Source organism: Ostrea edulis, chromosome 9, assembly GCF_947568905.1.
Source record: "Ostrea edulis chromosome 9, xbOstEdul1.1, whole genome shotgun sequence".
Taxonomy (NCBI): domain Eukaryota; kingdom Metazoa; phylum Mollusca; class Bivalvia; order Ostreida; family Ostreidae; genus Ostrea; species Ostrea edulis.
In genome coordinates, this window is record NC_079172.1 from 30079302 (window position 1) to 30151390 (window position 72089).

A 72089-nucleotide genomic window follows, 5' to 3' on the forward strand; every position below is an offset into this window, starting at 1 on the left:
TTATGTATTTGGATAACAATCGGTAAGTTTTTGATGCATTTGGATAACAATCGGTAAGTTTTTGATGCATTTGGATAACAATCGGTAAGTTTTTGATGTATTTGGATAACAATCGGTAAGTTTTTGATGTATCTGGATAACAATCGGTAAGTTTTTGATGTATCTGGATAACAATCGGTAAGTTTTTGATGTATTTGGATAACAATCGGTAAGTTTTTGATGTATTTGGATAACAATCGGAAAGTTTTTGCGTAATATTACAAGAGCAGCATTTTCAATAAATTACCAACAAGGATTGTTATCGATTCTTGTAAGACACATTTAATATCCCAGTCAATGGGTCAGATGAAAATGAGTCACCGTACCTAAATTGGATTAAAAAAAACTACATAAATTCCTTACAAGCAATGATACATTGATGGATCCAGTAAGTGTTCTACCAAGCCCTTATCTTTGATCCTCACGAAAATATTAACAGCGGCCACTACATATGCCACATAAGTGTAAATTATATGTGGATTTTAAAAAATTATAAAGAACTTTTGGTAAATTTGAAATCGCAAAACTTTTCTCAAATCAACAACATCAATACATATGACTTTTCAACACTTTACACGGCAACTCCTCACGATAAATTAAAGACTGGACTTTTTGATATCATAGACAGTTGCTTCTTCGACAAAAATGGAAAACGGAAATATTCATATCTATTGATCAGTCATAAAAAAAATAGTTTGTTAAACACCACTCTGATTCCGCGCACAAGTACTCTGAAGTTGAAATTAAAAAATATGCTGGACAATCTAATTAAAATCAGATCCTAGGATACGCTCCCAATCACTATACGCAAAGTATACGGCGCGGATCTAAGAAGTCTGATTTTAATTAGATTGTATGCTGGAGTTCCTCATTGACATTATCTTCGTAGTTTTTGGTGATCAGGTCTTCCAACAGTCTGTTGGAATTCCCATGGGCACGAATTGTGCTCCTTTGTTAGCTGAGAAGAAAAAATCGACGACGAATTATCTATCAAAAATAATAATTTTCATTCATCTGTCGATTCGATATATCCCTGTGAACTCGAATTAAAAGACACCACAGAGTCGTCCTCTTCTGCTTCATGCCTAGATATAGAATGTGGATATTAATTAACGGCAAACTGACAACTCAACTTTATCACCAACGGGATGATTTCAACTTATCCATCGTCAACTTCCCATATTTATGTAGCAATATTCCATTATCACCTGCATATGGTGTTTAGATCTCTCAAATGATTCGATACGCATGAGCTTGTTCTGCGTATGATCAGTTTTTAAATCGACGCAGGCACTGACAAACAAGTTGATAGTGCATGGGTTTCAACAGTCTCGTTTAAAGTCAGCATTTCGCAAATTATATGGTCGTTATAATAAGCCAGTTTGCCAATACAACCTATCATTAGGTCAAATGCTGTTTGACGTGTTTCATACCGATTGTTAGACCGTTCTTGGCACATTGATTTTCACTACGGATAACTTCGTTTACCTGATCAAGATTTAGGGCTCACGGCGGGTGTGACCGGTCGACAGGGGATGCTTACTCCTCCAAGACACCTGGTCCCACCTCTGGTATGTCCAGGGGTCTGTGTTTGCTGATCTCTCTATTTTGTATTGCATATAGGGGTTATTAGATTGATCACTATTCGTTATCTTTACCTTTCATACTCAACCCAAACTAAGTTTGAAAATTATAGCGATTTCACAATCTCGTTAATATGAAGCGTAAAATAGAAACTACAGACATATAATTTACCTTCACACCAGTTTATTGGATAAATGTAAATATACGCAGCAATAAAATTTGACATGAAACAAAACAAAAACAAACAGGGCATGGTTGTATCTTAGAGACACTAAGCTAAACAACGATGTTTATCACAGCTCATAGACGTTGTCTTTGTTATTTTCATTACAAGGCGAAATATATACTGTTATTGCTACAGGCAATGGACACAGTATCGAAAGTGTTGAATGAAAATAAATCCTCAATACTTATACTTCATGCAGTCTTCTCCCCTCTTATTGAAATGTTCCAACAATCGGAAAAGTGCTTACTGAAACGAAAGACATTCACCGATAGCTTGGAGACCAAACACAACCACAAAGGACCTCCAACTCTGGACAACCTTTGGTGGAACGTACATCATTTTTGCTACCCCGAATCCATTCTGAATTATGGCCTCAAAAATAACGTTAGAGGTGAAGGACCTTCCATCTACATTATCACAGTATCCTGTTGGAGCGGCACCATTAATACCATTATGTCGCAACTGCATGGCAATCGCAAATTTGTTATTGTAATGATTTTTATACTCCACCTTACTAACAATTTGCCCAGCTGTCACTTTTGTTGTCGTGATGGAGAGGTTGTTTGTTGTCTTGCCATATTTTTGTGGATGGCAATTGCACGTTTCCAATGATTCTTCAGATGTCCGTGGAGTAGGACTCTATTAAAAATACATTTCAGTATTTCAGTTACATATTTTATTGCACAAGACTATTTTACACATATCATGGAGAATACAGAAATATGATACTCGATTTTTCTCTCACACACATACAAACACACACATGCACGCGAGAAAATATAAATAAATTCATGATATGTACTAGGTATCAACAACATTCTCATCGCTGAATAGACGCCAGAAAATGAACGGAAATTAACATCTGTTGAAATGATTTAATTAAATACACAACCTATGCAAATATTGCTGACTGAATTGATCAATTATCATACAGTCTAAAAACAGTTAGTCATACTTAAACGGATTATTATATGAATTTAGATCCACTACATGCAGATACATATACCCATAGATATATAATTCATTATCAGCAATAATCGGATTGATTGGCTTGCATACATAGTAGAAAATCGAAACTGGATCCAGCCGACAACACGCCTTCTCTCTTTAACTATCATGAATGTAGTTCTTTTCTTATCATCATACAAACACTGGTTTATCAATTATAAATAAAAACACGCAATACGTGTAAAAATTATACTTACCATTTTCAGAAAACTGTTTCTCCTCAGCATCTTTAATATCTCGGATGCCACTTTGTTTCTCGGCGCCCATCGTGTAAGATTCATCAGCTTCATTGAGTACTGACACCCGGGAATTTGACAGTGAAGAGTACCCCCATCTCCTCGCTTGTTGTTCAAGGGGAACTTCATTCGCCATTCCCGAGCAGTTTTATCTCTCAGCTGGATCAGACACTCCTCGCAGAACGTGTGACCGCACGGCAGAATCCGTGGCTTTCGGAAATATTGATGGCAAATATGACACCGTAAAATCACATCGTAATCCAAAACATCGGTTTCAACGCTCTCATCGAGTCCCGATCCCCCCGGGTCACTCATTCTGGGAGAGGAGGTCAGAATCCTCTACTTCACTTCGGTATACAAATGTTAAGACATTTGATCAATTTTTTCCTATTGTTGCAGACTCCGGTCTAGGTAAGCGGCGGTATCGATCGTCTGCTCAGCCCGCCAGCTGACTGATCAGTGTTGAAAGCATCTTCAATGCAGGAAAATTACACCCTGTTACCTTAATAACAACACCTTAATACCATGCCTTTGATCGACGTGGTATTTACAGTACCTCGATAATGTTACAGTTTATTTGATAATTGAGGTCAATTATTGTCCGGCGGACGTACACTTTGATCATAGATTCAATCGTTTAATTTCAGCGTGCTCAGCAATCATGCATAGGATGTCAATAAGTCAATACCCCCACAGCCCCCCCCCCCTCACCCCTCCTCCACGAGCCCGGCAGTTTGTTAGTGTGTTCGAGCGTTCCCGTGTGCAAAGTTTATCTGATTTTTATCAAACTTGTCTTAAGGAATCCCCCTTATGTGTAACGAACATAGAGTTCTGTGTCTTGTGCTATTGATGTTGATAAAGCTCTATTTTCAAGAAGGTAACCTGGTTACTACAAACACTGTTTCCCCCCGGGGCCTTCTGTCAAAGAACATACATTTAATTATACATTGTATACATGTAATTAATTATATACATGTCCCGTGAGGATCCGTGTGAGAATTGATCCTTAGTACATGCTTATCGTAAGTTTAACAGGCGACTATATGGGGCGGTCTTTCGGAATGATCGCAAAAACCGAGACCCGTCTCACAGAGGGTGTGGCACGATAAATAAAGACCGTTAGGGGCGAGGATAGGCCTAATTTTTGCAGCCCTTCACCGGCAATGGTGACGTCTCATGTGAGTAAAAATTCTCCGGAGGGACGTTAAACAGTACACGAACAATAATACAGTATACATATATAAACAAATGATGATTACACATTATATTGACAACTGTATTACTTATGTTTTCACTTGTCTGAAAACATTGAGTGTTAATGACAATTTTATAGATTTACATTTCCAATGATTTTGTCGTTGGTATCTTTACATGAACGCGCTGCGGGTGTAAACATGCGTATATACGTATATATATTATACATATACAACTACATATACTTGATAAATATATAGCCTATTTAAGCGGCTAGTTATTCCGAGAGAAATGATTTGAGTAATGTGTGTTGCCCCAGACTGAGAGACAATCATCAGTTGTATACAAAGACATAATGTATGAATTGTGGAAAAGCTTCCGTGGTTGGATCGAATGAGGGCAGAGATTTTAAGCGACAGGGATTTACACACATATGGTCAATATATGAATATTGTACTGCAGCGAGTTATCTAAACATACTTCAAGGATTTTGTTTACGTGTTACTGTGTCTAGCGGTTGGTTCGATATGCAGAGATGGAAATCTTTTCTGATTTTTTCATATTTCTTCTGATGCGTACGGATCAACAATCGTCGCTTGCTACCCTTACGAAATCCGGGATTCTATGACGTGAGTGAACGGAGACAATGGGCGTGGTTTGTGTCGATGACGGACTAACATGCATTTTGTTTTGTGTTGTAGTTATTTGAGAACAACCTCTTTCTATATAACCAATAATAAATCGATATTGCATTTTGAAATAGATTGTAAATCTTCGCCAGAAACATGTAAAGGGGTACCTGTAAAGTGCGAAACGAAATCGAAACGAAACGAAATCTACCGAAACGAAACGAAACCTACCGAAACGAAACCCACCGAAACGAAACGAAACCTACCGAAATGAAACGAAACAGATTGTATAACCGAACTCTTTTAATTATCATAATTAAAAATGGTATCTTAGGCCCCTGTGAAAGTTACCACATATAACATTCGCCTCCCCTTTGATGTAGGCTTTCGGCTTGACTGTTACAAAGTTTTAAAAGTTGGAAAAGGGTGGGTGGGGGGGGGGGGGGGGTAAGCACAAAGTACATATCCGTAGTTGATTAAATACCATGTACAATTAGTTTTGGATCCATAAATTTCAGAACCGAGGGTTACAGTCTCAGAGATCTGGAGAAACACATTATACGAGGGGTGGGATCGCCGACGTTGGATCCGCCTTTGGGCATAGATACATTGTTTGAAGAAGCTCGTGTCTGAAAAAATTGAAAGCAGGAAGAGCTCTTAACCTCTTATTTTATCTCTAACTGCTGAGGTGCGAGTACTTTCAATAATGGAAAAACTCTATACATTTGGGGTGTTGCTAAGACGGGAGTAGTATAACGCGTCCCGATAGGGAGTTCAACTGAGTGCACTTTTTATGCAAATGAGGTCAAGCAAGAGCGTTTTTGATTGGTCAAGCGGTGTCGGGGTCAACGGAGTGCACTAGGACGGGGTCAACCCCAGCAGGGGTTGTAGAGCGGGTGAATAGACTGGCCTATGGCCGCTGGTCTATGATGCGGTACTTTCGCTTTGAGTTCCTGGAATGAGTTCCTGCTATTTTTCTGAAAATCCAGTGAAATCCTGTGTATTAAATCTAAAAGAATAACAGTGTATTAAATCTAAAAGAATAACACAAGGTTTTAAGTTGACATGTTTATTAAAGAACAATAGTACAATCCCCAGAGGTGGCACGGTCCCTAGTTTTACCCAGCGCTGTCTACAGGTAATATATATATAAAGCGGCGCGCGGTGCATTGGGTGTCACTTTCGACATCATGTCAGACAAGTTACCTACTGGACTTCCACGGAGTTATATTGAACAGCGATTGAGATTTTTGAATGATCAGCTGAACAGACAACGGCAGCGTGAATTACAACTCCGCAGAGAGAATCAACGACGACTACAGTATTTACAGCGGGGAGGGGGGAAAAAGAAACTCATTTCGGATTATTACAAAATTCAACTGGAACGAGGACGTCAATCACGGAAATTTAAAGTCAAGGAAAATGTCTACAATGTTGCTTTCAAACCTATTCCAGAGAAAGAAAATACAACCTTCATTCGTCGGCTCTTCCGGGATATGTTAAAAAATGTGAAACAGGAAATGCAGTGCAATCCCAATGATTATCTACGTTTAAATATTCGGCACCCGTCTCTGGATTCAGCTATTTGGTACGAATTTACGCAGTCCAATCAGCTCAACGAGGACAAAATTCTGAACAAAATAGAATCCGTCCAGCAATCTAAAAAGGAATTCCTAATCACCGACGGGGCAGTGCAGATGGATTTTTTCCATGTCAAATATCCACAAGGCAGCGGGTGCACTAAGAAAAAACATCTACACGTGGATAAGGAGAAATTCAAAACCTCTAAGAGAGCGATCGTTCGCATTCAAAATCCTGAGGATTCTCTCTGCTTGTCCCGGGCTATTGTGGTAGCACGTCTACACAGCCAGAAATCAAACGACCCGGCATGGGAAACGAAATGGTTACGCATGAGAAAAGGGGATTTCAAAACGCTCGACCAGAAACGAGAAGCGATAGCCTTGATGGAACAAGCTGGGTGTGTTATGAACCACCCGTGTGGGCCGCGTGAATGGGAGCAATTACAGCACGCGCTCGCCCCACAGTATCGATTGAAAATATTTCAATTCAAAACGAATACAACTCGTTTACGACTGGAACCTATTTACAAAGGACCGGGGCACGGGACTTGTTTGAATATCCTGCTGGATAACGAGCATTACGATGCCATTGTGTCTATGGCTGGAGTGACGGAAAACGGATACTATTGCGATTATTGCGATGTTGGTTACAGTCACATTGAAGATCATCGGACCGTCTGTCCTCATCGATGCTCATTTTGTTTAGCCGATACCCCCTGTACCCCGGACGGGACTCAGACGAATTGCCCTCATTGTAAGGGATTTTTCAGAAATGCAGCTTGTTACCAGACCCACTTGAAACCTTACAGCAGTAATACAACAACCACGGTCTGCAGTTTAATGGGGCGGTGTAACCAGTGTCAGAAATGGATGTCCAAGCAATTATTAAAACGCCACGCGTGTGGGGGTCAAACCGAATGCCGCATCTGTCACAAAGTCGTCACCATGCCTCATCACTGCTTTGTACAGACGAAACCCAAACCTAAGAAAGAAAAAGAAGAAGAAGAGGAGTTGAAAATATACATTTATTACGATTTCGAATGCAGTCAGGAAAACGGTATTCACATCCCCAATTTATGCGTGGCAGAACGTGTGTGTCAACATTGCGACAGTGTGGATATCGACAAGCCCTGTTCTCATTGTGAAGGATTCGGATCACAACGCCGCTTCCTATTTCAAGGACCCGACACGTTAAAACAGTTTATGGAATGGCTCTTACAGAGCGAGACCGATGAGCAAGGCCATGTGGAACTCAAACACGATGAAGCCACCATCATTGCCCACAATTTCAAAGGATACGATGGGCAGTTTATTTTGAATTACCTGGTTCACACGGCGTGTATCAAACCCACCGTCATCCTGAACGGCAGTAAAATCTTATCCATGCAAGTCTTGGGGTTGAGATTCATCGATTCTTACAACTTTCTACCCTTTGCTCTTGCCAAGATGCCCTCTGCTTTCGGATTAACGGAATTGAAAAAAGGATATTTCCCGCACTTTTTCAACACGACAGAGAACCAGCAGTATGTGGGTCCTTACCCGGCCGCTCATTTCTACAATCCTGACGATATGTCCACCGCCAATCGTGAAGCCTTCTATACTTGGTACCATCAACAAGAGGGCAAAGTCTTTGATTTCCAGAAAGAATTCTTAGCTTACTGCATCTCGGATGTGGATATTTTACGCCGGTGTTGTGCCCATTTCAAGTCCACCCTGTTTGATCTGGTGGAAGTAGACCCCTTTCAAGAATCCATCACGTTTGCCAGCACGGCTAATTTAGCCTACCGACGAGGATTCATGGTTGAAAATACCATCGCCATCATTCCCAATATGGGCTACCGGCCAGCACGACGATATTCAGCTAAAGCTTGTCGATGGTTCGCCTGGCTAGAACATCAACATCACTGCATACGACATGCTAGAAATGGGGGCGAAGTCACGCTTGGACCCTATACAGTAGATGGATATGATGAGGAATCTCGTATCGTGTACGAATTCTATGGCTGTTACTGGCACGGTTGTCCCACCTGTTTCCCGAATCTGTTGACTGACATGCATCCTCATCGTGTTCAGCATACGTATCAAGACCTCTACCTGGACACCTTAAAACGAGCCAGTGCTTTAGAAGACCAAGGCTATACAGTCGTGAGCATATGGGAACACGAGTTTGATCGTCAGACCCAGACCAATCCCGACTTACAGGAATTTTTACAAGGAGTCGATATACAAGATCCTTTGAATCCCCGTGACGCTTTGTACGGAGGCCGGACCAATGCTACACGACTGTATTGTGAGGAGGGTGACATGCGATACGTGGATGTCTGTTCCCTGTACCCGTACGTGTTGAAATACAAGCCATTTCCCGTCCAACATCCCCAAGTCATCACCAGCCATTTCACCGATGTCAGAGACTATTTCGGGCTCATTCGTTGTCGTGTCCTCCCACCCCGAGAGCTGTATCACCCCGTATTACCTTACAAGACCGGGGGTAAATTACTCTTTCCCTTATGCCGCACCTGTGTGGAACAGCGCAACTTAGGACCCGACGAGCGGTGCCAGCACACCGATTCTGAACGCAGTCTCACGGGCACCTGGGTGACCACCGAACTTCACAAAGCATTAGATCTAGGCTATCGTCTCGACCGCATTTACGAAGTTTGGCATTTTGAGAAAACCAGTGACCACTTATTTCGAGCGTATATCAACACCTTTTTGAAAATTAAACAAGAAGCTTCCGGATTCCCCGAGGATTGTCAAACAGCCCAACAGCAGCAACATTACATTGAGGAAATTCAGCAACGAGAAGGCATTGCCATGAATCCGGCAGACATCCAGAAAAATCCGGTCCGAAGAACCATTGCCAAACTCTTTTTAAATTGTTTGTGGGGAAAATTTGCTCAACGATTACAATTACCCAAATCCCTGTATCTCACGGAAGAAGAAGAATTACAACAGAAATTACAAGATGCCACTTTAGAAGTCAAAGGCATCGAACTCTTAGAAAATCGTGAACGCCCCGAATGTGATATGATGCTGATCAATTATCAGGAGAAAGAAGAATTTTTAGAAGACTGTCCCTTTGGAAACGTGGTGCTGGCGTGTTTTACAACAGCTCATGCTCGTTTACATTTGTACGAGACGTTACAGCCTTTGGGAGAGCGTGTCTTATACTTTGACACGGATAGTATCATCTATCAGCACGACGAGACCCAGTTCAATCCGACCATTATCAACAGTTTAGGCGGCTGGACCGATGAATTGGGTGGAGATCGTATCATCAAGTACATGTCGGGCGGGCCCAAAAATTATGCATACGAGACCCAGGGGGGAAAATCTGTCTGCAAAGTCAAAGGATTGACACTCAATTATCGTGCCTCTAGAGTCGTGTCTCTCGATACGTTGGAAAAAATGTTAAAAGGAGAAGAAGAAGAAGTCCATGTCAGCTATCCGCACTTTATTCAACGAACCCGCCAACATGATGTGCGAACCATTCCTCTGGTGAAGAAATACCGCATGGTGTATGATAAACGTCAACGTATTCATAACTATGACACGCTGCCTTACGGGTATTAAAAAGGACATGCTAGAGAAAACCATCAGTCGGCAAAATGACGGACTACGAATCACTACATAACCCGGGTACACCACGTTATGCTCTACTGTCAGATCGAGTAACGTCGTTTGAAAATGCTCCCGAACACTTGCAGAACCTATTACCTACCATTGCAGAAGCGGGATACTTTTACAAAGGGTACGGGGATAACACGTGCTGTTTTTATTGCAACTTTGGACTTCACCATTGGGGAGCTGTCGACAATCCTTGGATACAACATGCTTATTGGTATCCTCACTGTCCTTACCTGAAGTGTAATAAGGGTAAACAATGGGTACGACAAGCCTTCAATGCCTATGCCCGCGCTAAAGACAGTGGTTGCGATTGGGAAGGCTTACCCTTAGACGCGGCAGGGAATCCAATGTGTACCCAGAAATGTCACATTTGTTTAGAACGAGACTTGAGAATTGCTTTTTTACCTTGTGGTCATTTATGTACTTGTGCTATATGTGCTACGGGACTGAAACAATGTCCTATTTGTAGACATAGTGTTGAGCAAGCTGTACGTATTTTTATTTGTTAATAAATATGTATGATCCCATGAACTTGTGTCATTTATCAAGATGTATACCTACGAGACACTTGAACCTTTTCAGTTGAAACATGAATTTACCATGGTGGTGGCTGGACCCTCTAAATCGGGTAAAACAGAATTTGTCAAGCAACTGGTGCAAAATACACAGTGGATTGCACCGCCTCCCGAAAAGATAGTATGGTGTTATCGAGAATGGCAGTCCGCGTACGAATCCTTACAGGACAAGGTCACTTTTATCCGCAATATACCTCAAGACGATGAGCAGATAGTGGCGGATCTCAGTACGCGTCATCTACTCATTTTTGATGATATGATGGGAGGTAAAGCCATCGAATCGATTGTCGACTGGTTTACGCGCAAAGCGCATCATCGCAATACCAGTGTCATTTATATCACACAAAATCTGTTTGATCGAGCAGTACAACATCGTACCATCAGTCTGAATGCTCACTATCTCGTGCTGTTTAAAAATCCTCGAGATAAATCTCAGATTGGGGTGTTAAGTCGGCAATTACAAATGCCGCATTTACTTCCAGCCTATGAGGACGCCACCCGTGTACCTCACGGGTATTTACTAGTGGACTTGAGTCCTCAGACGTCGGACGATTTAAGATTAAGAAGTCAACTCTTTACCAACTTGGCTGTGCACATGCCCCCGAGAGTATAAATAATGTCACATCATGGGCAGGTGTATCATTCGAAAGACAATCTTCATCATGGGTAGACCTTCCGCGAAGAGTAAATTAGTCAAAACGTTACGCCGTTTACAACGGGAACGGGATCCCGTTCAACGGAGCCATCTCATTGAATTAGGACGTAGAGCCTTACTCAACTGGTTTGCGATGGGCGCTCGAAATTTATTGCGAGGCGTCTTACCAGGCAATAAAATCACTCAGCGGTTCATTCAATCCCATCGCCAAGACTTGAGTGTCATTGCCGATAAGAAGTCCAATGAAGAAGAGCGTAAAAAAGCCATTTTGAAACGAGGAGGCGCCGGATTCTTAGGAGGGACCATTATCCGTCATTTATTCAAATGGGAAACAGGCCGTAGGCCCCGTGGGGGACAACCCAAGAAAACCAAGAAACCACGGGCTAAGAAAGCTAAAAAATCGCCTCAGAGAATTCCTAAACTCATTATTCGCTTACCTAAGAAGACACCTAAGAAATCCCCTAAGAAGTCCCCTAAGAAGACACCTCTCAGGATGAAGAATCCGTTTCCCAATTGGGCTCCAAAGAAAACCCCTCTCATTGTGAAGATGCCGTTTCCCAAGGCCACTCCCCCCAAGGCCACTAAAACGTTAGCCAATCTGAAAGCCGGATTAGCTCAAAAGAAAATGGAACGACCCATGCATGGACCTATAGGAAGTTCCAGAACCAGTGATACTGCTCTACCGAGTTTTGCTCATACCTTTGGAAGCATGAAATTTCAACCCTTAACCACCTCAACACCGGTTCAGGTGCAAAAGAAATATAAATGTAAATTTTGCCCTCTGGTCTTCAATGCGAGAGAGAACCGCAATCGTCACGAAGAGACCGTCCATCACAAGCGTTTTGATCCTAAACATCCGAGTGCCATTGTCCTGGACTAGGTATAAAAAGGAGGGGGAAGGGGCCCCACCCTTCATTACCATGGCTCATACGAAGAAGTGTGAATGTCGATTACGACCTCATTTACCGCTCTTGCAGACGTTAGCGGCTCCTCACTATTCCAGCAAATTAAAGACAGAGGTGTTGAAACATTGTTCCAATGACTGCATTTTAAAGATTTGTGAGATTGTGTACAATCTATTAAAAGGGGTGATTCCTCTCAATCCTACTCAGAAGCGACAACTGGGTCGAAAGAAACACATCTTAAGACGCTTAGTCCGGACTCAACCCGTGAAAAAACGACGAGGTATACTCATCCACCAAAAAGGATTGGGTTCGTTTGTGTGTGGCAAGATTTGTAAGAAATCATGAGTCGAAAAATGGTATTGGTACCGGAAGCGATGCTCAACGAATTAAAAGGCAAATTACCTAAACCTCCCGAATTTACCTCGACTATTGGTTTACGCAGTGATTTGGACGAGATTGAACATCGAGATGATTTAACCGAGAAAGAAAAAGTGGGGTTGTACGGGCATCAACTTCATCGCTATCGTCAATATTTACAACAAGCTCGACATCCCAACCCAGCCACTCGGCCCTCCCCAACCAGTGCAGCCAGTGCCACCTCACCACCCACAACCGCCGCAGCACCCGATGACTTGGAGGAACAGATTATCAAAAGCGTCAATAAACCGGGTCGAAAGAAAGCAGGTTTATTACTCGATCATCTCAAGAAATCCAAAGTGGTGACTTGGAATAAAGAAGGAGAAATCAGCTATAGAGGACGCAGGGTTCCCGATTCCAATATTGTGGATTTAATGACCGAAGCCCAACGACAAAGACCCTTAAGACATCGTGATCCCCCCACGGGATTAGAGGAATTTGCTCAAGCGTTAAAAGAGACTCATGCTCCCAAAGGATATGTGAACAATCGGGATGTTATAAAAGCCATGGACAAACCAGGGAAAATCAGTACGCCTAGACCTCTAGAGGAAGAGGAGAGCGGATTTCAAGAAATCTCGGGTTTTGACCAATCGTTCTATGAAACTCCCAGACGAATGATGACCCCTAAAAATATCTGGGAGGCCAGTAAAAAGACATCACGTGAAATTGGAAAATGGTTAAATCTACCATGAAAGCAGAACAGATCTTACAGCGACTGTATTACGATCCCAAGACAGGGTATGGGGGAGTCCAGGCGTTGTATCGTCAAGTGCGTCAATTAGGACACAAGATTACCCTGTCTCAAATTCGAGAATGGGTGAAAGCTCAAGATACCTATACCTTGCATAAACCGATACGGAGGAAATTCAAGCGACGACAAACACGAGTGACGGATATGGATGAACAATGGCAATTAGATTTAGCCGATGTCTCCAGCTTGAAACAAGACAATAATGGGTATACGTTTTTATTATGTGCCATTGACGTGCTGTCTAAATATGCCTGGGTCGTGCCTTTAAAACAGAAAACGGGTAAAGAAATGATACGAGGCTTACGAGGGATTTTTCGAGAGGGACGTCGCCCCGTCCGCATTCAGTCCGATCAAGGAAAAGAATTTACCAATAAAGAATTTCGTCAAGCCTTCAAATCCATTCATTTCTTTACGACCCGTAATGCCGAAACCAAAGCCAGTATTGTGGAACGTTTTCAACGCACGCTGAAAGCACGCATGTGGCGGTATTTTACACGTCATAAAACACGACGGTATGTCGATGTCTTGGGGGATCTGGTGTATGGTTACAATCATACCTATCATCGCAGTATCCGGCGAGCTCCTGCTCAAGTCAATGCCAAGAATGTCTTGACCGTATGGAAAACCTTGTATGGAAAACAGAGTGCCGATACCGCGAGTCGCTTGCAAGTGGGGGATCGTGTACGCATTAGTAAAGCCAAACGTACGTTTGAAAAAGGATATTTACCGAATTGGACCAAAGAGCTGTTTACCATCTCTAGAAAAGTGCCAGGACGAAACGTCTATCGCATTCAAGATGATCACGGGGAAGAATTAGAAGGAACGTTTTACGAGAAGGAATTACAACAAGTGATTAAAGACGATGATGTCTATGAAGTGGAAGAAATCTTAGGGTATAAAAAGCGGCGTGTGGGAAAAAAAGTCATTTCAGAAGTCAAAGTGCGTTGGAAAGGATATCCTCCCAGTTTTGATTCATGGATTCCGCAAGCGGATCTCATTCGGCCATGACCAACCAGTGGACTTTCTTGGGTGAAAAAGTCCCTCGAGCAGAAATTGTGTATTTTGCACAATTATTCCTGTGTTTAACCATCATTATCACCTCGGTCGTCATGTTAGCCTTAGGCGATCCCAATCGCGATTTTTGGATGGTCACCTTAAGTTCTTTGGTGGGCTACGTCATGCCTAGTCCACAAATGACGTTAGCGAGCCCGAGTATAAAACAGGAACGATCTTCTTCAGATTCATCAGTTCACCATGGCTAACACACAGTACGCCTGGAAACAAGAGGGAAAGAAAACGGCATGGTTTGCGGATAAGCAGATGTGTTTGATGCATTGTAAACAACACAAAACGTCCACACATCCTGTGTACTTGTACAAACGTATACTGATACCTCACGGATGGTCAGCCTTTATCATGAAGACCAAGTATCAAGAGTTTCGCTGGAAAGTCAAAGCCTTCTGGGGATTGATGGGACGACAAGACGAATCCGATTGGACCTTAAATGAGAGTCCTTGGTTTGACCATTCCGAGGACTGTCTCCGACATTTCAAAGACATGATCAATGAAGGTTATGATGTAGCCGATTGCTGGGGAACCCGACACTATCTGGTGATGCGACGACGCTTAGTCCCGAGACGAACACTAGAGTTGGAAGACTCGGATGCGTTGATGTGGGGTGGTGGTGGCCGCGATCAAGAAGAATGAATTGAATGTATTGTCATGTTGTATGTTGTTTCAAATAAAAAATTGTGAAAAAACAAAACGGTGTTGTGTATAAATAGAGAAGGAAACAGAGACAGGGGCTCATTTAAGACATCATGGCTGGAGGAGAAGGGTTTTACATGACTCTGTTGAGTGATGGGTCGATGGAATCGTTTCCGACGAATACGACTGCTCAATTTAAAACGTTATTGCCACACACCATGGACTTAACGGATGGAGCATGGGAAGTCGGATTGACCGAAATGATGTACTCGGCCAACTTACAAAACGTATCGGATAGCGAGGCTTATGTGGACGTTCTCATTCCAGATCCGTATACGCAACATGTCCAAGATCCCAACACTTATAAATGGGAAAGATTTAAGACAGAGAATATGGGCAAAGTCACGATGGCCAGGTGTGAGGTGGTGGTCCCCTGGGATCTGACGCCATGGTCCCATCTCTTTGCGGGAGGGGATAGTTTATTTCCCTTCGATATCATTCGCATTCACTTTCGACCCGGAGCTTATACACAACCTTTGGCGTTAATCAATGAAATCAACGCAGCCTTAAGGAGAACCCTGTGGAAAGTATGGACCGAGTTAGGGAATCCTAACGACGAGGGGAACAACCAGATCTTAGTGTATCACCCCGAGTACGATCGTGTCGAGTATCAGTTTAATGGGAAAGCACTGAGATCCACCCCCATGTGCATTCGTTTCCCTACGCCCTTAGCGTACAAGCTAGGTCTGGATAGTGACAAAATGATCCTGGGCCAAGAAACCATGACGAAATGGATCAACGTGAATTACTTGGGGAACACGACCATGGATGTCTACGACAATCTGAAAGCCATGTATGTGTATTGTGACATTGTGGATCCTCAAGTGGTGGGCACCAACAAATTGAAATTATTGAGAGTCGTCCCCTGTACGGCTCAATACGACGATCGACAACAAGCCCGTTGGGAACCGATTCGAGCCGAATATTTGAAACTGAGTAAGAAATATTTCGATACCATTGAGGTACACATCATGAATTCTTTAGGGCGTCCTATGGGGTTTTTAAATGGGCGCTCCCTAGTCAAACTTCATTTCCGCAAAGTGTATTGAAAGATGAAGTACCATCGAGGAGTCAGACGCCAGAAAGGACACGGAATCTGGTTTCTCATTCCGTGGATTGCCAATGCCATTGTGGGTCAAGCGGGGCAAGGAAAGAAGAGAAAGAGACGGCGTAAAAAGTATAAAAAGCGGGTGTAACCCCTAACGAAGTTCATTTACATCAAGATGCACTACCATAAAGGTTTAATACGGCAGCAGGGTCACGGGCTTGGAGCCCTGTTGGGAATAGCCAGCAAAGTGGCGGGTCCCCTGATCAGCGGATTATTAGGTGGATCCCCCGCACAACAGCAACAACAACAACAACGTCCTGTCTATCAAGAGAGATATTATGATTACGACCGCCCTTATCGCTCTTATCGGAGGAGACGACGTAGAAGCCATCCAACAGAAGAATATGACCCAGAATCTGAAAAGCAGAAGGGAAAAGGATTTTTCACCGATTTACTCAAATCGGGGGCTAAAAGTGCCTTAAAGGCTGCTGCTAAAACAGGGATGGATGTGTTAGATAATAAACGATCACTCAAAGACGCTCTCAAGACACACGGTGCCCAAGCCCTGAAAGAGACAGCAGGGTATGCCCGTAGGCGAAAATCTCGAAAAGCCCCATCCAAACGAGGAAGAAAAGCGCGCACAGGAATACTCAGGAAGCCTGGAACCACGACCCTCAAAAGAAAACAGGTGGGAAAACAGGTGGGAATACAGGAAGGAAAAGGATTTGTTAAAAGAAAACAACGTATCTTAGCTCGGGGAGGGCCTCATAAGAGACCTAGGAAGCAACCTAGGAAGCGATCTAGGAAGGGAGGTAGGAAGCTAGTGAAAAGGGGTAAGCCAAAACGCTCTCTGGATATTTTCGACTGAGAACCCTATAAAAAGGGAGTGAGAAGGAGCCCAGAACACATTTGATGCCAGTTCACGCTGAGTAACACATCGTTCCAATATGATGCACCGAGAATCTTGCGCTTGTGGCACCAGCAGTTTAGAACTGTTTAAAGTGCCCCCGACCAACGTCACTTTAGAAGATTCGAAATGGATGGAATATTATCCCATTTCCAGTACCCTCAACTCGGATACGGCTCCGATTGAATTTGAAATCAAAGGACAAGGAGATGAATATCTGGATTTATCCCAAACTTATCTCCAGATGGTATGTAAATTCACGAAAGCCAATGGAACGAATCTCGCAGGAGGCAATTCGACCTCCACCCCCGTGAATAACATTCTCCATTCCTTGTTCAGTGAAATCGATGTCAGTCTCAATGGAAAAGTCATTACCCCGGGGACGGATACTTATCCCTACAAAGCGTATCTGGAGAAATTGTTGTCTTATGCACCCAAGACTCTGGAAACCCAGATGAGAGCCTGTAGCTTGTGGGAAAAAGATACGGCAGGACATATGGATGAGGTCAAATTAGAAGCTCTGGCTCAAACTCCTGTGGAATTTGCAGTAGTGTCTAACAAAGTCAACATCGCGGCCGTCATCCCGACTCCCGAGTATCCGGATGATTCCAAGAATGTAGGGTTGAGAAAACGTCACGAGAAGATTACAGACAGTAAGGAGATCGTGTTGATGGATCGATTACATCTGGATTTGTTTGAGCAAGAGAAATGTCTCCCTAATGGCTTGGATGTCCGTCTCAGATTCAATCGCGCTCGACCCCAGTTCTACATGATGACCGCTGCCGGGAGTAGTGGGAAAGTGGCCATTCAAAGTATGATCTTGTGGGTGAGGAAAGTCAAACCTGTGCCGAGTATCATTAATCTCATCAATCAGCAACTGAGTACTCAAACGGCGAAATATCCATTGAGACGAGTGGAAGTGAAAACCTTCACCATTCCTAGTGGCACCCAATCTAAAATCACCGATCATCTGTTTCAAGGACAGATGCCTAAACTGATCGTGTTGGGCTTTGTGGACAATGCGGCTTTTAATGGGGATAATACCAGAAACCCCTTTCATTTCCAAAATGAGAGAGTCAAGAAATTAGAAATCAGTATCAATGGAGAAATGATGGAAACCCGACCTTTGGAACCTAATTTCACCGACGATCAGTACCTGAGATCGTATTTGAGTCTGTACAAAGGCTTGGGAAAATTAGGTCAGGACTGGGCTCCGGACATTACCCTGGAAGAGTATAAAAACGGTTACACCCTCTGGTGTGTGGATTTCACGAAAGATCAAGAAGCCCAGACGGATAAATTTCATCTCATACAGACGGGGAACTTGAGAGTGGAAGTGCAATTTGCCGCCAACGTAGCCAGGACCTTAAACTGTGTGGTGTATGCCGTGTTCGACAATCTGCTAGAAATCAACAAACAACGAGAAGTCAGTATCGATTACTAAGAGAGAGATGGATACTCAGCAATTGAGAGATGTTTTACAACGAGATTTAGGACCGGCGTTTGCCGGTGTGTATCCTCGAGATGTCATACCTGAGCTGTTACCTCATCACAAAGCCATCGTGGTGAATACAGACCCTCACGATCGCCCTGGAGCGCATTGGGTCTGTTTGTATTTGAGTAGCCCTACCGTCGAATATTTTGATTCTTACGGATTACCTCCCAGCCATAAAGACATCCAAGACTTTATTCAACGCCACGGAGAGACTTGGATTCATAACACCCATTGTTATCAAGATTTGAATACGGATGTCTGTGGACAATACTGTGTGTATTTTTTACATCAACGCCATCGCCATAGAAGCACCGTACGAGAATGGTTACTTCCCTGGAAAGGCACGGCCTTACAACGCGATCGTTTTGTGGCGGATTGGTTTAAAGAGACCTTCCGTAAACCGAGAACCCATCAAGGACAAACTTGTCAATGTCAAAGACTGAATGTATTGTAAACTATGTTATTGTTATTGTTCATAGTTGGAGTTTAATAAAACGTTGGAAAAAAAAAATTTCTTGTCATTGTAATCAACCATGTCTTTTCAAAAAGAATGGGTAGCCCTGAAAAGGGCTGTTTTCTTTCTCTCTCTGTTCTTGGTCTTTTCTCTTCTTCTTCTCTCTTCTCCTTCTTCTCCTTCTCTTCTTCTTCTTTTCTTCTCGGTCCCCCTCACTGTCTGTTCTTCTTCTTCTTTCTTCTCTTCTTTTTCTGCTCCTCCGGGGGTTGCTCGTGGTCAAACACAAAAACGGGCAACCACCCGTGTTTAAAAAACAATCTCCCCGGAGGCCGCTGTACCACTTCTAACTCTGCGTCCCAGTTTTCTTCTGGCGGGGGCAGATCCTGGCTCATGGGCGGTGGGGGAAGAGCCTCCCGTGAGGCCGGCGGGGTAATCTCTTGCTCCCAATCCTCCTCCCATTTGATACAATAATCATTCACCGTAGGGTCTGGTCCTACTCTGCGGCTCATGGTTCTGGTTCCTTTAAAAAATCGGAATGCCCGATTTTGACGTTGCGCTCGGTTTAAAAAGGCGAGAGCGCGGACGTCCTCGAAAACATCCCCTACCTCAGATGGCTGACGTCATGTTGATGACTCATCAAAAAACACTATATACATAGGTCACTTGTTACCATTTTTCTCAATCATGTCGTTTGAACGGTACGCGGATGATGAGAATGATGTACTAGTGTGTGGGTATTGCCGAGGACCTTGGAGCACTTGTGGCTGTTTTCATTATAAAAAAGAAAACATCCTGGCCAAACAGAAGTGGATAGAGAGATTGGCAGAGCTGACGTATTATCCCTTTGTCTATAAATGTTGTGGTCACACTAGAGAACCCTGGCTAGAGTGTAAGTGTCCGCAACATTGTACCATCACCCCTGAAGAAGAAATAGTGCATAAGGACTGTACCTGTGAGATCTGTCAGGAGTTTAGAGAGCGCTGGACTCATAGAAAGTTTGATCCCCGGCTGTTTCAACATTGTCCTTACAGTCAAGAACCCCGGTCAACGTGTACCTGTGAGACCTGTCAACCAGCATGTCGGTGACGGATCTACGAGGAGATGTATTATCTCTACCTTGGGTGGATGCTATTGTACAACAATGTAACTGTTTAACGGTGAAACCTCATGGATTAGCCGGAGGCAATTGGACTCATTATAGACAATGGATTTGTGACTTTGCTTATCAGTATCATAAACATGTGTACATTGTCAAGAAAATGTAACTTTATTATAGCTTTATTCTAGCTATTACTTGTGTTAATAAAAACTTTTTTAAAACAAACTTGTGTGTTTCTTGATTTTTGCCATAAAAAGTGTCTTTTCAAAAAAGTTGGTGGCCCTGAAAAGGGCCGTTTGGTCCTAAGGACCGACTTTCATTCCCTGGTTCCGGTAAACCGGCATAACGGGCACCGTCCCCGGGTGTGTCGCCGCTCCTGTAACTCTTCCACGCACGAGCAGCAAGCTGGGCGTTGCCCACATCCCCTGCACGTGATACCAGAGTGTACCCTGTCTTGCCAGCAGACAGGGCACTTAAACCAAATGGGAACCGCCCTATCTGCCCAGCCAGGGACAGTCATAGGGTGGTTCCTCGGGGGATGAGTTGCCACCGGTGCGTGGGTTGGTCTCGGTGGCGGAGTCCTCCCTGCAAACCGGATGGTAGGTGGTGGGGGTCTTGCAGGGGCTGCCGGTCTCGGTGGTGATGACGTGGCTGCCACCAGCAGCGACGGACTCTGGGCTGGACTGGGAGGTGGTGCGGGGGACGGTGACCGCGGTGAATACTCCACCGGTGACGCTGGTGAGTCGCTCATCGGCACCGGGCTGTATTCCACTGGTGCCGATGGGATCGCTGGTGGTGGTGTTGTAGGCGTCGCCGGGGAGTAAGGTGGTGGTGGTGAGGGTGGCTGTGGGGCCCGTCGGCGCGGTCTCGTGGCCGTGGAGATCCGGGCGGTGCGGCGGCGGGGTGCCCTCCCTTCATACTCGGCCCGCACCCGGCAGATGATCTCACGGACCCCACTCTGGTCGAAAGGGGAGAAGGTGCTCAGGTCGTTCTCAGAACGCACGACCCAATTCTCCCCTACCCGTTCCTCAGCCACCACTACCAGCCGGTACCGGAATCCAGGCAAGGTCTGAAAATTGTAGAGCGGGTCTCTTCTTGTAGCCATTCTTCTTTCTTCTTTCTTCTTTAAAATCCTTCAAAAATCTTCTATAACTGTGCTGGATCACCAGTGAAGCAAACTGGCGAGTGCGCCGGTATATATCGGGAAAGCGCGGACCTCCTCGAAAACATCCCTCGCTTCGGAGACGAAGCCAAGATGGTGGCCGTCAAAATGGCGGATTTGTGCTTTCGAGTAGAGAGTTTTTTCTCATTGTCTTTTTCTAGACATTCGATATCTGTGCAAGGTAGATTTAATCTGATAGATTCTGAGACGGCGAATGCGTTAAACTTATTTTTATTTTGCTACGTCGCATAGTTTTCAAAGAAACAGAGGTTAAAGAGGTCGAGTCGAGGTTCAATGTTTCTTCACCCCCTCTTTAAAAATTTATTTCTCGACCATGTACATCCCTAAAAACATCTCATAAGGTCTATTCGATAGAAAACACCTTATTTGATTCGATTTTCACTCTACCTTTAGGATTTTCTGGATTCCTCAACAAATAAACCCTTCTCTGAGAGACTCAACCAAACACAGCTTTCGTGTAAACAATTTTATTCATGTCACATATTTCAAATACATAACTCCCACACACAACACCAATTCACATGTCTTTTTAAAATAGGGTCCAACATTTTTTCCATTTCTCGAATCCTGCGTTGAAATCGATAGCGATCAGCGGCTACAGTCATCCAGATACTTGTCCGGTCTTCTTCGGGTAACAGATGCACTTCATTTTGATCCAGATTAAAAGTCACACGTTTAACTTGACGTACATCTCTCGAAGACATCGTAGTCTGATTTTCTCGATTTCTGCTCTGTCTGTGGGTCGAATTCGTTTCAATTCCTGGCCCATTAAATGAATCAGTACTAAGGCTTGCGGGGTGATCCGGTTCTCGATCAAATACTGACAGAGACATGGATAGTCCTTTAAGCTGATGGGAAATAATTCTTCTCGCATATAGTGTAACACAAATTCAAACTGCCCAGAATGAATGTCTGTGAGATAATCCAATACATAAACTATCGCTTTCTCTGTGATGTGGTCACTGCTGGCCATCCTCCGGGAATAAATGAAATGAATTAAGTTCTTCACACTTTATGTATACTTCTCGAAGCCAGTCCTTGGTGATACTTTCAATCTCGGCGGTTTTTTCAGGCATGCGTTTCTTGAATTCCTCCCCCGCGACATAAATTAACATCAACCCCGCATCGTTATAGAGATTGATGTACACATGGTTCCGTAGATCTGTATATTCGTCCAGAGTCATTGGAAACACCCCCGCTATCAGATAATTTTTAACAGCTTGAAACACCGTATCGTCTTGCATTTTCTCCACCCATTCTAATGCATGGTTATGCGCTTTTTCTGCGATGTTGTCACTGCTGGCCATCCTCCAGGAATAAAGGAAAAGAAAACGGTTAGGTTTTTTTATACACCTTTTCCAGCCAGTGATCGGTAATCGCTACAATCGCCCCAGTCTTCTCAGGTTCCCGTCGTCTAAATTCTTGGTCCATGTTATAAATCATGATCAATCCAGACTCTCTGTTCAGGTTGTCGGCTATATGCTTGCAAACGCTGGAATATTCATATAAGGTCATAGGAAATTCCCAAAAGATCAACAACTTCATGGCGAATTTATATCTCAACGGCTGTTTTTCTTTCCAGTCCTTGATACACTGTAATGCAGCGCTACGAGCGTTGTTCACCGATTCTTTGTAGTCCTCGAAATGCTGTAATACAGCGGTAAGAACGTTGTTGGTCAATTCAGCCATGATGATCAAAATGAAAAAATTCCAAAACGTTCTTGTTTTATAACAGGCCAGCCATTCCTTTCATACGAATCAGTTCCACGAATCCTTTTTGTAGACAATCGCGTAAGATCCGATCAATGTCACTCATCTGGTCTGGAAGATTCTGTTTCAATTCCTCAGCATACAAATAAATCATGAGTAAACGTCCCGTATTGGTATTCTCCGCTAATGAATCAGCAATCCGTTGAAAACTATGTACATTTCTGACCTCCGGTGACATCTGTTGTACAAATTGACGAGCATTTTGAATGTGAGGATTATGTAAGGCCACGTTCATACATTGTAGTACATAACTATATCCATTTATTCTCGTAGTAGCACTGCCGCCCATAGTAAATAACGAACGTTCAGAAAACACCTGTATTTATAGGTAAAGGTTATGCATCACGTGATCAAACACCTGCACCACGTGATCAAACACCTGTACGTCAGCTGGTTTTTCTACAGTCATTCTTGTCTGACCTTCAGTCATGGATACACGGAGAATTTTAAGAGCGAGACGCCGCCGCCAGGGAATACAACCAGTAGAGAATTTAACCATAGTAGAAGATTATGTAGACGAGATGGAGATCTGGGATAATTTAGTACAGAGATGTCGCCATCGATTACGCTGGGGCCGATCTAAAAATTGGTGTTTTGACTATGTATTGCGGTCACATGAAACAGTGGAGGATATTTACCTGCGTTTAAGTGACATGTACCTGAAAAATTCCCCCCTCATACAGTACATGATTTACCAGTTTTACACGTTATTGAACGGCACTCAAAAAGTATCGGGATTTATTCGACTGGAGAAACCACGTTACCGGAGAAGTGTATGGGTATTGTTTTGGGATGCACACTGGATGTGGGAAACCGTCGAAGAGATACGTTTCCCCGGGAGAAGAGCTCGACAATTAGTACAACACATTATATCCGAAGATCATGACTTACACGTGTATATAGAAGAACCTGCGTATGAAGCCGGCCATTTTTAAAAATAAAAACTTCATGCACAGCCCTTTTTAGGGCTACTTTAAACACCAATATAAGTTCCATTCCACTAAAGTCAATGTGTACCAATGGGCACTAGCACGCGCTGGTCGCGAGAAACCGGCTTTTCAAGTTCAATTAGTGCACTAGCACGCGCTGGTCGCGCGATGTTCTAGCTGAAACCGGTTTTTCCAGAAAAAGATGATGCAACCACGTGATCCCCACGTGCCCCTCACGAGACAGAATAGTCTAGACATTTTGCTGGCTATAAAAGCGGAGCCCCAGTGTCAGTCCTCATTCGATCTTCAATCACCTTCCAGAAGACATGGCTCAGAAACAACTAGAATTTGTGGACAAAGCTCAGAAGAAAATAGATCAGCTGGTACAGAAGGAGATGGGGCCACAGAAAGACTACATTGAACTGAAGAAAGCTAAGAGTGACGATCAGAAGACTGAACTGGGGAAGACCTCGAACTTCTTGCTCACGTCTCCAGACTACGTTGCTCAAAGAAGAAGAGAAGAGAAGAAGATGGCCCAGACCTCGAACCAGACCACGAGCTTCAATCTCACGCCTTCAGACCACGTTGCTCGACAAGTGAAGATGGCCCAGACCTCGGATTACCTCCCTAGCCAGAATCCGACAGACCCGGGATTAGGCTTCTATTTTCCCGATTCACAGGACGCTACGGGACTGGAGATGGGCTTATACGATAAACCCCCCTTCGGCGGAGAAGATTCCCCCATGAGCAGGACCGATTTCGCCATCATTACCACGACACTAGACGGGATCGTTAACCGCATTAATGTGCTGAGTAATGAGATTGGAAATCATACCACAATCCTACTGAAGAAGCTGGAAGACCTGACTTCTAAAAAACCTAGGAAGGAATACACTCCAGATTACACTGCTAACCCGTGCTACACGTGTGGAGAAACAGGACATTGGTCGCCGGATTGCCCACAGAAAACAGATTATCCGCAGACCAGTAAGAAATCGTGGTCGGCAGATTCTCAACAGACCAGCAAGAAAACCAAACAAAAGGATCCTTGCTTCAAATGCGGAAAAATAGGACACTGGATTAGTGAGTGTCCAGAAGAACAAGCGGAGATAGATGCGATGATTGGACCCGTACCTGGCTCAAAACCACCTGTGAAGAGAGAATACACACCGTTAGAGATGTGGAATCCACCCGCACCTACTGAAGAACGGCCAAAAAAGAAGAAGAAACTCAGCAGAAAGTAATGGACTGTGCTTGAACTGTTATACTTATTGAACTGTTTTTTATGCTTATTGAACTGTTTTTATGTTTATTGAATTGTTTTGCATTGTTCTATGCTTGTACCATTGTTCTTTAATAAACATGTCAACTTAAAACCTTGTGTTATTCTTTTAGATTTAATACACTGTTATTCTTTTAGATTTAATACACAGGATTTCACTGGATTTTCAGAAAAATAGCAGGAACTCATTCCAGGAACTCAAAGCGAAAGTACCGCATCATAGACCAGCGGCCATAGGCCAGTCTATTCACCCGCTCTACAACCCCTGCTGGGGTTGACCCCGTCCTAGTGCACTCCGTTGACCCCGACACCGCTTGACCAATCAAAAACGCTCTTGCTTGACCTCATTTGCATAAAAAGTGCACTCAGTTGAACTCCCTATCGGGACGCGTTATACTACTGACGGGGAATTGAAAACGGGACGGAAAACGGAATTTTTTTAATGCAATAATATTAGGAGGAGGTCGGCATTTTGTAAACTGAAAAGGCTTAAGAACGAGGTAATTTTAAGCAGAAATCACAAAGAGAACGGGAGGGCATATTCAGAATCCACCGTTTGATATACTACATACAAATACACAATATCCACATGTATACATATATTTGTCTTCAGAGCAAAAAATACTGAAACATGTATTTATGTCCAAAGGCGGATCCAACGCCGACGACCCCATCCCTCGTTTAGTGTGTTTCCCCAGACCTCTGACCTGTGAGACTGTAACCTTCCGTTCTGAAATTGATGATATTTATGTACTTTGTGCTTACCACCCCCCCCCCCCTTTCCAACTTTTAAAACTTTGTATCAGTCAAGCCGAAAGCCTACATCAAAAGGGAGGCGAATTTTATTTATATGTGTAAACTTTAACAAGGGCCTAAGATACCATTTTTAATTATTATAAATAAAAGAGTTCAATTATACAATCTGTTTCGTTTCGTTTCGGTAGGTTTCGTTTCGTTTCGGTGGGTTTCGTTTCGTTTAGGTAGATTTCGTTTCGTTTCGGTAGATTTCGTTTCGTTTTGGTAGATTTCGTTTCGTTTCGTTTCGATTTCGTTTCGCACTTTACAGGTACCCCATGTAAAGTGGCATTATCAGCAAATAAATCGATGTTACAGTATATGGCCATAAATGAGTCATGATTTAATTTTTTTTTCGCTATAAAAATATGTAATGAGCTATCAATAACGTTGCAATAGGTTAAAAAAAATTTCAATGACATATGAAATGAGGACTCACTTATACGGCCATATACTGTAGAGTTTTAAATGCATGGTGGATCATTACTGTAACACAGAAATAAAAGCGGTCATAGTATAGACCCTTGCGGAACTCCCGTTGCGACTGACTGGTATTGGTTAGATTGATTGATTGATTGAATATTGTTTTACGTCCCTCTCGAGAATATTTCACTCATATGGAGACGTCACCAATGCCGGTGAAGGGCTGCAAACTTTAGCCTATGCTCGGCGCTTATGACCTTTGAGCAGGGAGGGATCTTCATCGTGCCACACGTGCTGTGACACGGGACCTCGGTTGTTGCGGTCTCATCCGAAGGACCGCCCCATTTAGTCACCTCTTACGACAAGCAAGAGATTCTGAGGACCTATTCTAACCCGGATTCCCTAAGGATGGTATTAGTTAGATCAGCACTCTGAAATCTGTTATCACTTAATTCTGTAGTTTTAGTGAGAGACCGAGAGCTGTTTGCCAAGAGTAAAATTCTCTGACGCCATACCGAGATTTTATTATAAGATCAAAGTTTGCAAAAGGAGAACGCATATATATTTTGCGACATATTTTTGAAAAGTTGGTAAAATAAAAATGGGCCTAGAATTATTTGGAATCTAATCTGTAACATTTTTTTTAAAGATAAAAGTGACGATTGCAAGTTTAAAACTATCAGGAAAAACTCCCGGTATGATTCTGTATAAATATTGTATGCAAATGAGGGGGACATTGTAAATTATGAACCCGAGAAAACCAATGTCGACTAAGTCGAAGTGGGCAATGGTTTTACGTGGGGTGACAATTCATCATTTGGGTCAGAGAATAATTCTAATCAAAGGAAATTTGTCTCTTGCACGTAGACACCCCCCCCCCCCCCTATAAATGTTGGAAGTCTCTACAGGTATGTTATTTCTATGTGTTTATGCTATAACTATATTTATTTCCAATCAAGGGCCCTCAAGGGGCAGCATGAAAATACATACAAATAATGTACATATACATATACAAGTAAAGAAAGAAGTGATTACATAACAGATAATTATATACAAATACAGTGTCATATAATGTTCAAAATAAATGTTCCAGTATGAGAGTTAGAGATTAACATATTATGTTCTCGGGTAGGTTAGGCCATGCATTTGTATATGATCAATAAAAGTTGATGTTGTTATAGTAGGTATGTTGATTATTTGTGTGGAATCATATTCCTCAGAAGCATAGGTCAAGTACTGTGTGTGTGTGTGTGTGTGTGTGGGGGGGGGGGGGGGGGGGGGGTGGGTGTCTTAAATTTGGTCAATATTGAAGTCACCTGCTAAAATCATTTCAGCATAGTTACAGCGGAATGAATAGTGAATCTAATGTGTAGATCTTTCTACCCAGCAGTAGGTAGCAAATGGAGGTCTGCATACGGTGCCAAATAAATAGTGTTTAAAAGTATGTTTTCTTGACATATAAATCTCTGATCCTCCCCCGAATTTTAATGATCTTCGCATTTCGCAATATAACGATCCACTTTACAAATACAAGTTATGCTGACACGGCTGAAATGTAGGGGCGTGGCTTGCGAAGATGGGTCGAATGCTGTCGGACGTGTTTCATACCATATTGTTAGGCCGTTCTTTATACATACTAATTTTCATCTTCATTATACGTCGGACGCATAAAACATACAAATTTGCAAATTTACACTTGTTGTATATAGTGTTCTATTGAAATATTGATGAATAAATCTCAACTACCTATAAAAAAAAACAATAAAAATCTGTTAAGATTGGAAAATAGTAGGGAAGTGTTGGACAAACAAATACGGACACAAAGCTCCTGGATTTTACAGATTTTATAGGGCTTGAAATATATGTCTCCAAAGTAATCATTTTTACTATTTTCTGTCATTTTTAATAAGGTGAAATTAATAAAATGACGCAAATTTTAACGGTTTGGGGGGGGGGGGGGGGGTAAGTTCTCCCAATAAATGTAATTCAATAAGTCAAATTATTTTGTAATTTTTTTCTCCGAGAGTGGAAGAAATTATTGCTTCTTTTATCGTTTACATTTTTCTAAACAAGAGACCACGATTTATTAAATTTTGAAAATTTTAGGGTGGTGGCGCCCCCGTTAAATCCGCCATTGCCATTCCTGGGGCCCCTGATGTGAACAACCTTGAAATTGAACTACACTACCTGTAGATGTTGTATGTTAATGATTAATCATGGCCTGGTTGTTCATGGGAAGAAGATTTTCCCCTAAATATTCTCATGTAAAACTTTGATCCCATCTTACTTTCGGGGACCACAATTTGAATAAACTTGAATCTACATTACCTGTGGCTGCTTGCATATCAATATGACTAATCATTATCCTGTTGTTCTTGGGAAGATTTTCCTATATATATATATATATATCCGCATGCTAAACACTGATCCCCTAATATGGCCCCATCCTATCCCCGGGGGACCATGATTTGAACAAACTTGAATCTACTTTATGTCTGGAAGCTTTCGTGTAAATTTTTGATCCATTGATTCTTGAGATCTTTAAACGACACACCCTCACCTTTTCTGGATTTTTGCCCTTTGGAAAGAGTATAGGGCCTTCATTTAAACAAACTTGAATCCCATTCACCTAGTAATGATTTGTGCCATGTTGGATTGAAATTGGTCCAATGGTTCTTGGGAAGATTTTTAAAAGATACCACAAAATGTTTATTAATTCTTAATTACCTCCACTTCAAAAAAAGGGTATGGCACTTCATTTCAACAAACTTGAATCATTTTTATCCAAGCATGCTGGTTCTGGAGAAAATGTGAAAAGTGTACGGACGGACGGATTGGTCAGACGGACAAAAAGTGATCACAAAAGCTTAATTAAGCTTTGAGCTCAGGCGAGCTAAAAATTGTTCTAATTTTTCAATGAAATTTGCTTTTTCATATTTTTAAAACAATCAACAAAATTCGAAACAGCATCTTTTTTTTTAATAGAAATGTAATGTCGAAATTATATATCTATATGATAATTCTTTTTACTTGGGGTCCTAATAAATCATATCACAGATTAACAACAACAACAACCCCCCCTTTAATAATATAATAATATTACACAGTTAACAAACAACTTATAGTCAATAAATTATTCTATAAACACTGTATGTTGTCAAAACGTTTTAGATTCCAATCTGACGTAACACTTTATTTTCCATTTTCTCCTTCAGCAAACCCTCGTATTGAACATATACATGTCTTCTAGACGACTCCTCTTTCTCTGAATATTCCTTCATCAAACAGTGTTTGAGGTATAGGGCTAGGGTAACATGGGACTGACGAAATATGACGGGGATATCCTCGTACAGTTTCCCACATATTTCAAAAACGTGTTGTAGAATTACCTGAATAGATTAGAAACTCTTATTTGACTAGTCTTATGCTGTAGAAAATAGTTTGTATGGATATACTTGCAATTTATTGCTTAATTACTAAAACTGCATCAATCAAGCAATTAGTATAAAAATTATGTATGATTTCACAACACTCACATTTGTCAGTAATAAACCTCTGCTGATTCACTGTAGTTTATGACAAAGCAATCACTTTTTAAATTTCAAACAGACATAAAATACAATCTATCTAAGGACAAAATCCTAACTAAAATAAAAGAAGACCTACATTTTTGCTCTTTCTTCCCTTACACTGCATGGAAGCTGTGGGTGTGATTTTCGTGCAGGTTACGGAATTCTTTAGTATGCTCATTTATAAGAGATTACACTTTAAAAAAAATAAATGTACATTTCTTTAAACTGTCGCATTGGGGAGGGTAGTCCGAAATATCTGACGTTTTCCTAGCCTTTTTTATGATTTTGATATTTAATATAGATATCAAAATCATATAAATATCAAGATCATAAAAATGCCAGGAAAACGTCAGATATTTCGGACTATGGGGAGGGGAGGGGGTGTTGTGTTAAAAGTTGTATTTGATGTTTATCTCTGTTCAAGTTTTGATTTATGAAACAAATAACACCCAATCTGATTAAATGAATTCCTAAATCTGTTCCTTTTTATATTCTTTCGATACACGTGTGGCGACAGTATAAAAAATGGAGCGGATGGATGATAAAGCTCATTTTAATTACAGTGAATAAATACTAAGATTTTCAGAGGTTGTCTAACAAGCAAAACAAAATAAAATCTCAAAGCTCTAAATCCTCCCCGGGGGTGGGGGGGGGGGGGGGGGGCAATGTTAATTGATCCTTCAGTTCAATATGCAAAATCGCTAATACCACGTTACTGGAGATTTCGTATTTTAATGAAGTCTTAAAAAAAAAGTGTCATTCTGATTAAAACCAGATCCTTTGATCCGCTCACTAAATCGCTATACACAAGGTTTTAAATTTTTTAAAACAATTCATTTTACACATTGAATTCAATTTTGGGCTTAATTTTGCGATTCTTTTGCCGTTTTAACGATTTTACCTATCGCTCAACGCTTTGGCAGCACTTATTTTAACGCCATATTTTGGGCAGTGTTCCGATCAAAGAATTTAATTTTAATCAGATTGAAAAAGTGTGTACACGATGATGAAGCTGTGATGCTCAAGTACACACTTTAACTTTTAACTACTTTAGATACTTTTAATTATATTATGATGTGAACTCAAAAATGCATGCTATTTTAAAGGGGCATTGTTTACAATGCTTAATTAAAGTATTTCTAATAATCAACCAAAACTTGAAAATCACTTTGTTGAGTTACAAGTTAGCACTCACAATTCTTTGTTATGTAAACAAGGTTCTAGTCCGAAATATCTGACGTTTTCCTGGCACGGTAAATATCAAAATCATTAAAAAAAGTCAGGAAAACGTCAGATATTTCGGACTAACAAGGTTCGTGCCATATTTTCGTTTACATTAGATTAATTGCTTAATTGAAAATAGCATGCTTAAAACAAAATGAAATGTGCCAAACACTAGAAAATATTTAATTGCGTTTAGAATTAACATGTAAATTGAAAAAATCTGCCCTAAAGGAAACTTTTACTAGTATATTTAAACTATGTAAACAAAAACATGGCACGAGCGAGCCTTAATGTTTACATTTAAACAAAAAAATGTGAGCTCTTTATCTCCCATGTGCCTTGAGAACTGACATTTAAATTTTTGCTGACCATTAGAAACACCTTAGTTTTAAAGCAATCTAAACATTAAAAATGGAAAATAAAATTTTAAAATTTTCCGCTCAAATCGTGTCCATGTCCCATTATCACAGCAAAGGATTTATTTTCCAAAAAAAAAGAAGTTAAAAATGAAATTTTAAAATTAGATGATTTATACATTTTTCATGAAATTTTCATTTGTTCGCAATACAAAGTATTTTGATCCATAAATCAAATCGTGTACATACATAACATAACAAATTACCCCTTTATGACACGTCACAAGATGGCGATCTAAATGTTTTGTGAAATTGTATGTTTGTCTATCATCATCTTAGGCTCTTAGTTCAGTGGTTAAAGCATGAAACATCTGGTTGGTGAACCCCAGATCCCGAGTTCAAAACCACCGGACGCCCAAGCTCAGCAATTTTAACCATGCAAACGGACATATGAAAGATTGTGAACAATAACTTCAGATCTTTGGAAGCACATGACAATATGAGTATAAGATGGACTAATGTCCCAAAAATTCAGATATGAAATACTTTTAAGTTTAAGATAGATAAAAATTCTATTTATCTTTAAACATTTAGAATTCCCCCCCCCCCCTTCTTTTCGCAAAAATGCACTCAAAAATTGCTCGCTCCCCATCCTCTCTCAGTCATGGACATAGGTAGGGAATTTATGTCGAGTTTAAGTAAACTAATCCTAACCCTGCATTAACATACCGTTACAGCTTCTCTGTCAGATTTTATGTCAAGTATCTTTGTTCGGTTTGACTTTAGTATTCCTGTCTGAACAGCGATTTCTGCATCTTCCTTGGCTATATGAATTGGTGTCAAGTTTGGCATTCGCAAGCAGGTATTCAGATTTCGAAGATTATCAAAATCTTTGACACCTGTAGGCTCGGGCAACTTTTCATCACAATTCAGACGCTTTTCCTCAGTCATTTTTCCTTTCAGCTTGAAATGTTTTCCGTGACTATGGCCACTGTAAACAAACACACGTGATAACTAAGCACAGCGATATCGCGGCATATGACGTTGATGATTATTCATTTGTTACGTCACTGACTATATATTATGACGTCATAATTTACCGACAATTCTGATCAAAGTGGAAGATGCAATCTGAAAATAGAGAAGAAGAGAAAAGTAACGAATCTGTCCACAAAAACGTAAATATGTCACAGAAGCCAAACACGGTAAAGTATCTTTATTTTGATAAAGATGGCAGACAATTGTCAGAGATGGATGTGAAAGGTAATGTTGTGCTAACATCAGGAACCCGCGATGACAGTAACCGCATTAGACCTAATCCCTCTGCGGATACAACTCAGTGTGACTCAAAGGAAACGCCCTCCCAACAGGTCAAAGTGAAGGCTGAACTTTCTGTGAAGCAAGAGAAAATAATAGTTCCCAACTTCCAGGCCAGTCACAACGGACAAATTTATCTCGTTACATCTGATGGGAGATTAAGACCCACCATAGAAGGAATAGATCTAGAAGTTGGTGACAAATCAAAGAATGAGAAACCATCTAAAGTATTAGTAATGCCAGGTAAAGATACCAAACTTATTAGCTGTTGCACACCTATACTGAAAATTAAAAAAAAAAAAAACCATGAAAATTCCAGTGAAATATATACTCAAATAGCTTAGTAATAAATAACGGGCAGATCTAGAAAAATTTTAAAGGAGGGTTGCGACCCAAGTTTGTATCTTTTTCGCCCAGAGAGGGGGTTGAATGACTTCTTCTTTTTTTTTTTATAAAAATGTTCAACCATAGGGGATGGGTGCAACCTCTGTAACCCTCTCTAGATCCACCACTGAACAATGAGTAGTACAGATTTGGAAGGGATGAATGGGTAACCATAATGATTTTTTATACTTTATTATGCACATACAAATTAGTCTGACTAGAAGGCCTACACCCATCCCGATCCAGTAAATAAAAGACAGAGAAAGTTAGTTACTAGAAGATCGTAGGAAATCCTATGCTAAAATTTAAGGGTATCGAATGAAAAAAAAAAAAAGTGAATAAATTATTACTTCCCCGAAATATTTCATCGTATGAATGTTTTGAAAAAATTATAACCGCAACTTAATTCTGATATTTCTAAACTCAATTTAGTGTTTATTTCTTCAAAATTGAGGAAAAATCGGCTCCAAGGGAAGCTTTTGAAAAAAGTTTTAAATAAAATATATAGACTACATGTATGTAAGATTTTCTTTGGAAACTTTTAAAATGTCAGGGGTGGATCTAGAAATTGAAGTTAGAGGGGCGCAATTTCATGAGGCATGAGGTCTGCCATAAGATTTCAAAAGGATAAAAAATGTCTCCTATGTAGTCAGTTTTACCATGTTTTAATACTATTTTCTGTCATTTTTATTTCTTCAAGAGTGGGGGAAAATTATTGCTTCTTTTATCGTTTTATCGGGTTTTTTTTTCTAAACAAGAGATCATGATTAACCTTAAATTTGAAAATTTTATATTTTGACACCCCCCCCCCCCACCCACTGTACATGATACATTTTCATTATATACTAAATATTCTCAATCTCTTTATGTTTTACTTCCCATGCAGTTTCGATCACACGCTTTGTATAATATTTATGATGCAAGATATATTTTCATGCATTTTTATTGCACACTAAGTTTTCTTTTTATATTCTTTTTTATTTTATTTTTTACGTTTTCCAGGAACAAACATGCAATATCGATCACGTGGCATCAACTATCTGAACAGAAATGGCAAAGTCAAGCGGCCAATGAACGCCTTTATGTTGTGGGCGAGGGAATTTCGAGGCAAGCTTGCCGAGCAGATGCCCAACGCTTCTAATGCTGAAATCAGCGTAGGTCTTGGACAGGTCTGGGCAAATCTTCCCGCTTCAGAGAAGCAGTACTTCTACTTGGAGGCGGAGCGTGTAAAAAACCAACACAGAAAAGACTTCCCTGGTACACACAAATATTCCCCCTGAAACTGTTTATTTTTGCGTTATTTTAGGCAATTTTGATTAGTTTTATTTCTGTTCTTTTGACATGCTATACTACAGCACAGAGCCATGATAATGAATCAACTTTTACGTTTTAAGCTATATTTGTTTAAATGATCATTCTAAACTAATTATTGCTCTAATTTTTATGAAATCTAAAACATTTATTACAAAACATTTGGACATAAATTCTATTCATGATTTTTAAAACTTTTACTAACAAATGGAGAAATATGACTAATGAAACTTTAATAATATCAACTTTTAGCATTCCATTTTCTTATATAATCATTTGTAAGATTGGAGCGAAACTCTTTCAGTGTGATGTTCTTACTGTCGTACATAACAGTATATATAATGTATATATTAAATGTATGACTGTACCGGATAGAAGCACGTAACCATGGTGTAAAGGTACTAAAAATTGAATCTTGACAAGTTCATGAAAATGATTAAGAAAAGTGGTTGTTTTCAATGAATTATATTATAGTAAGACAAATAGAAGTTGACTCATTCATGGCACTGTGCTGTACAAATACAGAAAATCTGAAATGCGGTCTATACATACCCGGCCTTGCCGAAATAACCATTCCTGCATGCATTATATTGAAAGAAAAGAAAATGTGATACACAAATATTAGCACTAGAATAACGTGCTTAACTTGAGAATTCAACATGATAATTATTTTACAGCACATTACACCTGCACATGAAAGCCTTACTGTTTTAGGGGTTTGGAGGTTGGGGTTGGCAACTTTTCAAAATATTGATTCGAAATCGAAGAGAGAAGTGGGATTCGATTTGTTGTGTGCTCATTACCAAGCATTGAATTAAAAAATTTTGCACATAAATTTGAACTTTTAATTATTTCAGATTTAACCCATGACAGTTAATGCATGTTCTCTCAAAAAATAATGCAAAAAGTTATTTGGTCTAAAAAAAAACAAAATTAAATACGTTCGTACTGAGTTTTGCAGCGCAACGTAATTTTTAAAAAATTGTCTATATTATATGGAAGGGGGGGATTTATGCACAGGTGCTTGGGTTCAGGACCCCCCCCCCCCTCTCTCTCTCTCTCCGAATAAGCTACATGAGTTGATTTAATTATTTTTTGTTGTTGAAAATATTTCTAATACATGTCAACAACGTGCATACCCCTAAAGTCCAAAATAATTCAAAATAAGCCCTTTTAGAAAAATACCATTTACTGGTTCTGTTATAATAATCAGTGAGAGTATTTTTCTAAAAGGGCTTATTTTGAATTATTTTGGACTTTAGGGGTATGTACGATGTTGTTGGCATGTATTAGAAATATTTAAAAAAAAAAAAAAAAAAAAAAAAATTAAATCAACTCATGTAGCTTATTCGGAAGGGGGGGGGGGGGGTCCTGAACCCAAGCACCTGTGGATTTATGAAGCTATATAGACAGAAAATCTGGGATCATAGTACTTGTTATTGGCCTACACTTGATTGAACTTGGCCCCTTTGCACCTGAAATATTTGCTTAAACTAGCTGTGTCTGTTGACGTCAACTCAACATAAGCAGTACATCAAATAAATGCATAATGATGTCTTCTAACAATATAAATATGATTACCTTTTTGCACTTAAAATACGGAAAAATATAATCGTATAGAATTTGACGAATGAGACTTCAAATTTGACTAATTATGAGAGTTCAAAAGAATATCTAGGAATATTGTTACTTTTTCCAATTACACAAAAGTTGCTACATGTAAATCTTATCTCAAAAGTTAAGTTGGAACTTTAAAAAGTGGGGGTAAAACGATTTCGTGTAAATTATAAATATAGAAATTTTTAAGAAACACCTACTGCTTGTATCATGAATTACAAAATTAAGATAGTATACGCGTTCATGGGTACGTGTACAAATATTTACGATATATTGGGGAAATACAATAACAAAGATACAAACACCCCCCCTCACCCCCCAAATAAACCTCGGAAACTTTTAACTTTTTAATCAACCCTACACCACAAAATGTAGTCCTTTCCTAACCCAAATCCAAAACTGAGGAAAATTTATATACATGTATAGGGAAAGGTAATTATGAAAATATATTACTAATATATTTTCACCTTTTGAATATCATAAAAATACCTTTGGGGGTGTGAGTGTGTGATATTTGTACTTATTACAACCTAAGCCACATAAAAATCAACAAGATCGACTAGCAAAAGCACTTGTATCTATCCAGTTGAAAATTTGTATGCCAATTTAAATAGGGTTAGGAAAGGACTACATTTTGGACATAGCAGAGGTGGGATCAAGTGCCTAGGAGGAGTAAGCATCCCCTATTGACCGGAAATATGTCCCAATATTTTTCCAGAGAGCTACTGTTTTGTAGCTAGGTCACACCCGCTGTGAGCTCTCTCTCTCCCCGTCTTGATCAGATACACTGAGTAACCAATATGTAAAAGAACGGCCATAAAACACGCCAAATAGCATTTGACTTTAATAAACGACAGGTTAATAAGATCATAAAATTTGCAAAATGCTTACTACAAAACAAACATTTATGTTTTCAAAAAATGATGAAAATTAATTTGAATTAATTTTAACTGAATTTTTATGAATTTATGTTTTGTACGCAAAATGAATACAATTTATCGTATGAGATGTATTTTATTCCCAAGTCCAGGGGTCCGTGTTTGCCCCGTTCTTGGTTTTGTATTCTTTATGAGATTGGTCACTATTCGTTCTTTTACAGGATTAGTGAGGTTGGTGACTGTTGGTTATCTTAGCCTTTTTCATTTACGCACATTTTTGTCTTAAACTGATCGACCGCTTCACGAATTAGACTGCGTGTGTACACATATAAGTTTTATCAATATTTAGCCAAACCTTGGTTGTTTCTATCAAGCATACAGATTTCTCATGACCAAACCATGCCCATTGAACTACTTTGCAAAAACTTAACCTTGGCTTTATCTTTTCAACCAAGGGAAAGAGTAAGAAGAGTCACACTTACCGGCAAGCTAAGTTGTCTTCTAACAAGTCTTGTTGAAGGTGTGCCGTGTATTTATTGTATTTTCTTAGAAATCTTCGTGCTCTTTCTTGAATGTACATGTGCCGTCAACATTATTGTTAAGTATAGCATTCATTGTGATGTCATAATGAATTATGGACAAACAGAAACACAAAATAGATGTTTTGCACACTAAAATGCCACGTTGGGTCAAAAGGTCGTGGGGTTCACATCCAGGTTCTTCGTCAATGTATTGTAAAAGAGCGCTCGACAATATGGCTGATCAACAACTTCTTATCACATCATAGTAGTCGTAAAAAAAAAATACACATTAAAGTTACCACCAGGAGTTACAGAAAATAATAATGTATTTAATTTGGGTTTGTGAAGTAGGTTGTACGTGTCCATGAAAAATATTTTCTATCCATTATTATATAGTCGCTCGCTAAAATGAAATAATATATTACATGAAAACCACAGGCACTCATGTTTTAAATATCTATAATTAAAAAAATGTCTTCCTGTAAACATAATATATTATGTTTACTGTACAGGAAGACAATTTTTTTTTATTATAGATATTTAAAACGTCGAGTGCCTGTGATGAAAACGTGATAACCCCCCCCCCAACCCCCCCCGGAATTTATGAACAATGTACTTTTTTCTTTGAACGATAAAGTAGTTCGTTTATCACCTCCCCTCCCCCCTCTCGGAAATGTAAGACTAGTTTGAACCGATGAATAAGCTACTGATTGACGGTTACCCCCCTTTTCAATTTAAGATTCAGCTGAACCGTACGATTACGGTGACTCAGCGATGTGAGCCATGAACCTCTTGTTACTTATAAGATAATACCGACTTGTAATGTATGGTATTAATTTTAGAAGTTTGTGATGTAAAAAGAAGCCACAAAGAGAGGCACTATGAAAGACTACAATACTTACCCGTTTCCTATTTTGTCTGAAAAATCCCTTCGCCGCAAAATATTGTTTTCACCAAATATAGTATCACTACGAAAGCCGGATAGACTCATTTTTGAAGAGTGAAAAAAAAAAATATCTAACTCGTTATAACGAGTTTTTAGGTCACCTGAATAAACTCAGGTGACCTATTACAATTGGTTTTCGTCCGTCGTCAATTGAACATTTTTAACTTCTTCTTGATAACTACCAGTCCAATTCTTTTCAAATTTGGTATGAAGCATCATTGGGACAAGGGGGACATAAATTGTAAATCTAAGGACTCCAGAACCCCTGGGGCCCGGCAAAAACTGCCCAAAATTAACCAATTTTCAAAAATCTTCTTCTCAAGAACCACACACGTGTAAGAAAAAACTAAATGCATGGTGATGTAGAGCAGGAAGGCCTCTACCAAAATTGTAAATTTCATGATCCCCGGGGTAGGGGTTCTGACCCCAGGGCGGGGCCAAACTTGGTATATAGTGTTTATGTGTAAAACACTTGAAGAACATCTTCTTTAGTGCTATTGATACTAAATTAAAAGTAAATAGATATTTAGAAAGAACAAATAGTCCTTTAATACCAAAATTGTAAATTTGATGGTCCCAGGGGTAGGCATTTTAGTATCGGGGTGGGGCCAAAATGGCCAGTTATCAAATGTGTAAACAATAGACATTTTTAACTTCTTGATAACTGTCATTCCAATTCTTTTCAAATCTGGTATGAAACATATTTGGAACAAGGGGAACATAAATTGTAAATTTCAGGACTCCTGCACCCCATGGGCCTTGGGGGCGGGGTAAAAAACTGCCCAAAATTGACCAATTTTCAAAAATCTTCTTCTCTAGAACTGTACATGTGTAAGAAAAACTAAATGCATAGTGATGTAGGACAGGAAGGCCTCTACCAAAATTGTAAATTTCATGATAGGGGTTCTGACCCCAGGGCGGGGACAAACTTGTTATATAGTGTTTATGTGTAAAACACTTGAATAGCATCTTCTGTAGTGCTATTTATACTAAATTGAAACTAAATGGATAGAGCAGATAGTCGTTAACCAAAATTGTAAAGTTGATGATCCTCAGAGTAAGGGTTCTAACCCCAGGGTAGGGCCAGACTTAGTATATAGCATTTATGTGTAAGTTTGCTGATACTGTATAAAATCTAAATGCATACATGCAGATGTTTTAATGTTAATACACCTACTCTTTAAAGCCGTTTCATCAGTGTATGCACCTTTGAGGGCAGTGAAGTTTTAAGAACACATCTTGTTTTATACTGTTGCTGAACATTAGAATTTAGCTTAGATATTTAGAACAGAATTTTTCTTCTTCTAGATTTCATAGCCCATGGAAGTAGTGATACTTTTTCACTAGTATTCAGGTGACCGATAAGGCCTGTGGGCCGGCCTCTTGTTAATACTCCTTTCAAAATTATACAGTGAAGAATACATACATGTCACAAGATAAGAGTGGGGCAGTCTGATTAAAACCAGACCATCAACCTCGCTTGTTCAACTAGCGGACATAAATAAAGGGGGGGGGGGGATTGAAGGTCTGGTTTTAATCAAACTGAAAAGTAAGAAGAATATCGGATTGGTTGTTGTTTCTTCATTAATGGAGGAGTCAGATATTGCATTATCTTACCGATTCAAATATCTATAAAATATGCGTGAAATTGGAGACTCTCTTCTCGTGCATTTACATCATTCACCTCGCCCCCTAGAATGTACATACACGTTTCAACATTTCATCGTTAAAAGAGTTTATATTAAAACTCATTTCTGTAGAAATAAGTCTTTAAAAAAAAAAAAATGGTTTATGAGAATGGGAAATCGGAGTAACTAGTACTCATGAACTGTAAATCTCTATATTTCCACAATATTGTCACCATCATAGGAAAATCCAATCGATCATTACAGGAACATTTACATCAATTGAAGCCTTCATTAGTTTTGTTCGGTGATTTTTCTTTATTCATTTATACATAATTGTTGGAAAATGTCGAAATTCTGAGCAAACACCTTTTAGCATCACTATACGGGTTCAAGATCAAATACATCTGCTACTCGTGTAAATGAGGAAATTCAAATTCTGGAGGTTATATGAATTTAACATGTGATTAGTGGCAGGTTTAGACGCTCTTGGTTGAATATTCATCAAAGTATTTTTATTTCTGGATCCGTCACTGGTTGTCCAGGGTGCACTTCCTTCTATAATTTCATGGACTCTGATTACCACTAGACAATGTCTTGTAAAACCAGAAACTAAGATACGCTCGTCAAATCAAACATTGTGCACTACACTGAAGATACACCTAGTTTGTAAGCTAATTATCCTAAAGTCTTCTAAAATGAAAAAAAAAAAAAAAAAGATATCACCTGAAACACTGTCAGGGTTCTTACTTTAGCAGGATTCAAATGTTGGTACTGCGCCACAGCGAAGCAAGAGCGCTAATAATCCATTATCCCGCCCAGAGAAACGCTAAATCACGATAACGCAATACGCCAAATAGTGCATCTGCTTCGACTGCGCCAAATTTTAAATACTCTAAATTAAGTACACGTACAGTAATATATTACTACAGTATTAAATGAAATATAATGTACATTTTTGATATTGCAGTTTGTCAGCGCTAATTATCATTGAGTTCTTGGCGCACTTGATTCTGACTACGGATTACTCCGTTTACCTAATCAAGATATAGGGCTCACGGCTGGTGTGACCGATCGACAGGGGATGCTTACTCATCCTAGGCACCTGATCCCTACTCTGGTATATCATGAGGTCCATGTTTGCACAGCTCTCTATTTTACATACTTTTTGGGAGTTGTGAAATTTATCACTGTTCGTTATCTTCACCTTTTCATATATAAAATAAAAATATAGTTATAAGATGTAAATGTACTCTACCCAATTCATAGCTTAGGTTAACTTCTGTTTTGATTTTCTAGGTTGGGTGTATCAACCAAATATCTCAAAGCGCGAGATCCAGAAAGATGTACAGCACAGTCGGATGTGGCAAAGGTTTGTGAACACAAAAGAAACTGATGCCAACAAAAACCCCGATAAAGGGACGGCCTATCGACCAATTGCATCAGCAGCGCAACAGAACCAGCAGTCTGTTGACATCACATCTGCTCCGAGCTCCATAGTAGCAGACGACAGTAGAAAATCTCAACAAGCCGTCACGGCGACCCCTTCTACAAATTCAAATACCAAGACAAAAACTGAGGTGAAATCAACGCTGCACATACCGACGTTAGATCAGCAAAAACAACAGCAAGAGTCCAAGATAGACGCTAAAACAATACTGTCCACTGTCAAACAAGTAGTTGTCCCATCAAGTTTACAACCACGCAACAATGGCAACACATTCCAAACCTTTAGCCAGTTCAAACAAGAAGTGTTATCCTCTGAAAAATTAAGAAATGTCTCGAAAAGTTCCCAAGTAAAACCAGGTATTGCAACTCTTTATTTATGTGCTCCTATTCAAAATTTACATTTTTGAAATGCAATTTAACTTTATTTGGATGAGTTCAAATAATTACAGGTGTATGTTTTAAATACTCAGGTGAAAGAATTGCGAAAGTCACAGCACCAAGCATCCAGCCTGTTTTACAGCGGGCACCTGTTGTCACTACTACACAGCTGAAGACACAACCAACTGCAGAAGTCCAGGCTAGAACCAAACTGACCAATCAAATCAATACACTGGGCCGTCCCAACTCCTTTGTCATGAAATACAGTATGTTAAAATATGAGAATATCTACATTTGTTAACATAGGAACATCTGGTCCGCAAAGATCAAGATATTTGAAATATTTTCTGAAAATGTAGTAAAAACAAATCACTGATAAAGATATACTAGGCTATTAGTCTAGCTTTAGCACCATAAAATTGAATTACAGATTATATTCCCGAGTCGAGGTCCGTCATTCCATCAACAACACCGCTGGTTTCATCTACAACCAAAGCGAAACCAGTAAACCAGGTACAGGTTAATCAACCAACTCAACAGAACTTCATGTCTTTGGAAACACAGAAAACACTGAGCCAGAGGTCCGTGACTATGGTGAACGAATCCATCTCCCAGCAGAATACCCATCCAAGACAGCAAAAGTCGCAACAACCAAAACAGACGACTAGTAACGAACTGAAAAGGTATCGCTCAAGCATGTACACACAAAACAAAAAATTCTTACATTGTCACATTATGCTGAAGCCTACCAGATCCCGTATTTAAATATAAAAGAGTGATTTTGTTTTCTGTTTTGTAATATGCTGTATGTATGTACGTGTGACTCAAAATACGTTCCTGTTATTTACATCAGAATTGGTTATTTTAAAAGAACTGAATTCGACAATAGTCAATTTCTGGTCCTGAAATTCAAATGATTTGATTTCTCTGAAATTCAATATCTGCTTTGCAATGGTCAGAAACTTAATAACCTTCCACTACTGGAATATAACATCACGAAGCTTGTGATTGTTTGAGATTTATTTATTTTTCTTTGAAAATTACCGTATAAGCAGAATTTTTAGCGAGGATTTAATATTGGTATTTTTAGCAAGAGTGATAAGATCGCTAAATTAAAATTGAATATTTCGAACAATTTATTCCATATCGGAGGTAATAGTTATCTTTCCTGAAATTCTAGAGTCGCCAAAATTTGCTTTCGCTAAATAAATTTACCCATTTTTATGGGAAAATCGCTAAATTTGTGTCTCGCTAACATTTCCACTTATATGGTATTAAAATTATCAACAGTAGACTATGTAGGTCACACGCATCAATCAAAACTAGGTGAATATATTCTAAACACGCAAAATGTAGCAATATTTCATTATCACCTGCATATGGTGTCTTGTCTCTCAACAGATTCGACACGAAAGAGCATGTTCAGTATTTTTTAGCTCACCTGAGCTAAAAGCTCAAGTGCGCTATTCTGATCACCTGTTGTCCATCTGTCTGTAAAGTGTTCACATTTTCATCTTCTTCTCCAGAACCACTGGGCCAATTTCAATAAAAGCTGGTACACATCATTCATGGGTGAAGGAGACTCAAGTTTGTTCAAATAAAGGATCATGTCCTTCAAAGGGGAGATAATTACGAAAATGTAAAAAATAGGGTGGGGTCATTTAAAAATCTTCTCAAGATCGACTGGGCCAGAAAAGTTAAAATTTACATGAAAGTTTCCCAACATAGTGCAGATTCAAGTTTGTTCAAATCATGGTCCCCGGGGGTAGGGTGTCCGGGACCACAGGCACAATTGGAGATCAAAGTTTTACATGCAAATATATATAGAGAAAATCTTTAAAAACCTTCTCAAGAACCACTGGGCTAGAAGACTAGACATTTACATGAAAGCTTCCTGACATAGAGTAAATTCAAGATTGTGTAATTCATGGTCCCGGGGAGTAGGGTTTAACCACAATGGGGATCAAAATGTTATGTGCTGATATATGGGGAACATCTTTAAAAATATCTCTTGGACTATTTAAGCTAGGGCCTTCATATTTTGTATATATACATTTTTTTTATGGAAAGACCTTTCATGTGATACAATGGTGTGTGATGTAACCATGACCCACTTTTAATAAAATCTTACCTATATGATATGTCCTGAACTACTTAAGGTAGATCTTTCATATCTTGTATATAAATTTCTTATGGTAAGACCTTTCATTTAGTACCATGATCCTTATATAAAGTATATATGTTCTGAGTGATCTTAACCTTTCAAAAATGACCTTGGCCCAAAGTTCCCCTGTCCCAAGGAAAATTTGTGATCAATTATAATCAATTTCTGATGAAAGGTTTAAAGAGATGGGAACTTTTATATTAAAAAAAACCCTGTTGAAATAAGGAACTTTTATATGTTCTGAGTGACCTTTCCTTTTCCAAAATGACCTTGAAATCTTGGTCCACAAGTCCTTGTCTCAAAGAATATCTGTGATGAATTATATCAATTTCTGATGAAAGATTTGGGAGGTATGATCTCAGACGGACGGACACAACAGCGACTATCATCGCCAGAAACCCACGGTCAGTCGCACTTCTTTTAGCAGTAAAAGTGCTACCAACCGTGGGTTTCCAACGATGAGTGACTACATATACACCCCCCCCCCCCCCCCCCCCCCCCCCAATTTTCAGGGAGCATAAAAATAGTGATTTTCAGTCATTCTAAAGAAAATGAGAGAATGTTTATGTGTAATTAATGTTATACATCGTAAAACAAAAACATTTTGTGACTGTAAAGTTAACTTTATCCCAAAATACAAATTGCAGTAATTCAACTGACAACATCCAGCTCCCAATAGCCATACCAACTCTCCCCAACATGAGTGACAAGACAGACACACTTTGGCCGTTTCCATTCCCACCAGTAGAACAGACACCACAGACTCATCTCTTATATGAAGGTAAATTTTTTAACCTGAAATACAGCAAACCAGTTATAGCAAACCTCAAGGGCCAGAGAAAAAAGTTTGTTAGAAGAAAACTTCATTATGTATATCCAATAAAATTTTCATTATGTTCCTCTTGTAGGAGAATTATATATATCACTTCGCAATAAGCATGAATTTTTTTGTAAGCATATTTGTTATATGCGTGTTTTACAGTACTCCAATAGAGAAGGTGCTATACTCTTGTTAGGAATCGGTGAAGTACTCTAAATAACAGGAAAAGATAAAAGCACTGTGATCACAAGTTTCCAATATTTGTAGGTACTGTACCAGATAGTGTCAATTCCAAAACGGATTTATCGGATCCATACGCTCCGTTCTACTTTGACAACTATGTCAATCAAGTCCGATCCACAGAGTTACAAGTCGATGTGAATGGGTAAGTTGTCATATCACTTCAGATAGATTTCTTTGTGCTAGTTTAGTTTTGCTTCCTCTGATTACAAATTACCTTAGGTGTGTCTGCGCTACTTCTTCCAGCAAATAAAAGTGTTTACAACTTGCTTGTACAGCAGAACTGTGTATATTTTATGAAGTATTACTGTACATTCAAACTTACTATATACACCAGCAACAAAAGTGTCCACATCTATCTTGTAGATTCTTTACACAACATCCCAACATTTGTTCAATATTCTGTTAAATTTGGAAAAGTAAAATCAAATTTTATTTCATTTCACAAAAGTGATATTATCCTAGAGATAAAAACGAGGTGGGAGATAGTTAAATTTGCTGTCAGCTGGCGTACAAATGATATCAAAAGTGAAAAACTGTCAATTTTAATTTAGATTAAATGTTAATTTATGCAAACATAAAGCACATCCTAGGAGAAACAAAATTTTCTATCACTTTACCTTGTTAACTGTAATGGAAAGATAAATCTAGATGGTTTAAATACCAAGCTCGTCCAAGCCTAAATTCAATATTTTCTGGAAATTAAGCTGTGTAAAAAATATCTATTTTGTATCAGAATATATCAGAAATGGCTGGGAACTAATTTTATACGCTGTACTAATAAGAAACGAGTAGCACTGTTGTGTTGTTACATGTGTATCTACTTCCACCTTGACTGGAAGATTAGAATTAAGGCATGACAAATGTGTACTATTTGAATGTGGGTCTTTTACATGGTTTTTATGCACCAACTAGAAATTGACAGGGGTCTCCTCTGCCTAATCCAATTTAGTATATGCATACAATTTATGAAAATATTTCCAAGGAAACTTAAGTTATTGCGTACTGTAGAAAAAGCGATGACCGACAGAACAGAGTGATTTCTATATAGAAATCCAAGCATTGCCTTTAAATTCATCTTCTCAAACATTAAATCTCAATTTATTGTAGGCCATAGAAAGTGTTGTTACACACCTAAATTTTTTCCTATAAAATTGATACGATTAAGAGCCAACATTTGAAATGTTAAACCAACTCTCACACTCGGGGTCTATTGACAGGTCAACAGTCTATGAACTGTTGATCAGGCAATAGTCTGCCCTATTTCTATTGGCTACAAAAGTCATGTGATTCTTAGTCTGTTACTTTGTTTATGTAATGGCGAGGTTCACTGATTTGACTGCTGATGAAATACAAAATTAATCAGAAGAAACGCTGACCAGAAACATGAAAATGTAATCATTAATTGGATATTGGGTTATGTTTTCTTTTAAACTAGTGGATACGGTAAAAGTTCAAAGTCAACAAACCATGTGCACATATACATGTAGTAAAAACAAGCAAAATAAATGAAGGCAGTTATAGACCATGTCCTCAGACAACAGCTGTTTTGTTTGACCATCGAACGGATCTGAGGGCCAGTCAAACAATACAGCTGTTGTCCTTGAACCCAGTCAATATCTTCTCAATATCAAAAAAATCTGAAAATTGAAAGGGGTCTTCCTCTGCCTAATCCAAGTATTATGTATAAAGTTTATGAAAATCTTTCCAAGAAATCAAGTTATTGTGTGCCATATGGTGGGGCCCTAATAATGTGATTAATAACACCATTTTATGGTGGGCCCTAATAATGTGATTAATAACACCATTTTAATGATCATGAGCACCTTCAATATTTGTGTTTTCCATTATGATAGATGGCAGCAGTATTTGAACGATGACAATGCGAGTGGAACAGATAAGCAGCCAGTTTGCTATTTCTCAAATGTGAAACGATGCCCAAGTGATCTGGAAATTTGTCCCTCGCCAGCATCATATACCCTCAGCAGAAATCGAAACAGCAATACAACAGCAGGAGCTGCTCCTACAGTATCTGCAGCTAATGTCCACAGAATGTCCAATCTCTATCTGTCACAAAACTTACAAAATAGTCAGCAGAGTGCAACTTCGTCATGCTGGACAAAGTCAACTTCCATGTCTGAATCTCATAATGACACATTGTTACAACCAACTTCATTGTCTGGAAATCCTACCATAAAACAACAGCAAACAGTAGCCATAAAAGGGCTTCACGATACTGGAATTAACAATTCACAGGTACCACAGGAAAGTGATATAGAAATGACTCCAGTGCAAACACTGACAGGAAATCTTATTCCTACCACCCCTCAAAACTTCGGAGACTATGCCCTCACCATTAATCCCATGAATTATGCAGATGACATTGTTTACCAGTGTGATCCAGCTTCCAATGTCAATGTGCCAAAGGATCAAGAGAAAACAGAAAGCATGGAATTTGGTTCCATTATGTCTAATGCAGTTAAGGCTCTGCATGGAGACCTGGATGTATACAATGCCGCTCCTGAACAGTATCAGTTATCTGAATACAACGAATCTGTGCCATACATGAATCCACAATTAGATGTTCCACCACTGTATGTGCAGCCCTCCGGATCAAATGAGAACTGCCACATTTTCAAATATCAAGAGGAAAACAACAGACCCATTAAGAAGCGGTCGTACAAAATTATTGAAGGTCTCCTGGAGAATGAAGTGTGGAGGGCAAAGTTTTATCAAAACAAGTCAGCCTCAACGACCACCCAGTTACAGAATGTTGCAGCCTCAACGACCACCCAGTTACAGAATGTTACAGCCTCAACGACCACCCGGTTACAGAATGTTGCAGCCTCAACGACCACCCAGTTACAGAATGTTACAGCCTCAACGACCACCCAGTTACAGAATGTTGCAGCCCCAACGACCACTCAGTTACAGAATGTTACAGCCTCAACGACCACCCAGTTACAGAATGTTGCAGCCTCAACGACCACTCAGTTACAGAATGTTGCAGCCTCAACGACCACTCAGTTACAGAATATTACAGCTTCAACACCTATACAGTTACAGAATGTTACTGCCTCAACGACCACTCAGTTACAGAACATTGCAGCCTCAATGACCACTCAGTTACAGAGTGATACTGCCTCAACGACCACTCAGTTACAGAATATGGCAGCCTCAACAACCACTCTGTTACAAAACGATACAACCTCAACACCCATTCCATTACAGAATGTTACAGCCTCAACATTCACTCCATTACAGAATGTTACAACTTCAACTCCATTACAGAATGTTACAGCCTCATTCTCAATGCCATTACAGAATGTTACAGCCTCAACACCCACTCCATTACAGAAAGTTTCAGCCTCATTCTCCACGCCATTACAGAATGTTACAGCCTCATTCTCCACTCCATTACAGAATGTTACAGCCTCAACACCCACTCCATTACAGAATGTTTCAGCCTCATTCTCAATGCCATTAAAGAATGTTACAGCCTCATTTGCCATGCCATTACAGAATGTTACAGCCTCATTTGCCATGCCATTACAGAATGTTACAGCTTCAACATCCACTCCATTACAGAATGTTACAGCCTCATTCTCCACACCATTACAGAATGTTACAGCCTCAACACCCACTCCATTACAGAATGTTACAGCCTCAACATTCACTCCGTTACAGAATGTTACAACTTCAACTCCATTACAGAATGTTATAGCCTCATTCTCCACACCATTACAGAATGTTACAGCCTCAACACCCACTCCATTACAGAATGTTTCAGCCTCATTCTCCATGCCATTACAGAATGTTACAGCCTCATTCTCCACTCCATTACAGAATGTTACAGCCTCAACATCCACTCCATTACATAATGTTGCAGCCTCAACACCCATTCCATTACATAATGTTGCAGCCTCAACACCCACTCCATTACAGAATGTTACAGCCTCATTCTCCACTCCATTACAGTATGTTACAGCCTCAATCTCCACTCCATTACAGAATGTTACAGCCTCAACACCCACTCCATTACAGAATGTTACAGCCTCATTCTCCACTCCATTACAGTATTTTACAGCCTCAACATCCACGCCATTACAGAATATTAGAGCCTCAACACCCATTCCGTTAGCGAATGTTACAAATGATTGTGTATCACAAGACAGGGTACAGATTCACAGTGAAGAAAGAGAAAACGAAGCAAGTTGTCACACAGCAGTAAGGGACAATCATATAAGCGAGAAACATGATGACAGTAATGTTACTACAAATATTCTGCAAAAGGTCGACTCTGATGTAGCACACATGTCAGCTAGTCAAGCTGGGCCTTTGAATGAAACTCAAGAAACTGGTGAATACGTAGAACTGCTCCTAGGATTAAAAGCAGATAATGTGAATTCTATAGAACAAAATCAAAGCGAGACAACAGTCATCTACGACACCGAGTACAGCAAAGATAGTGGAAGTTTAAATGAAGAGGTTGCGGAACTAGAAGTCAAAAGAACAGAAAACTTTGAGATTCTGGTGGAGACTAAACGTAACGACCATAATGGATCTAATTTGCAGTATGACATGGAGATTGGACCTGCAGAAAAATCAGGAGTTGACGATGAAGAGGATTCAAGTAAAAAATATTCTGAGGTAGAAATTGTCATTGATAATGCAGAGGAGCTGTCTGTGACATCTTGTGAAGAAAAATATTACAGCAGTAATTTATCAGAAGCTGTGTCAGAAACCACAGATGATGGGGGTCCTAGAGAAGTTAAGGAAGAAGTTGTGAAAGACAATGTCTCTGAATCTTTACCTAATCAGGGAGAGAGCCTCAATTCAAAGAATATGGTGATTTATAGTAACATGCAACAAAATCCCAAAGATGATCATGAACAACTAAAATGCTCCAACAAGTTCGAATGTACAGGAGATCATTCAAATTTGGAGTCAGGAGATGCCCCCAGAAGTGTAAAGGACATAGCTCTGGAAACAAAAAACAAATCCACTAGATCTATGAAATCTGTAAATAAGAAGAGGCATCAATACAATTCACCGGTCCGTGCATCTAAAAGACATAAGCAATGATTAAACTACCATTCATCACTAATTCTTCATATCAATTAAGTACCGATGAAACATTTCATTTCTAGTATATCTCATACCTGAAATTCTAGGTGTGTTTTTTCTCTCTAGATTCTAACAAAGCTAAAAACATGACACTGACTTTTAAAATCAATTTAATTACTGTGTAGTTGCAAAATTGTGAAAAGGACAATTCCAATATTTTTCAATCAAGTGTTATACCGTAAAACTTGAAACAGATGAGTGTCATGAAGTATTTTCTGCATGATGATCAAATAAAGTAGTTCTTGTTTTTATCAATGTACAAAACATGTTTGAAGATTTTGCTATGAAGGAAATAATCTGGTCATTAGTTAAAATGCACTATTCTTCATACATTGAATTGTAAAACACGGTTATTGCGATCCTCAAGGGTCTTCATTATATCCCATACAATTTTTATTATTTTTCTCTCATAGATATAAATATCACTTCTCAATAAGCGTGGATTCATTATAAGTGTGATCACTGAAGTGTGTTTTACTGTATATTCATAACTACCTGGGCCACATTTAAAAATATGTTTGTTTCCCCTCTCCCGACCCTAAATTTCACATATGGGTAGGTAGGTAGGTAAAAAGTTTTTTTTTTCTACAACATTTTTTGTACTAAATTTCCATGGCAATATACTAAGACATACTACAAGGTAGTATGCTTTAAACCAATCAGTGAATACCTTTAATAGGATGACCTGTAGAAGTGTAATTGTTTGTTAATATTTGTCATTTTGTTGATGGTTGTCTCTTTGACAATCATATCACATCTTTTATTGTTTGTATTGCTTTCTGTTCGGAAATTAAAAAAAATGTCGCTGAAAAATATGAATAAAAACTTTTGGGTCGGCGGGAATTTGACTGGGTCGGTCGGGCGAGGGGAAACAAACTATCTTTTTTTTTTGGCCCTGGTTCATGCCTCAGATATTCAGACCGATTTTGATATGTTCAATATCTCCTTGTCAATACCATGAACAGTTGTTTGACAAGTATGAGGTTATAACCTTTATCATTGTCAAGGGTTCCAGTAAAACTCACTGTAACTTGCATGTTTTGTGAGTGGATAAGACTGTTTATATTGCACATTAATAATACATGTACATGGTTTTAATTATCGTTGCTTCTTGTTGGACAAATTGTCAACTTTTGTTGAGAAAAATTTTAAAATGTAGTTTTAATTGGGTTTACCTCATCTTGTTCACATTATGTAAATTATGAGTGATATCAATATCTACATGTATATGTAAATTATGAGTGATATCAATATCCAAATGTAAATTATGAGTAATATCAATATCCATATGTAAATTATGAGTGATATCGATATCCATATGTAAATTATGAGTGATATCAATATCCATCTGAACAAGGGAAAGTAAAACTCAAAAGTATTAGATTTTCTACTTTTATATAAAATTTCAATATTATACAAAGAAATTCAACAGTTAAAATCAACAATGCTGATTATAACAAAATAAATTGATTAAGACTTTATAAAAGGTATACAAAATTTCCCCACATATGTTATACTTCATTGAACATAACTGGTTTTTGCTGCCATATGAGAACATATCCTTGAACACATGTAGACAACTTATAAATCATCACTTTGAAAAGTCACTATAAATGCAATGGAGCCAAAAAATCTCAAACCAAAATAAGATCGAGTTTTCACTTGAGGCCTGGATCTAATCTTGTGGAGGCAGGTTACTCCAATCAATGGCAGATTTCCCCTCCTTCTTCAAAAGTTCATTGCACTTGGAGAAATGTTTGCACCCAAAGAATCCCCTGTGGGCTGACAGTGGAGAGGGGTGGACACCAGACAACACATGATGCTTCTTCTGAAATTAAGAAGATGTGATTGATAAAGTGGACCTTTCAAATATATTATTGTTCACAACACAGGCCATGCTTTGACTCCAAACACAATCACAGACAAACTTTTCATTAAAATGACCCATGGTGCAAATACTGGTATGAACATCTATGTTCAAACTCTTCTCAAATATTTCTGAGGAAGCATATATATATGTATATCTATTTTCCGTCACAGAGGAAACACCTTTTGAATCTGTAGACAATTACATGCAAGTAATTTATACAACAACCCATGGTGCAAATATGAACATCCAAGTCCTGTCTCGTCAAGTTGTTGCTGAGAAACCAAATATCTCTTAATTGCCATGCCCCCTGACCCCGTGGGCTCTGGAGGCAATCCAAGCTTTTCCATATATCTACTTATAGTGCAAGTATGAAGCTTCCAACACTTACAAAATTATAGCTAAGGATAAATCAGATGACAGACAAAAAGATGAGAGACAATATGTGTCCTGTTCTTCAGTCTTGACGGAATAGAAATGAAAATTATTTCTCTATTAAAAAAACCCTTAAGTCCTTTGTTCAAATGCATTATGCTTCTTGCAATATTGATGAAAGCAGTGTACATACATAAATCTACATCTCTGAAACCTGCATATTGATTTTGGCGTTGACAGTTTTGATAGATTTCACAGAATACATGAAACCAAATTATTTCTAGAAATGTTCACTAGCCCTACACAGCATGTTTTAGCATGTTCCACCTGCAGCTGAAATACGATGAGGCGTCTGACAAAGGTGGGTTGCTATCTATAGATAAATGTATTGTGGAATATCAATTATTTATGAATGCTCAGTCTTTGTGGGAATAATCAATTGCTCCCATCCTAAGAATTTGAAACAAAATACACAATTTGAAATAATATTTCAATGTAAAGAAATAAAACTGAAACTGAAAAATCTCGCACAAATCCATGAAAATTTTATCTCATAATCCTCTGCAATATCTGAAGCTGAAACCAGTTTGCTGAATTGCTGTTCGTTGCAGTATTGATGAAAACACGACAAAAATCCAAGCATACTGGGCACGCAAATACAAAACATCAGCAAATATACAAATGCAAGCATGTATCCAAAATCTTTCTCTGCAACTGATAAAACACCAGATTTTAACATATACATGTACTGAAAAGTAGTTCCAAGATAAAGGTAATCATTTCAGTATGCTTGCAACAAGGAATACTCATTCGAAATACTTAACACCTTTGATAGTGAGCGAAAGTCACGTCGCGACGAGCTCGCTCCAATGATTACACACGAGTCACGTGATTTGCTCTTCATCAGCTGAAAAATGGGGACTACCCATAATGCTTCCGAAAAAATGTCACCGTCACTGCGGAATACTTCATTGTTAACCCCGTACATAAAACAAATAAATAGTTTGGAAAGTACCACAAATGATTTTAAATTTCAGACAAGCTTTCCCATAGTTTTGTATGTTTTGTTGTGGATAATTGCTTGATTTGAAAGATAAACAGTCGCAGCTAATGATGACATCACAATGTACTGTTAACATTAACCGCGTTATATGAATTGCCTCATGTCGTGTTGTAAGATGCTATGGGGTCTTCGCTCGTCTCAACGGTCACACCGTAAACATATTATGTCTAAAGGCTAATATAGAAATTTTGAAATAGCAGATCGTGTTGAAGGAAAGAAGGATCATTAACTGAGGTGTTAATAACACGCTTTCCACCCAGTATGAATTTGACGCATTCCTTTGTTATGTAGACATAACATAACAACACAAAATGGAGTCAATCTCATAAAGGTTTTGGGAGTTAAAAGGTCATGTTAGACACTGATTTCACATGACCAGGGTGTAATAATATATTTGTAACTTTGAAAAGGAAGGCCAGCTCATTATTTTGCAATAACGAAACTAAACTGCATGTTTAACAGAACACATTAAGCCTGTTTCTATGGAAATGTGTCCTCCTGGTCTTCTGCGCTTGATTTGGATCATATTCGAAAATTGCCTATTTTTCGTCTCATGTGCTGATTAACTTGAAAAATTTACAGAGCTATGAAGCGGGAAAGTACATGTTTGGGATTCATAGGTTTTGTTCACTTGCCAGTCTCGCTTTATATTACATCTAGAATAAACATGACATTGAACCTTACTCATAAATATCGTGAAAATATTTCTAGCTGAAATTTTACTGGCACTTGTATGGCAGAAGAAGAAAAAACTCGGCCCAAAATTTCTACTCGGATGATGATCGATACTCTGGACAAGTTAGAGATATATTGTATTGACAGGTGAAACATTTAATTAAAGAAGACCCAAATTACTGTTACCTTGTCAATATGAGCTCCTTTTTTCTGAGCGTAGGACCCCCACAGCATGAACACCAACCCTTTCTTGTTTTTGTTCAGCCATGATATGACGGCATCTGTGAACTTTTCCCATCCTTTGTCTTTGTGGGAGTTGGCTTGTCCAGCCCTCACTGTTAAACAGGCATTTAGAAGCAACACCCCTACAATAGATTAAAGCACTGTAGCAACACAATCTAGAGCCTGTAAAACACAACTACAGTAGAACACGGTTATAGCAAAGTTATAACCAAACTTTATAATACAGTAAAACAGTTATAACGAACCTCCAGGTCCAGCAAAAAAGTTAGATATAACCAAACTTCACAGTACAGTAAAATACAGTTATAGCGAACCTCCAGGGCCAGCGAAAAAGTGTCCAAACTTCATTATAAAGTAAAACAATTATTATGAACCTCTAGGGCCAGCAGAAAACAGTTATATATCAAAACTTCACAGTACAGTAAAACAGTTATAGCAAACCTCCAGAGTCAGTGAAAAAGTTATATCATTAACCAAACTTCATTATACAGTAAAACACAGTTATAGTAAACCTCCAGGGCCAGCAATACACAGTAAGTTACAACCAAACTACATTTTATCCATTAAAAGTTTTGTTATTTTCCATTCAAAGAGAAATAAATTTCACTTTACAATTAATGTGAACTTGTTCTGTGAGTGTTCATTATAAGCAAGTTCTACTTTATAACATTTTCCCTGTAGAATTCTAAATCAAGGGCATGTAAAGTGGCACATTCCTTCGCAACATAGTACTTTTCAAACAACATTAATCAATTATAGTGCAAGACAGTAAGTCAATTATTATGATGTAGTAATCAAATGTTACATGATATGCTTGTCATGGTATCAGTTCATTAGCTCTGTGCTTTCTGATCAGCCGAGATCCAACAAATGAGAAAAGATAGAACATTATGTTCACCTCCCTGTGTCTTCTCGGTGAACATATCATTTGATTTTTCCAACATCAGACCATAAATAGAATTTTAAAATTGATACAATTGGTTACTATTTTCAGGTTGTCCAATGAAAACGTCTGTCTCTAATCACTTTCAACTGAGGCTTGCACTGTAGCTGTGAAGACAGTCAACTAGATATTGTTTTGTAGACCCCAGTAGCCGGTTTTGATGTTTAAAATCATTCAATCATATAATAAAACAATTATTGACATTTTCTTGGTCACTATGATGCTTTCATGACATGTTCAGAATATAACAACCACCTCATAATGCAACAAATATAAGACAGAAATCTAGCATATGAAATCACTTGAAATTAGTATTTGATAAGAAATTAGCAATTGAAATCACTTCAAAATTTGTGATTGATTATTGAACTATCTTATTAGTCCACTATGATTAATTGATTGATTACGGTTTTACGCTGTTCTGACAATATTTCAGCCATTTCATGGCAGTTACATGTAACTAATTGAAATATATTTGGTTGCGAGTGTTTGAGTCCCTATGAACAATGATGCTAAATAATTAAACTTCTATAAAACTTAACCTGATTCGCCCAGCCAATGAGTGCTAAGTTTAAACTTCTATAAAACTTACCCGATTTGCCCATCCAATCAGTGCTAAGATATTGTACTTCTATAAACTTACCCTGATTTGCCCAGCCAATCAGTGCTAAGTTATTGTACTTCTATAAACTTACCCTCATACATGCCAACTTTTGAAAATTCCCATGGGGGATTTTGCGCGGTTCGACATTTTCAAGATTGTAAAATTCACGACATTTTGTCGTGAACCTGAATTTTATGTCATTTCCTTTGATTTCTGTATCATTCTTTATCATATATGAAACATGATCCTGAATTTTACATTTTTCATCCTGATTTCTCTCATTTTCTTTTAAATACAAGCACATGAGCCTGACTCAGATTCTATAATAAAAACAATTATATAGTTCAAACAGTTTAATAATAAATTATATGAATAACAGGAAAACTTGGAGGCTATTTTGCTGTCGGGAAACATCGTCTTACATAGCTTGGTGAAGCAATCTGCCACAAGGAAAGGAAGGTTGTGCTGTGCCACGAAGTTGGCAAACAAAACCTCAGCACGTATCACATCTACAAAAAGATTTTTTTAAAAATATATGATACTTATAATGTTGCAACTTACACTGCACTCCTTAGTAATGAATACACGTTTTTAAACAGTAAAAATTGAAAGTTGATATTATTTTACATTGATGTTGAATAAATAAAGGAGAAAATGATCATGACCAAAGAATAATACATTTTTATCATCTTACCCTCATCCTGGTCGAGTTTTGAACTGGAGAAGAAGTTTCTTGCAGACGGTGTAGAATTCTGCGACTTCAATGTACTCTGGTGCAGAGCTGTGTTCATATGCTTAGTCACGTCATTCAGTCCACCATGGTCAACTTTGAAGTCTCTGTTGCAGACTCTGTAGAATGCATGAGATTGTCCTTGCTTTGACTTCGTCAGCCACCCTGTAAATCTAGCGTCAGCCTCCCATTTCTCCAGGTATTTCGATGCTGCTTTACTCTTCTTTCGTGGTGGTGTTGCACCCATGTTGATTGGAAAAGTGAAGATTCCGATTGATCTCCCCCATACTCCCGATTAATTACTATCAAAACATCATTCCTGCTCGTAATTAACTTAAACAAACATCGCAGTGCACCACAATACACACAGGTAATCATGTTTCCGATCGCCCATGACACGCGACTTAAGCTTGACGAATTCGGGATATTTCATTGGTTGATAATATGAAATCTCACGAAATTTCACGATTATCCCGCTTTCAAACTCGTTTTCAATCGTGAAATCAGAAATTTTGGTCGGAAAAAATTTCAAATCGGGATTTTAGGGTAATTTTGCTTTCCCGATCGGGAAAGCGGGACCGGAGGGTAAAATTGGGAAGATCCCGCCTAAATCGGGAAAGTTGGCATGTATGTACCCTGATTCACCCAGCCTATCAGTGGTAAATTATTAAACTTCTATAAACTTACCCTGAATCGCCCAGCCTATCAGTGCTAAGTTATTGTACTTCTATAAACTTACCCTGATTCGCCCAGCCTATCAGTGCTAAGTTATTGAACTTCTATAAACTTACCCTGATTCACCCAGCCTATCAGTGCTAAGTTATTGAACTTCTATAAACTTACCCTGATTCGCCCAGCCTATCAGTGCTAAGTTATTGTACTTCTATAAACTTACCCTGATTCGCCCAGCCTATCAGTGTACCATGCTCAGGTTGAGAAAATCCAGGTATGTCATCACACAGCTCCTTGTACATATTTTTCAAACTGGATGAAAAAGTAATTTAAATGAAACAAGAGGACCACAGGTCTTATACACGTAGTTCACTTGAGTATTAGTTTAAAGTATCATTAACCCCAAAGGGCTACGGAATCTATGATTTTCCAGTTCTGCATATCTAAGCTATTCAGCAGCAGTATAAAATAAAATTTGTTCTTGTAACACAAATTATACTCTCGAAAGTGTCCATAATGATGAAGGACTTTACATATGACAATTATTTTGAACCTGCTCTGAAGTCAGACCCCCTGGGAATGTAAAATTCACGATTTTGGTACATTCCTAACATGCATTTAGTTGGGTTTTTTTTTTCAGTATAAGCAAAGTTAAAGAAGTCTTTCAAATGATAAAGATAATAATTACTATGACAATTTAATGGCTCACCCTCAGTGCTCCCACTGGACCAGAATTCCCTTTCGCCACTTTTTCGGGGAGCGGCGCGGCACAAATAATCACATGCTTTACAATATTATTTCCATCATATTATATATTATTTTATTCATTACACTTATTTTAGCATTTTGAATCAGTTACATTACTTAATCATATCCAGCTACCATACCTAAACACTTCTTTCTGAAATAATAAGAAGTTGATTTGTTTGATAAATTCTATTATGCAAATCAAAATTTGGATAATAAATCATAAAAATATAAACTTCATGATGCTACACCCCTCAGTGAAAACATTGTGTATATTGCCCGAAATGCAGATGTCACAAAACATCAAACCCAATTTAAAGTCGTATCTCAACCATTCCCTATTAAATTTCCGTTTTTGTATGGAAGATTTTGCAATTTGGACAGAATCAGATGTTTGAGCAGGTGGGGTTGACTGTAAAGCCAAACATAGTTATTTTTTAATTTTAGACTGACTAGGGTCAGAAGCTACAAGTTTAGTGTCAAAATAGAATGGGGTGCATAGTCTTAGGAGATTAGCATTTTTATACTGTTGCGCACCGAACTTCAAAGAAAATTATTTATTAAAATTGCTATGTCCATATCAATGGTGACCGACTGCATAATTATTTATGAAATATTCGAACTAAAATCAAACACATCAAAATCTTGTAATCAACGAGTTTGGCCGCAAAAACAAACAATTGATGTATTCATATATATACATTATACACAATAATACGGCCAATTTAATTACCGGTCGGTTCTCTGGTTAAGAATTGACATTAATGTGGAGATGATAACACGATAATGAATAAGACTTTAAATGTTAAACAATTGACCACAGCAGGGTAAACAGCTGTCCGATGTACATTATTACATAATCACCGACTTTTTTGCAGCCATAAATTACCTGAGGCTGTGACCAGCTCTGTGTGCACTGGAGCGACGCAAGATTTCCGGTCGCACGCGTTGACTGAATAAACAGATTTTGACTGCATAAACAAACAGGCGATAATGCGTCACTGACAAAGGATTTAAAATACTATTTATTGCAAAAAGGGATTTTCGCCACTTTCAATTTTTTTTCGCCATTTTTGAAAATAATTCGCCATTGGCGAAAATGGCGAAGCCTAGCTCGAGCACTGCTCACCCTGAGACCTAAACCTTGCCCTATCCCTGGGGTCATGAAATTTACAATTTTGGTAAAGGACTACCTGTTCCTTCTAAATATCCATTTATAGTTTCAATTTCACCCCAGCACCCATAAAATACTAACACTGGTGAGTAGACCATTAGTTTCCTGCTATCCTAGTATTTATAAGAATTTTCATAAAATAAATTCAGCGGTTACCTTGGTGGTGGTGTCACTCCTTTCTGAACACTAAAACACAATCCTGAAACATTACAGAACATTTTAATGGCTGAACATTGATATTCTCTTTCGCTGTACAAAGTTCCTTTTAGACAGGTTTTACTATACCTAACTTCTGAATTATTTCAAAGTGATTTGTAACTTTCAGTAATGGGGAAAAGTACTGACCGTGAGCTTGTTTCGGTCCATGATAAGGGTCCTGTCCAAGAATGACAACTTTAACCTACAAAAAAATATACATGAAATCTTGTCACATTCCCAGTTAGACACAAAAACACATGAAATCTCATCACATTCTCAGTAATACACATGAACACATACAATCTTATCACATTTTCAGTCACACACACAAACACATGCTATCTCACCACATTCTCAGTTTATAGACACATCATCATGTGCAATCTCATCACATTCTCAGTCACACACATAAACTCATGCAATCTCATCACATTCTCAGTTAAACACATAAATACATACAAATTCATCACATTCTCAGACACACATAAACAGTCCAGTGCTCTAAGTCACATCTGCTATCAGGTCGCAAAATGGCGACCTTGAAATATTTCTGGTCACTATTTTCAAATTTCTAGTCGCCATGTTCAAAATTTCTACTCGCCATGGTAAAAGATTTTGTAAATAAGACCTACAATTTTTTTTTAAATTTGAATATCTTTCAAGAAAAAAATCTACACCCATGTATGCATTTTGTTTGTTTTATTTTTAATCTGAATAGAAATGTGCTGTGAAACATGCTTGATGCTAACAAGTCAAGTATTTACTCTGGCAAAAGTTGTATTGCATTTGGCCATCCTGCATATTTTACAGTACGCTTCTGGGGAAGAAAACCCAGTGTTTCACACAAGGATTTGCTTTAAAGTCCTCGATAAGTGGGCCTTCACTGCTTATGCGAATAAGAGCTTCTACTTTTGTTGGGTCTTTTGCTGAACAATCAGTACCAGCATCAATAAGAACACTACATCCCGAGTTTGTAATTGTCTGTGAAAATTAGCAGCAACAGTTGCCCCTCTCGACTTACTGCTAATAATGCAGTCACGGACAAAGACGTGACTGTTACTGTGAATAGTCACACTTTCCACATTTGAAAGATGTACACCAGGTCGTGGTGAAATCGGACAATGGGTGTCCAGAAATGGTGGACGTTGCTGGCTGATTGGCCTCATAAATTCTACAAAACATTTTGCAATCTCTGTATATCAACCATGAAAATTCCTTCAGCCATTAGGACTGGGGTTCTTCCTTTACTTTTGCATTTTTCTTTGGACACAGCTACGTCATTTTTAAATGCAGAACTTTCTCCGTGTGATTCTTGACTTTCTTCGTTACATGTACTATGCCGAGGCTTTTACTTTTTACTACTGATAAATCCAAAGTGCTTTAACCCTCGTTTTACCGCCATCTTGATTGCTTTCAAATGCTGTTTTGATCGAGACTGAAAAATATTTATTCAGACTTCCGATCCTGATTACAAAATTTTACTGGATGCACAATTTTTTTCCACTCGCAAAACTGCAACTTAAATATAATCTCTAGTCGCAAAATATATTTCCTGGTCGCAAATGCGACTGTTTTACTCGCAACTTGGAGCACTGAACACATGAAGTCTCATCACATTCTCAGTCACACATAAACACATGCAATCTCATCACATTCTCAGTCACAAACAGATGCACACATTCCCAGTCACATACACACATATGCTATCCCAGTTACACCCATAAACACATGGAATCTCAATTATACACAAAAACACATGAAATCTCATCACATTCCCAGTCACACACATGAAATCTCATCACATTCTCTGTCACACACATAAACACATGGAGTCTCAGTTACACACATGGAATCTCATGTAATTGCAGTTGACACAGAAGAAATTTTGCAAAATATAAGATTGTTTACTTATTCTAAGCCTGTTTTGCTTTCCAAACCTAGAAGTATATTTAGGAGTGTAAAAAGTCTGACATTGTGTGGTTTCTAGAAATATATCCTATCTTCGATCCCCGGCCCTAATTTCTTAAAGCTCAGGATTGGGATACAATTATCATAATCAAATTATCAGGCTTTAGTTACTCCAAAATGTTGATGCTGCTAGGAAATTGAAGGTGTCAGAAGTACAGGTGTTATATTTCTAATCAGTATCATGCATGTTTTAATTTATCATCAAATATCACAGAAGTACAGGTGTTATATTTCTAATCAGTATCATGCACGTTTTAATTTATCATCAAATATCTACTGGAGTTACTTCGACCACAAATAAAAATCCTGACCTGCCTATCCCCTTCCTGAACAGCATATAATAGGAACCAAACAATTTTTGTTCTTAGTAATGCTCCAGACACATTTTCCTAAGAAGTCTTACTTTGTCAATACTGCAGTAGTTTGTCCAGCTGAAAACGTCGTGTGATGGGGGATATATCGTGAACTTGCTCCTCTCAGACATTACAAACTTTGACAGCTAAAAAGTAATCAATATGACAATCTCTAGATAAGATTCATTAATAAATTGTGTATTAAAATAAAAGTGAAGTACTTCTCTAACAATAGAAATCACACTTCTGCAGTACGAAGGCTAAAACATTCAACTGTCCTTCACAATTACCATGCAACACAAAACATTGAGGAAATCTGTAACCGGGAGAAAATACAACAGAACATACTGGGATTTGAACCCGACCAGGGGTCGAAATGAACTTTTTCTACCACAGGCTAATTTTAGCCTGTAGGTAAAAAATCCACAGGCTAAAATGAAAACCTACAAGCTAAAGTAAAAATAATGAAGCAGTGTTCTTTTTTCATACATTTTTTTAAATCAATGATTTTCCCCATCATTACTGAACCTAGTGGGTCAACACGCATCATTTTGACAAGACACTGAGTTACGTAAGTCATATGGTGCAATATTTAATAGGTACTTTGGCCATCGCATCTCTAATCCACAACCTGTTTATCGCAGGTCTAGATCCAATGTCTTCCAATTTCATGCCACATCAGGATGTCACTAGTGATTTTTCAAATTGAATCCCGGACTCATGGTTTATAAGCAGCACGATCATGAGTCCCATGAATTTTTTTGACAATCGTCTCATCATTTACACGCTGAACAGTGCACTCGTGTCATCACTACAACCCGACATCAATATGACAATAAATTAATGTAGATACAATGTAGGTCATTCTGATAAAAATGACCACTAGAAGACTTGGTAAAACAGACTCCGATTTTTTTTTTTTTTTTTAGTTTAGATAAATGAATAACAAAAACCTCATACTTGGACTTCAATTTAATCACTCCCTATAAGTGAACAGGACTTGTGGCACATGTCTATATTTTTCAATATAATGCGATGTCCAACCTCTAAAGCATTTGTTTGACTCGGAATTTCTTAAAATATCATAAAAGAAAAATCCAGATAGAAACAGTTGTCAAAATCGTTCGTTCATGTAAGCGTTTGTATGATTCTGAATGCAAGTTTAAGAAAAGCGAATAGCGCATCACCGTATAAAACGGATATGATACGATCATAGTTTGTAAATCACCACTCGCTAAGATTTTCGAGTGTCCACTATTTTCACTCGCTATTTTTCAAATGTACTTGCATTTTGCGAGTATTTCTCACTAATTTCGAGCCCTGTCGACCCCCCTAAATCCCTAGTCAGGTGTTCTCAGGGTTGTCACTAGAAATTATTGAATTTGAAGATGAGTCCCAGACTCGTGGTTTATAAGTAGCTTGAATCCCATGAAAATTTGATGAGTCCTATGCATATCTAATGAGTCTTTTTTATATAAGACAAATGGAAGCAGTACAAAACATCAATTTTAAGATTTATTTTTAATCATTCGCGATTTGGCCTTGGACGACTAATTGTCCAAGCCAACAGAATTACTTCCAAGAATCTCCTATCATCACAACAACCCTATTCAATATAAAACAGCATTTTAATCAAATTCTTGTGACAAAATAGATGCGTACAAGTTTTATTTACCAACGATCTGTAAAACATACCAAAGTTTACAAACTTTCAATTCCAATAAAAATGGCTACCGGTAGACAACCATTTATATTCAAATATGGATCCTGATTTGTAAAAAATAAATAATTAGATAAGAAATAAAGATGAATAACTGCTAGTGGCAAAATGTTCTTCATTTTGCATCTTACCTAATTATCTTTTTAGTACAATATTCTAATTCACACCTAATTGACTGACGCTAAACACAAAAGTCGGATTGGGACAGTGTGAACTCTGTGGTATTATCTTTGTTCACTAGAGCGTAACATTTTACCTAGATTTTTTCCTTCTACGAGTTTTAATTAATACACAATATCAGGTCTTCTAAGTAAAATTAAAATTTTTACTCGGAGTCCGTGACACGTCCGCTGGACTCGCCATATCAGACAAACTTGCGTCCCAAATGAATTTTCTGCGTCTAGGACGCAGATTCTTGCATTTATATATGGTGACAACCCTGTCTTCTACCAACTGATCTATCTGGCCACCGTTGATCGAACGCGGCCGACCACTACATTCCTCCCTCCTTAAATTGTCTTCCCCTTGAAGACACAACCTGGATTCTTTTTTGCCCCTGGCAGGACTTTCACCTGCAAGTCCAGGGGTGGTCAATGGCAATAAATGTAACAGAGAAAACACAACAGACCAGACTGGGATTCGAACTCGGCCCCCCTGAATCTCTAGTCGAGTGCTTTAACAACTGAGCTATCTGGCCACCAGCCATCAAACCCAGCTGACCGCTACAAATCAAAGCTTACTCTGGAATTTTTTAAATCAGCCAGGTACATTTGTTTCAAGTTCCATTGTATGAAATATCAAAATTTTGACAAACAATATGGGCAAGATATTCAGACACCACACCAGTGGCCACCCTGGCAAATGACCACTATTCATTTAGCAAGTGTCCCACCAACAAGATATTCAGACACCACACCATTTGTTTCAAGTTCCATTGTATGAAATATCAAAATTTTGACAAACAATATGGGCAAGATATTCAGACACCACACCAGTGGCCACCCTGGCAAATGACCACTATTCATTTAGCAAGTGCCCCACCAACAAGATATTCAGACACCACACCACTCTGTTAGCCCAAATGACCATTCCTCATAACAGGCATGATTTTAGCATTTAGGAAATAAAAAAATGAAAAGAAATAATTCGGGTTGCAAAGTAACCCTCCCCAAATCGATGTGGCCTTACGGTCGGGGATCTGAAAAGGCCCCCAGAAGCTCTGGTATAAACGGTGCGAAATTCTGCATTCTGGGGCTCTCCTGGACATACCGGACCCCTTTTGACACTTTCAAAATCATGATTTTTTGTGCAGATATTTTCTAATTTGAGGAAATTCATCTGATTTTTAATGCCCATAAATAAATATTTATGGTACCCTTTGATATTCCATTGAAATCTACATCCCATGGGAGAATTTTTATAAAAATAAATCCTTGGGTAGAGAAAAAATGTGCTTCAAATATTCAAAAAATTCATATTGTTCAAAATTACTAAGCCTCTCAGATAATGCAGATTTAAATGGAAAATTCCTATCAAGTTGATTGTTTATAGGTCTTTCTTTGTCATTATCCCGACCAATGAATTGCTTTCCTTGATACATTTAAGTTGTGGAAATAATTTGTGTTAAATACATCCAGGCAATGTCAGAAGAAGCGTAAACCGTCACCGGATCCAGCATTTACATGTTTTCCAGAATCAAAACATGAAGACTTGCGAAGATAAGTGGATGTAAGCTATGCCTGTCCACTTTACTTAAGAGAATAGAATTCATAAAAATTTGTCTACTCTAATTTAATATGCTCTTTACCATTGGGCAGTACTCTAATCTTAGCCTATTATATTGCCGCTTACATTTCGCAAACTGGAAGCATTCCATTAAATATGAAAATCGGAAAAATATCTGCGAAATGCGATTTTGAATCCAGAGCGAAAATTGGATTTGAATCTCGGAATCGAACGAAACAAAAAGCGGGAGAAAACCATGCATGTCATAAAATAAGTGTCCCATCAACAAGTTATTCCGACACCACACCACTCTGTTAGCCCAAATGCCTGCTCCTCATAAAACAAATGTCTTCTAAACACTAATCAGCTTGGGATAATAAGCACATACACCTCCTCCATGTAAATCTCTCTGGCTCTAACATCATGGAATGAAGAAAATTAAGATCTCCATAATACAAGGACACCTCCATATCAATTTGTCTGAACTGTATCTTTGGAGTTCTTCAAATGTTATCATGAAAAATCCTATTTACATATAAACCATTAAACCCCTATATTGATCGTGTCCAGGGGATATAGTTAGAGTCAACTTCTATCTCCACTGCATCAGATACTTGCACATTAAATGACAGGAGTCATGAACTTTTATTGTGTAATCTGAATTAAAATTCCACACACACAAAAAAAAAAATCATTCTTCTATAAAAAAAAGAAGAAATCCACACCAGGATGGCAATGGGAATTTTAGGGGGAAGGGGGACTCCCCTAAAAAATATTCCTGGGTTTAGCTGGATGATTTAGCACTTATTTCAGCAACCAGAATGTTTCAGCTGTTTATTAAACTAATCCAACATCCGTGATGATTACAGGCCGTTTTCCAGCTTTTCTCCATTTTGACAGCTCAACCTGGATTTCAAGATTTTTTTTTTTTTGTAGAAGACGGTTAAAAATTTTCCAGATATTTATTGCAATATTTGATTAATAAAACTTCTGACTACTGTGATCTAATCAACGAACTGCACTACCAGTGTTCCCATAATCATATTTAAAGTAAAACTTTAGAATCCCGATTGTGACCTAATGGTTCATGGTATGAACAAACTTGAATATATGATATTAAAGTACTTGCATCTAGATAAATTGCACCATAAGAATAACACTTTTAACTATTTTCAAACAATAACAGACAAATTTGATGAAAATATCTCATCTGAGTCTATATATTTACAAATACAGTACTTACATTAAGAAATAAACAGACCATGAACATATCATGAGAACGCGCTTGTAAGTAAATTAAATCAAAAGAGGCCCAAGGGCCACATCACTCACCTGAGTTACCTTGGCCCATATCTGAAGAATTTCCATATATATTTGCATGCAACACCTTAGTCCGTATTGTGGCCCCAACCTACTCCTGGAGGCCATGATTTTTACAAACTTGAATCTGCACTATGTCAGGAAGCTTTCGTGTAAATCTCAGCTCTTCTGGCTCATTGGTTCTTGAGAAGATGATTTTTTAAAGATTTTCTCTATTTATTCTCATGTAAAACTTTGATCCCCTATTGTGGCCCCAGCCTATCCCCGGGGGCCATGATTTGAACCAGCTTGAATCTGCACTATGTCTGGAAGCTTTCATGTAAATCTCAGCTCTTCTGGCTCATTGATTCTTGAGAAGATGATTTTTAAATATTTTCTGTATTTATTCTAAAGTGAAACTTTGATCCACTATTGTGGCCCCAATCTACCCCCCAGGGGCCATGATTTGAACAAACTTGAATCTGCACTATGTCAGGAAGCTTTCATGTAAATCTCAGCTCTTCTGGCTCTTGAGAAGAAGGTTTTTAAAGATTTTCCCTATATATTTCTATGTAAAACTTTGATCCCCTATTGTGGCTCCAATTTAACCCCAGGGGCCATGATTTAATCAAACTTGAATCTGCACTATGTCAGGAAGCTTTCATGTAAATCTCAGCTCCTCTGGCCCAGTGGTTCTTGAGAAGAAGATTTTTAAATGACCCCACCTAATTTTTGCATTTTTGTGATAATCTCCCCTTTGAAGGTGGCATGGCCATTTATTTGAATAAACATGAAAGCCCTTTACCCAAGGATGCTTTTGGTCAAGTTTGGTTATAATTGGTCCAGTGGTTCTTGAGAAGAACATGAAAATGTGAAAAGTTTACGCCACCGCTGACAAATTTTGATCAGAAAAGCTCACTTGAGCCTTCAGCTCAGGTGAGCTAAAAAAAGTAACATATACCTCATTGAATATAACAATTTACACATATTTCACCAAATACATTTACTTGTACATTCTCATAATGTGTTGGTGATCAATTTTTTTTCTTCAAGCTTATAACTTTAGATGCAGACCCTATTAAATATCATGTGGTATCCAATCGTGGGAATCTTCCACAATTTAAACCTTTTAAAGACTTTGTCAATACTTACATCTGTAAAATACTGTTTTGAGAATTCCGGCTCTAGCGCTTTGACCCATGACAACCCTACGTCTACCAGTAGACCGTTCGACGCCTTAGTGGCTAGTTTAGCCCTCGCAGCTAACTTGTTCTGTTCTATTTTAGATTTCTGTTCTGGTGATAATGGGATGGATGATGTATTGGGACTGATTTCTACATTCTCTTTCACGGATGAGGCATCGTCTCCTTTCTTATCCATTTTAAATTTCTTTGGGCTGGGCGTCCTTGGCTGTGAAGTAAAATTAAACATATATAATATTTGAGCAATGTAGTTTTTAGCAGAATGATACTGTTTTAGTATAGAAAAACTTTCACTTAACACCATGTCACTAAATACATATAATGAGTGAACCAGGGATTTTTTTCAGAGTCTGTAGGGGGCCGAAATAAGGCCCTATTTCCAATGCTAATAAAGTGCACCGCCACGGCACATGATACGCCCATCACATATTGTTAACAGTATAGATTGTACCCATTAAAACATTTTTTTTATATATCACCTTAATTAAATGTCACAGTGACCTTAAAGTAGGATGCGACACACCTTCTACCTAAGATGCATTAGTTGACCAATTTTGGTGATTTTAGGTCTAATAGTTTTCAAGTTATGAGCCGGACAAGTTTTTGCCATATATGGCCATATCTTCTTAATGAAAAGTCACAGTGACCTGGTTTTAATGTGCGACACACCTTCTACCCAAGATGTATCTACAGACAAAGTTTGATGATTCTAGGCCTTGTTGTATTTTTAAAGTTACGGGTTGGACACGAAAAAGCTAACAGACGGACTGACAGACGGATATCTTCTTAATGAAAAGGCACAGTGACCTGGTTTTAATGTGCGACACACCTTCTACCCAAGATGTATCTACAGACAAAGTTTGATGATTCTAGGCCTTGTAGTATTTAAGTTACGGGTCGGACACGAAAAAGCTAACAGACGGACGGACAGACAGACAGACGGACGGACATGAACGCCATACCATAATACGTCCCGTCTTAAGACGAGCGTATACAAAGCAGGTATTTCCCCCAATTTTTGCTTTGAAATTCCCAAACAATGAAAACAAATCAAGCAGGGTAGCCAAATCGTTCTTAAATCTTCACAGACCCACAGATTACAATTTTTGCTTCAAAATTCTCAAGTAAACCCAATTTCTTGGCCTCTGCTTGTATGAAGGAGGTGAGCTTTGATCAAATTGAAAGTCAGAAGGAGCCCAATTACATGTATACCTTAAAGCACCCTGAATTGGGGTTTTCCCTATTTCTTTGTATGAAACATTTTTCCCAATTTCAAGCAAATGTCGCTATTTTTTCCCCAATTGGAAAGGCCCAGGCCCTTGAAATGAAGACCTTAAAAAAAACCTGGTGAACATATTCTTAAAAATTATTTTGCATGCCACCAACATTAGTTCTTTTTCCTCCTGTCTGGTTGTCAGTGGTTGACTCGAGCGAAAGGCGATAAAACAGGTAATAAATTCTAGTATTTACAATCATAAAATAGGTAAATCACACTTCTGATAAAGTATCGAGAGATAACTATTAACTTAAGACTGGATGGCAAGTTTGAAGCTGTCTATAGATGATGATGCCCTCGCTGTGGGCAGTCTATTGTTCCATAACTTGATGGTTGCCGGGAAGAGGGAGTACTTGTACACTTTAACCCAGGCGCTTATCTGCCTGATGTTGTTGGCAATGGAACCATGTGTTAGGTTGTTTGTAAAATGGAGAAGTTTTGGGTAAGGATCTTGACTAACGATTTTGAAGAGCATGACGACTCTGCTCACAGCTCTCTGTGGAAATGATTGAATTCCCATCCCAACTGGTGGAGCATGTCGGGAAATCTAGCAGCTTGACATTGGACATGTTTTTATCTGTTGGATCTCATGCTGGTAGTAGGGGTCCCATACTGTAGAGGCATACTCGAGTACTGGGCAGACATGGGTTGTATAGGCCTGTGCTTTAATGTCCTGTGGACAGTTCCTTACCAGGAATCTAACAGATCAATGTGCTCAGGCTTTTGTTTGGTTAACATGTTCACACCATGATACTCAGATAGGTCCTTGCTTGTAATAGTGATAAACACCCCGAGGTTTTTTTCCCACCCGGAATACTCTCTAGGGTGTGACCCTGTAGTTGGTACGTGGTGCTAACAGGTTTCCTCTTGTTGGTTACGTGTCATGCACTTTTTATGCCATCTTTCAGTCCTTTTCCCATTTATCTAGAGCTGATAGGACTTTTGTGGTAGGATGGATTCTCTGGTCATGCAAATTTATTATGAAATCATCTGCAAAAAGTTTGATTGAGCAGTCGACAACCTTAGGTAGGTCAGTGATGAAAGCTAAATATTGCAATGGGTCTAGGACCGTCGCTTGAGGCATGCCAAAGTCAACATCCATTTCCCAAGACATGGATCCCTCTATGAGGATGAGTTGTTTATATGGCCATTTAGAAAGCTCCGGATCCAGTTAGTTGAGCAATCCTGACTGTCTTTAGACAATCCTTCCACCAGTTCTTGAATATAGTGATGAGTTAGGTCTAACTTGAGCATTTAATGTGGAAGGTCAATATGGGGTGTGTTGAGTCTCAGTCAATATGGCCCGTGGAGTTGTTCCAATCTTTACATCTTAGAAATGAATGTCAATTGAAGTCCTTGAGAAATCACTCAGGGTGTACATATTTATATTGGTCAGGGCGAAACAACGGGTCTGCTTCAATTAACCGACACAGTCACAACAGTGTCTAAATTTCTTCTACTTAAATGTGACGTTAGTGAAAAACAGAGAATTGATGAGCAACATGCCTATTGACAAGATATATCGGTCATCATAGACGAGATCCGGTTTTGCTCCGATATCTATATTGATTTTTTATTAGGGGTGGCATGGTATATATATACAGATATAAACTCTTACAGTTATAATCATTATTTAAACAAAATTACAGTGTACTGTGATCACAGCAAAGCAAAATCTCGCCAAGGTCCCACAGGTGCTTGGGTATTAATATATGAATACACATCGAACCTTATACATACGTAAATAATCAACAAGGTTATATGTGTATTCATATATGCCAACTTCCAAGATCATCTGTGCAAGGTTCCGTACATTCATTTTTACCGTAGCTTCTCCGGGAGTGCTGATAGCACGCTTTGTACTCTGTGTGAAGAAAGACGATATTTTTGCCTGCCCACTCATTTTCCTATGAAATACTCTCGGTTTTATCAATACTAAAACACAACACCATGCACCAATAACTCTTTTCTACAACCATGCAACAAATTTCCCGCGTTATTTCACGTGTCAATTTGGGTCAACTATCGGAAATAGGTCTAGTGTCAACACAATTGTCGCTCTGCAATAAAAGTCTCTTTTTTTAAATTTCAAAATCATATACAATTATATAAAACATATATACGGAAATTTTAGTACTAGATAAGACTTTGTGATAATATACATGTCTTTTTCCTGTATTAAGTTACTGCGCGTTTGTTGTAAACTTTTGCGACACTGGCCTAATGACCCACTTTCGCACTGGACCTGAAGAAGCTGGAGATTCTTTACCACTAGGATGTTCATTCCGGATCATTCCGTTCATTCTATCAGTTTTTAGGTGGTTTGCATTGTAGATAGTTAAACCGTAAGTAATAATGTATATATTTAAGTCGTAAAACACTTTGAATTTTCACATGTTTTGACGTCTATATATATCAGCTGACTCTATCAGAAAGTTATGAAATATTTTGTTTTATGCAAGTGGCCGATCCTAAAACCCACCCCTGAATGTAGGACTGACAACGGCTCTATTCCTCCTTGTCTACTATTGACCCATTTTCCTTATTCTTCAATCCCACCTTTCGCCACATTGTTCCAGTTTAAACCACTATTCGCTGTCATGAAGTCAAGTACAAATGACAATGGCGATGTCTTACACGTGCTACAAACCGTTTAGGTTTTCTTCTCCGTAGTGCAGCCCTCGTCCTAAATGATTCAAGTAACTAAACATTGATCCAGACCTTGTCACCTGGCTCAGCTATGGCTGG

At 38.8% G+C, this 72089-nt stretch overlaps 7 protein-coding genes across 10 annotated transcripts in view; 4 read left to right on the forward strand and 3 right to left on the reverse strand.

The window, feature by feature from the left end:
- Positions 1 to 1789: 1789 nt before the first annotated feature.
- On the reverse strand, positions 1790 to 3607 carry LOC125657822 (uncharacterized). The gene is made up of 2 exons (XM_048888621.2): positions 3055 to 3607; positions 1790 to 2488 (listed from the first exon to the last, which is right to left on the reverse strand). The coding sequence occupies exons 1-2, from the start codon at positions 3406 to 3408 to the stop codon at positions 2093 to 2095; spliced, it is 750 nt and encodes a 249-aa protein (XP_048744578.2). The 5' UTR covers positions 3409 to 3607; the 3' UTR covers positions 1790 to 2092.
- Positions 3608 to 10104: 6497 nt separating this feature from the next.
- On the forward strand, positions 10105 to 11311 carry LOC130050507 (death-associated inhibitor of apoptosis 1-like). The gene is made up of 3 exons (XM_056150701.1): positions 10105 to 10383; positions 10706 to 10925; positions 11181 to 11311. Exons 1-3 carry the CDS (start codon positions 10105 to 10107, stop codon positions 11309 to 11311), a joined length of 630 nt encoding a protein of 209 aa, XP_056006676.1.
- A 5877-nt stretch (positions 11312 to 17188) lies between these two features.
- LOC130050508 (uncharacterized protein F54H12.2-like) lies at positions 17189 to 18592 on the forward strand. The gene is made up of 2 exons (XM_056150702.1): positions 17189 to 18223; positions 18353 to 18592. Exons 1-2 carry the CDS (start codon positions 17189 to 17191, stop codon positions 18590 to 18592), a joined length of 1275 nt encoding a protein of 424 aa, XP_056006677.1.
- A 1920-nt stretch (positions 18593 to 20512) lies between these two features.
- On the reverse strand, positions 20513 to 21301 carry LOC130050509 (uncharacterized). Its single transcript, XM_056150703.1, has one exon. It carries the CDS (start codon positions 21299 to 21301, stop codon positions 20513 to 20515), a length of 789 nt encoding a protein of 262 aa, XP_056006678.1.
- Positions 21302 to 32789: 11488 nt separating this feature from the next.
- LOC125660320 (mucin-5AC-like) lies at positions 32790 to 51403 on the forward strand. The gene is made up of 8 exons (XM_056150704.1): positions 32790 to 33290; positions 34434 to 34688; positions 41629 to 42135; positions 42228 to 42422; positions 42587 to 42839; positions 44968 to 45101; positions 45408 to 45525; positions 47237 to 51403. Exons 1-8 carry the CDS (start codon positions 32855 to 32857, stop codon positions 50463 to 50465), a joined length of 5127 nt encoding a protein of 1708 aa, XP_056006679.1. The 5' UTR covers positions 32790 to 32854; the 3' UTR covers positions 50466 to 51403.
- Positions 51404 to 51885: 482 nt separating this feature from the next.
- On the reverse strand, positions 51886 to 71918 carry LOC125657821 (uracil-DNA glycosylase-like). 3 transcript variants are annotated; one of them, XM_048888620.2, is made up of 8 exons: positions 71824 to 71918; positions 68016 to 68273; positions 62170 to 62265; positions 59946 to 60000; positions 59757 to 59799; positions 57903 to 57991; positions 54674 to 54852; positions 51886 to 52335 (listed from the first exon to the last, which is right to left on the reverse strand). In XM_048888620.2, the coding sequence occupies exons 2-8, from the start codon at positions 68241 to 68243 to the stop codon at positions 52183 to 52185; spliced, it is 843 nt and encodes a 280-aa protein (XP_048744577.2). In that variant the 5' UTR covers positions 68244 to 68273; positions 71824 to 71918; the 3' UTR covers positions 51886 to 52182. The 3 variants fall into 3 exon arrangements, with proteins under 3 accessions (XP_048744577.2, XP_048744576.2, XP_048744575.2); XM_048888619.2 differs by lacking the exon at positions 71824 to 71918 and adding an exon at positions 71167 to 71368; XM_048888618.2 differs by lacking the exon at positions 71824 to 71918 and adding an exon at positions 71155 to 71340.
- The window catches only part of LOC125657824 (RING finger protein 24-like), an 11884-nt gene continuing 11326 nt past the window's right edge, over positions 71532 to 72089 (forward strand). Inside the window, exon 1 of one of the 2 annotated variants that reach the window (XM_056150160.1) lies at positions 71532 to 71686. Coding sequence is in view for 1 of the 2 variants with exons in the window: in XM_056150159.1 (XP_056006134.1) it covers positions 72032 to 72040 (9 nt within the window). In the remaining variant the exon portion in view is untranslated. Of the gene's footprint in view, positions 71687 to 71928; positions 72041 to 72089 lie in introns of those variants that run through there. The other variant, XM_056150159.1, reaches the window with a different exon arrangement.

What these genes read in the sequence shown, in the direction of transcription:
- LOC125657822 (XM_048888621.2), bottom strand. Translation starts at nt 3,408, where the DNA reads ATGAGTGACCCGGGGGGATCGGGACTCGATGAGAGCGTTGAAACCGAT. An exon ending in GAAACAGTTTTCTGAAAATG is followed by an intron (nt 2,489 to 3,054) that starts GTAAGTATAATT and finishes TATTTTTAATAG; the next exon opens with AGTCCTACTCCACGGACATC.
- LOC130050507 (XM_056150701.1), top strand. Translation starts at nt 10,105, where the DNA reads ATGACGGACTACGAATCACTACATAACCCGGGTACACCACGTTATGCT. An exon ending in GTAATAAGGGTAAACAATGG is followed by an intron (nt 10,384 to 10,705) that starts GTACGACAAGCC and finishes GAACCTTTTCAG; the next exon opens with TTGAAACATGAATTTACCAT. An exon ending in GCAGATAGTGGCGGATCTCA is followed by an intron (nt 10,926 to 11,180) that starts GTACGCGTCATC and finishes ATTTACTTCCAG; the next exon opens with CCTATGAGGACGCCACCCGT.
- LOC130050508 (XM_056150702.1), top strand. Translation starts at nt 17,189, where the DNA reads ATGATGCACCGAGAATCTTGCGCTTGTGGCACCAGCAGTTTAGAACTG. An exon ending in TTCATTTCCAAAATGAGAGA is followed by an intron (nt 18,224 to 18,352) that starts GTCAAGAAATTA and finishes AAATTAGGTCAG; the next exon opens with GACTGGGCTCCGGACATTAC.
- LOC130050509 (XM_056150703.1), bottom strand. Translation starts at nt 21,301, where the DNA reads ATGGCTACAAGAAGAGACCCGCTCTACAATTTTCAGACCTTGCCTGGA.
- LOC125660320 (XM_056150704.1), top strand. Translation starts at nt 32,855, where the DNA reads ATGCAATCTGAAAATAGAGAAGAAGAGAAAAGTAACGAATCTGTCCAC. An exon ending in AAGTTCCCAAGTAAAACCAG is followed by an intron (nt 42,136 to 42,227) that starts GTATTGCAACTC and finishes AAATAATTACAG; the next exon opens with GTGTATGTTTTAAATACTCA. An exon ending in CTCCTTTGTCATGAAATACA is followed by an intron (nt 42,423 to 42,586) that starts GTATGTTAAAAT and finishes ATTGAATTACAG; the next exon opens with ATTATATTCCCGAGTCGAGG.
- LOC125657821 (XM_048888618.2), bottom strand. Translation starts at nt 71,244, where the DNA reads ATGAGTGGGCAGGCAAAAATATCGTCTTTCTTCACACAGAGTACAAAG. An exon ending in AAGCTACGGTAAAAATGAAT is followed by an intron (nt 68,274 to 71,154) that starts GTACGGAACCTT and finishes TTTACTTCACAG; the next exon opens with CCAAGGACGCCCAGCCCAAA. An exon ending in ACTACTGCAGTATTGACAAA is followed by an intron (nt 60,001 to 62,169) that starts GTAAGACTTCTT and finishes ATTTTTTTGTAG; the next exon opens with GTTAAAGTTGTCATTCTTGG.